A 72089-nucleotide genomic window follows, 5' to 3' on the forward strand; every position below is an offset into this window, starting at 1 on the left:
TTCTTGCTATTGGATTGCCTATCTGCGACCAGCCCGAACCCCGAGCACGAAGCTCCCAGTCCCAGCTCCCACAGTTAACTGTTGAGGACGAGTCCCGAGTATACTTGGGCAAGGGTCTATATAGGAAGTGGGCGTCATAGCAAAATCAAACCATCCTCAACAGGTTAATTATCCAACTCAGAATACTTTCTGTGATTTAGGTATAATTCACCAGATTTGCTTTTACATTGCCTCACTTTGTTTGTTCTGATTGTTCCATTGCAGGGTATTTCCAGGGCCCAGGGGAAACAAAACTTTCAGGTTACAGTGAAGGATATGTCATTTCCATCCGCATGAGTTAGTTCAGCCTCACTCCATTATGGCAACTTCCAGACAAGAGACTTCCGGAGGCCCCTACCAGTATCCTGTGCAGTCTTTTGATGAATGGATTGAGAGGGAGAGAAAAGGGGTGAGTGTGTCAATTTTATCTCTAAGGGGTCTAGTGAAAAGGTATACAGATTGTAATCTTATAAATACAACTGTACTTACTTCAGCATTTAAATGACTACCAAACACTTTAATGTCAGCACTCACAGGGTTCTCCCTCATGGGATACATTTTGAAAAAGTTATATTCTGCAATAATCATTCAAGAGCGGAGGAGGCAGATTATCGTAAAGGAGAAGAAACAAAAACAAAATTATTCTGTGCAATATCACCAGAGTATGTATCTGGGATAGGACATAAAGTATACTGCAGAATTTAAAAAAGATATTCACATGGTAGTGGTGGAATAGGGATGAATTTTCTAATGATAAAGCCAACTCTGCAGATCTGAAATTCAAGTTTGTTTGAACTCAAATTTACTCTAACCTTTAAACGTACTGTCTCAGGAAGTCACTGAGGCCAATTTCAAAGATAATTTCATTTCAGAGACCTCTGTCTGTTAAGTATTCTCCCTTCAAACAACACAAATCCTCCTTCAAACTACACAAATCCCCCTTCTATTTATATAATTTATCAATTTTTTTGAGTTCAGATACGTGATTTGTTTTTTGCAAGTGTATCATTTTTCCATCATGGCTTGTCACCATGGGCGTCACCAGGGGGGGTGCGCTGGGTGCGAACGCACCCCCCTTCAGAACCTAAAAAAAAAAAAAAAAAAAAAACACGCTTCGCTCGCTCGCATTTTATCGTTGTGCCATTCTCCTGACCTTGCTGCCAGTAATTGCCAGCAGTTGCGCCCGGTGCGCCACCCCCCCCCCCCTTTAATCTCCAAAGCGAAAAGATAGAGCTGAAAACGGCAGTTTTTGGACTGTAAATGTCAAAATTTTCAAGCTCGCTCGCTACGCTCGCTCGCATTTAATCGTTATGCCATTATCCTCATGTTGCCGTCAGTAATTGCCAGCAGTTGCACCTGGTGCGCCCCCTTCATTTCCAAAGCGAAAAAATATAGCTGCAAACCGCAGTTGGGGATTGTAAAATATCTAAATTTTCAAGTTTTCAAATTTTCAATTTTCATCTAAAAACACGCTTCAGTCTGCGAGCAACCGACGCCGGACGCTTTTTCTTCTTTTTTATTTTGCACCAGAAGGAAAAAAAAAAACACACACACAAAAAAAAAACAATACAAAAACAAAACAAAAACAAAAACAAAAAACAAAAACAATCGCACCCCGGCTCTGGCAGCACTGATGCTATACATGCAGTGTTTACTATATATCTATCTACCGTACTGTATACGTAAGGTATATTTCATTCATTGTGAAACGGATTATCAATATTATTCAGAAAATGCAAAAGCTCCGTCACATGGGAGGGAGATACCCCGCCCACACCCTCCTCCCCCGTTATAGGTCTCCAATTAGTGGCGTAACTGGGGGGGGGGGGCCCATCCGCTGGTACCAAAAAAGAAAAATATAAAAATGGTAATTCAAGGATTAGTAAACTGCTTTTGAAATTGACATGAAAGGGTGAGCAAGAAATTTCTTTTCTCTAAGATTTCTTTTAACCATAATTAAAGAGGCATCAATAGTGTGAAACATTGTTCAAAAAGCCCGGAGCCGAAAAAAGATTGTGATTCAGCGTGATTCCTGGTTGGCATTCTGAATGATATAAGGAGGATGGAGTAGTGTCCTCAGAACATTCGAACGGCAAAGAGTCGCTGCAATGTTGCGCAATGTGATGTAGAATGTACACCTCTGTACCTTACACTTCGTTATATCAAAGCTAGATCACTGAGTGTTGCTTTACATACTATAGTCTATATTAAAATGCCTTCCTTTGCCAATAATAAGACTTGACCTGGGCTATTTTCCAACTTTTCCATGTATAAAACACACACACACACACAAACAATTAGGGGATGCTCTAAAGTGCAGATTTTGGACATCCTTCCCCCGCTTGGTCACTTCGACGCCCCATCGCTGGTCATATACCTCCCCCAATCATGAACATAAACCGACATCCTTGACTACCAGTGGCGCACCGCCCCCCCCCTTAATTTCCAAAACGAAAAAACAAAGCTACAAACGGCAGTTTTTGGACTTTAAAATGTCAAAATCTTCACGCTCGCTCGCTCGGCTCGCTCGTATTTAATCGCTATGCCATTCTCCTGATGTTGCTGCCAGTATTAAATTGCCAGCAGTTGCACCCGGTGCGCCCCCCCCCCTCCTTAATTTCCAAAGCGAAAAGGAATAGCTACAAACGACAGTTTTTAGACTGTTAAATGTCAACACTTTCAAGCTCGCTCGCTCCGCTCGCTCGCATTAAATCAATTCAATTCAATTCAATTCAATTAAAATTTTATTTCATTTTTTGAAAAGAACATAAACATTTCACTTTCTTGGGTAACATAGAATAAGGTTGCATAATCAAAACAAAGTGAATTAAGAAGACATAATTATGGAACCTTGGGGCAAGAAAAACGTTGTAAGGAAAATTGCTTGACTGAAGTGATAATCGTTATGCCATTCTCCTGATGTTGCTGCCAGTAATTGCTAGCAGTTGCGCCCGGTGCGCCCCCCCCCCTTAATTTCGAAAACGAAAAAATATAGCTACAAACGGCAGTTTTTTGACTGTGTCAAAACTTTCAAGCTCACTCGTTCCGCTCGCTCGCATTTAATTGTTATGCCATTCTCCTAAAGTTACTGACAGTAATTACAGCAGTTGCGTCCTGTGCGCCCCCTTAATTTCCAAAGCGAAGAAATATAGCTACAAACGGAAGTTTTTTTTGACAGTAAAATGTCAAATTTTTCAAGGTCGCTCGCTCCGCTCGCTCGCATTTATCCCATTCTCCTGATGTTGTTGCCAGTAATTTCCAGCAGTTGCTCCCGGTGCGCCCTGCCTAATTTCCAAAGCGAAAAAATATAGCTACAAACGGTAATTTTTTGCCTGTAAAATGTCAACATTTTCTAGCTCGCTCACATTTAATCGCTTTGCCATTCTCCTGATGTTACTGCCAGTAATTGCCAGTAGTTGCGCCCGGTGCACCCCCCCCCCTTAATTTTCAAAGCGAAAAGATGTAGCTAAAAACGACATTTTTAGTTTACTTTAAAATGCCAAGATTTTCGAGCTCACTCGCTTCGCTCGCTCGCATTAATGATTTTTATCGTTGTGCCATTCATCCTGACGTTGCTGCCAGTAATTGCCAGCAGTTGCACCCGGTGCTCCACCCCCCCCCTTTAATCTTCAAAGCGAAAAGATAGAGCTAAAAACGGCAGTTTTTGGAATGTAAAATGTCAAAATTTTCAAGCTCGCTCGCTACACTCGCTTGCATTTAATCGTTATGCCATTCTCCTGATGTTACTGCCAGTAATTGTCAGCAGTTGCGCCCGGTGCGCCCCCCGCCCCTTGATTTTCAAAGCGAAAAGAATAGCTAAAAACGACATTTTTAGTTCACTGTATAAAGTGCCAAAATTTTTGAGCTCGCTCGCTTCGCTCGCTCGCATTAATGATTTTTATCGTTGTGCCATTCATCCTGACGTTGCTGCCAGTAATTGCCAGCAGTTGCGCCCGGTGCGCGCCCCCCCCCCCCTCCCCTTAATTTTCAAAGCGAAAAGATGTAGCTAAAAACGACATTTTTAGTTTACTGTATAAAGTGCCAAAATTTTCGAACTCGCTCGCTTCGCTCGCTCGCATTTTATCGTTGTGCCATTCTCCTGACCTTGCTGCCAGTAATTGCCAGCAGTTGCGCCCGGTGCGCCACCCCCCCCCCCCCCTTTAATCTCCAAAGCGAAAAGATAGAGCTGAAAACGGCAGTTTTTGGACTGTAAATGTCAAAATTTTCAAGCTCGCTCGCTACGCTCGCTCGCATTTAATCGTTATGCCATTATCCTCATGTTGCCGTCAGTAATTGCCAGCAGTTGCACCTAGTGCGCCCCCCTTCATTTCCAAAGCGAAAAAATATAGCTGCAAACCGCAGTTGGGGATTGTAAAATATCTAAATTTTCAAGCTCGCTCGCTCCGCTCGCTCGCATTTAATTGTTATGCAATTCTCTTTTTTTTTCTTTTCACAAAAAGTCCCTCCGTGGGAGGGGTATCCCCCTCCTACATCCTCTCCGGCTCGGTTACTTCGCTCCCTCGCCGAGGATCTCACACCACACCGTCACATAAAATGTACCCCCGTAATAGTCCTTCATAGTATATTTATTTTTACTATGCTCTATAAGCGCGACTTTCACACTCTTGTTTTTACAAAAAGTTCCTACCGTGGGAGGGGGTATCCCCCTCCCACACCCTCCGCACTGAAGGAGCGGAATAGATCATCGCCGAGGATCTCACACCGTCACGTAGGCCTAATGTACCCCCGTATAGTCCTTCATAGCGAAAAATTCTTGTATGTATACAATCACGTATTATGTACAATGTATAGAGTATGTGTAAATGTACATGATGACACAGGAGCCAATAAATCAAATTGAAAAAAAAAAAAAAACATCTCACAGTTTACATTAACTGCCAAAACGCACCCCCTTGAAAAAAAGCTGGTGACGCCCCTGTGTCACTATGAGTCAACAGAGTGGTAATGAGCAAAATGTACACCTCCCTGCACAAGCAGCATAATGGTATCCAAATTGATTGTTTTCACTGACCTGGAAGAGGTGGAATTGCAGGCTCTCTTTTGCATATCAGTAATATCATCATTATGTTCACACTTGTGCCCATTTAGAATGAGTTGATTTTGATTATTATGACACCTGCCACAGTATACAACTGTACATGCGACTAGTCTTCAATAGGTTAAGAAATCAAAACCATCAAGAGAAGCAGCTAGAAACACTCTCTTTATAAACCCACCCTTGACTCCAAGATGGATTGGCCCATCCTGGAGGCAGACAAGACGATGTGGGATCTATCCAAAGAGAAAGGACTCCTTGGAACTCATGAGGACATCACGGAGGCTCTTGCTCAATATGCCTGTATCCTTTATGCCATTATTTACATAAATGATGATGATGAATTTGATCATGAACAAATCTCTGTTTGATTGATTCACAAATGTGATTAACAGATGTTCTAAGGTGTGTGTATCTTCTTTTTTTTTTAATGCTTTAGGTTATAGTAGATATGTAATCCCACCTGGGTATTATTGTTTATTTGATTTTTTTTAAAATGTTTTAGGTTATAGTAGATATGTAATCCCACCTGGGTATTATTGTTTATTTGATTTTTTTTTTTTTTTTTTTTTTTTTGGTCAGTGTATAGTTTTTGTGTGATTGTATGTATGGGGTCTAGTGGAAGAACTGTACCTGTGTATGCTGTACTTTGTGTAAATATCATTGTTGTGTTATCTGTATCTGTTATGATTGTATGTACAGGGCCCCCAGGAAGAACAGTACCTGCCTACTGATGGGGCCACCCTGTTGAAAGAAGACTGAATAAATAAATGAAAATAAATAAATGCAGTCAACCCTGCGTAAGTCGACCTTGTACAAGTAAAAAAAAAAAGATGGCTAGATATATATGCATTAATTCTGTTGTGTAGTAGAAATTCATAAAACTGATAAGTCAAAAGGGTTTCTCTGATCCCTTTGGATTTGACTTAGGCAAGGTTGACTGTAACTGCAGTTTGAGATTTTCAGTGATAGAAATAGCATTCTCAGCTGATCACAAGAAGCTTCAATTCCCTTGACATTGAAGACAGCATTCCCTATTCACATTCTGGATGATCTCGAGACAAAGATCGACCGACTTCAAGAAAGGCTGGACGAATATGCAGTCCAGGTGGTGACCGAGGACGGGAGGTCATCTAGGCTGCAGAATGAACTTTTCCATTCTCCGGCAACAGGTATGCAGACTGAGAAATACACACTTTTTTGTTCACTTTTTTTCCCCCCCTTTTGCAAGCAAAATTTATTATAGTAAAGCAGATTTGCTCAGAGCAGATGTCTAGCATTTTTTTTTTTCCATTGTGGTTAATATGAATGTTTATGTATAGCTCAAACCACAGACATCTGAATATTTGATATATTAAAGAAGACTGATTGTTTCTTGTATATAGATATCTGACTTATGTGTAATATTTATATTTTCTGATTCAACTGACAAGAACTCAGTTGTAGTAACCAAGTTTCATTGCCAGTGATACAGCAATAACATCTTTTGTAAAAATCATAGCTTTTAGTTTGTTTTATAGTTGACATTCTATTTCAAACTCAGACTTGAGGTAAAGGAAGTTACATTTTGATACGGATCATGTATACAAATTGAATGATAATGAATCAATAGCATTAGATATTAAGCTGGATTCCTTCTCTTTACTTGAAAAAGAATATTCAAGGATTCTGCTCTTGTACATTGTACTCACAAAACTTGTATTTATACTTTTTTCTATAAAGTTTTAAAGAACAAAATGAATAAAATTTGCAAACTAACAAATGACTGTCATGTTACTCCAACATTCACCCACATATAAAGGGATTAACTCATAATTGCAACTAATTTCTTCCTACGTATGAATCTAGAATTGGTGTTTTGTAAGTCCTACTTCCAATACACATGTTGGATGTGGGAAGCCTGAGTACTGTACATTCTTTAGTGGCATCAAAGTTTCCATGTTGCATGCATAATATCATGCTGTTTCGCATCAATTCTAATCCAATAATGTTTGCTCTTCAATTGCTACACATCCTTTCATGTAATCAGGACCAGTTGTGTTCAAACCAGGTATGTGATCATGAGTGAGTAGATGTAGATTTGCACAATGAAGGCTATCACTTTGTTTCTCTCACTGCCTTTTGCACTCTACGGAATATTGTGACAAAATGCACCACAGCACTTCTATTCTTCTTCCACTGGCTTGCATTGTAACCCCCCCCCCCCACACACACACACACACCACCACCCTCTGTATGTTTGTGCTTCAGTCTATGTTATATTCTTTAGTGACAAACGTGCATTTCTTATGGATACAAGGCAAGAGATTTATCAGAAAAAACATTTCATGCATGAATGTCCTCTCTTTTTCTTATTTCTGAAATTCCCATTTCCATGATCACCGTAAAAAAATTGATCTGATACAAGGTTTATTGTGTACGAAAAATGCAAGCTACATTATGCATCATATAGACTGAATATGTAGCCTCACAAACCATGTAATGATAATGATAAGAGAGATATCATAAAGCTTGGCTGTAGCATTTTTCATAGTTGCATAAAAGGCAACAAATACTCTTTGAGTGACATATATGCAACAGAAATGTGCAAGTCTGAAGACTACTGTAAGACTCTGGTAAAAGTTCTCAATGTCATACACCATACACATAGCTTCAACTCAAGTCACTGTTAAAGTCCCCTCCTTCTGTGTCTATGGACCCTTCCAATCTCACCAAAGCTGCCACCATTACATCATAGTATTTTGAAGTCCAAATCACTCACTTTTCTTTCTTTCTGTTCTTTTTTTTAATGTAAGAAAAAGAAATGCTAGAAATGCTCTTTGACATCAAGTCAAATCACATAGTTGTGTATTTTGTTTGCACGTATGACCTTAGGACATCTTTATCAGGGTAATGTGCCAAGTGACCTATTGATTAACATTTGATTGATGGATGGATGAATGAATTGTTGGTTGGTTGATTGAATGATTGATTGATTGGTTGGTTGATTGATTGACTTATCATCAGTCATCTCACACAATCTTATAGGTACAAGAATGATGTTGAATCTTCTTTGTCACTTTCATGTGATGCTAACTGAGAAACTGATCTCATTTACCATGCTCCCCCACTACTTGATTGGAATATGCAGAAACAAACAGTAAATAAATGACCTGTAAAGTCAACAAAGAGAAAATATGATGGATTTTTTGTTTCTTGGAGAACTGTTCCATTTGCAAGCGCATGTATTTTTTTTTAAATTGTGGATTGGTCAATTCCATTGTGACTTATGGGACAAAGTGACAATTTTCGGCAATTTCAAACCAGTATTTTGAGAAAATAGTTGCATCAATGCATTTTTCTCAGTTCATGGTTAGATCCATCATATCACAGTTTATGAAAACACCATACTTAGTTTGAAAAGTATCATTGCATTACGTACAGCAACGAAAAATTGCTGTCGTGACTTATGGGACATTTGAGGACCACCGTTTTTCACGTGGGAAAGTAAGTTCTGAAATATTCTTACACACAGAGTTTCTGGAAAGATATTTTCTTTCCTGAATGTAGCAAAGGGTTGGTGCTTACCCTGAGCCAAGTGGTATGAATATCTACTCATTGGTACAGTAGCAGGATAGGGAAAACCAGTGTGACTGATGGGACACAAAAACGTGACTTATGGGACGCTATCAACTACCACATTTTGAGATTGAGAGAATAATATTTACTGATGCCGGAACAAGTTCTAGAACATCATAAAACCAATCTATGACAAAAGAACATTCAGAAAATAAGCCATCTGAGAATTACACAAGCTGTATTATGGTCATAATAGTGTATCAGAAATGATACATAAATTCTGAAAAAATTGGCAATTTTCATGAAAAATGAAGGTTTTTCGGACATAACTCCACTCCACGTTCACCGATGTTCACAAATGAGGTATCAAAATATCCGTTGTGAAAGGCTGCTTTGAGTAAACAATACGGGATCATCTAATTAAGCTTCATTAATCATCTATACTCAATAGTTTGATTTTCATAAAATGCAACCTTTCCGTGGAATTGACCGATTGTCAGAATAGATGCTGTTTTGCTCCTTTTTAGCTCACCTGAGCCAAAGGCTCAAGTGAGCTATTGCGATCGCCCTTCGTCCGGCGTCCGTCGTGCGTCGTGCGTAAACTTTTTACATTTTCATCTTCTTCTTGAAAACCCCAAGACCGATTTTCATCAAACTTGGCAGGTAGCATCCCTAGGGGGTTAGGAACTCAATTTGTTAAAATGGGCACCATGACCCACCCAGGGGGCCCCCAGGGGGGCCCAAACCCCCCAAAATTAAGGAATCTTTAAAAATCTTCTTCTCTAGAACCAGAAGTGATAGAGCTAAGTTAGCATGAGTTAGTTCATTGATGACTGTAGTTTCAAGTTTGTTCATGGCAGAATCAGGGATGCCCCCCTTGGGACCCAGGGGAGGGGGGTGGGGAGGGGTTCTAATGGGGCCTAAATTGTACATTTTCATCTTCTTCTTGAGAACCCCATGACCCATTTTCACCAAACTTGGCAGGTAGCATCCCTAGGGGGTTAGGAACTCAATTTGTTAAAATGGGCACCATGCCCCACCCAGGGGGCCCAAATCCCCCCAAATTAAGGAATCTTTAAAAATCTTCTTCTCTAGAACCAGAAGTGATGGAGCTAAGTTAATACTATGAGTTAGTACATTGATGACTGCAGTTTCAAGTTCGTTCATGGCAGAATCAGGGGTGCCCCCCTTGGGACCCAGGGGAGGGAGGTGAGGAGGGGTCCTAATGGGGCCTAAATTGTACATTTTTATCTTCTTTTTTAGAACCCCATGACCCATTTTCACCAAACTTGGCAGGTAGCATCCCTAAGGGGTTAGGATCTCAATTTGTTAAAATGGGCACCATGTCCCACCCAGGGGGCCCCCAGGGGGGCCCAAACCCCCCAAATGAAGGAATCGTTAAAAATTTTCTCTAGAATCAGAAGTTATACAGCTAAGATAATACTATGAGTGAGTACATTAAAGGACAAGTTCACCTTCATAAACATAAGGATTGAGAGAATGTAGCAATATTAGTAGAACACATCATTGAAAGTTTGAGGAAAATCGGACAATCCGTTCAAAAGTTATGAATTTTTGAAGTTTTTGTGCAGTAACCGCTGGATGAGAAGACTACTGCAGTGTGTGAATAACTTAGATGTCACATGCGTACAACAATATAAGGAAAATATAAAGAGAATTTCACAAAATTTCATCTTATGAAAAAAGTTCACATTCCCCCGACTCGTTACCGACAAATGTTATGGGTAATATTATTCCCCCTGCCTTTAGAAAGAGCCAAGTCAAGTGCTCTTTTATTATGTGAAAAAAGTGAAAATATGTTGAATTTTCTTTATATTTTCTTTATACTGTTGTACGCATATGACTCACAAGCTGTAGTAGTCTCCTCATCCAGCGGTTCCAACACAAAAATTTGAAAAATTCATAACTTTTGCATCGATTGTCCAATTTTCCTCAAACTTTCACTGATGTGTTCTACTAACATTGTTGCATTCTCTCAATCCTTATGTTTATGAAGGTGAACTTGTTCTTTAATGACTGTAGTTTCGAGTTTGTTCATAGGAGATCCAGGGGTGCCCCTCTTGGGGGCAGGGGTGGGGGGGGGGGGGGGTTGGTTAGGAAGGTCCAAATGGGGGCCTGAATCGTACATTGTCATCTTCTTCCTGAAAACCTCATGATAGATTTTCGTCAAACTTGGCAGGTAGCATCCTTAGGGGGTCAGGATCTCAATTTATCAAAATGGGCACCATGCCCCACCCAGAGGGCCCCAGGGGGCCCCCAATTCCCCAAATTAAGGAATCTTTAAAAATTTGGGCCCTTATTGTACATTTTCATCTTCTACTTCAGAATGCCTGGTCAAATTTTGGTAGAGCTGTGAATAATTTAGATTAGTGACTGCGTGAAAGGTGAACTTGCGATACTCAGGTGAGCGCTAGACCCGCGGGTCTCTTGTTGTAGTTTTCTTCGCAATTCAGCCGATTCTTTGGTCTCCACAGTGCTGCCTTTTACTCTGATGCCAATTTGTTGTTTGATTTCTGAGTGAAAGGTAGTCAATATTATTATTTTCTTCAACAAAAAGGGAATAAAGAATTAAGAGAGTATTGTTTAATGCATGCAAGACATGATTGCATGCATGTGTGGAATTTCTATCTCTGTATTAGACATCAACATTTCATGCATGATTACATAATTAATTGCTTTTTGATATAATGCCATACAAATTTGTGTGTTGTCAGTCAATGATGGAAAAAATAACATTTTTTTATTGCTTTATACTTAAATAGCATTTTCAACAAATGTGTGAAAGGAAGAGTAAGGAGAAAGAGAGAGCAATTTCTCTTGTTTTTTATTGTTTTTTTATTTTAAGTGCAGATCTACTGAGCAGTGACCTAACTTATCAAAGCATGGAGATGATACAAAGTTACCATCCACATCACTCTTCACATGAGCAACAATAACATTGGTAGACCTCATACATGGAGGAGGTACACAATTTTGGTGTGAATCATATCTTATTTTAATGATTTTTCTTTTTCATGTGAAAGTTTTCATTCATCATCCCTTCATCATTTTTTTTCCCTTTGGTCACAAACAACAGTCATGCAGCGAGCTGCCAACAGCGACATGGTGAAAGCGCACCGAGTGCAGGAGAAAGACAACAACACCGAACTCCGGGCACTGATCCTTGGTAGCAAGGCCAGAAGTATGGAGGTACGTCACCAGGGATATTCTCTTTACTACCAATTTTGATTGATGTCATGGGGTAAAAACTGACCATCAATATACATGTAATTATTTCAGATATAAACATATTTCCATTGAAGAGATCATTTGGGGTACCCTTTAGACGTGATGGTATCAGCTTTTGCATGACTCGGTAGCAACTAATTCCTGCAGTGTGGATACCAATAGGTGAGACAAAACTTCAGGATCTTTGCTTTATGGAAACTTGGCATGCCATGTAGTAAATCAATGGTAAAATGCAATAGGTCAAGAAGTGAATAGGTAGCCAGTTGTAGGAGTACTTGAATGTACACACGGATGAAACTTCTTTTGTCTCTTTGAAAGAAGCGCACTTGAAATTATGACAAAGCTATGTGAAAAAAACAAACTCATTTTCTGGAGAACAGATGCAGTAGGCAGTTCAATGTTGTAGTCAAATTTATACATTTTTTCTCTCACAGTGGATTGCTACCATACAGTACAATCCTGTGATGCTGACACAGCAGTGATAGCATCTCCAGTCTGAAGTAAAATATACAAAATACATAAATTAGTTGATGCTTTTCCCCTCCAGTATGTGAACGGTAACAGATGTTAATGAGTTGATTTTGTTCTTGAAAGCCTTACAATGATATTATTGCCTTGTTTTATAAACCAGAAGATACTTTTGAGACTGAAGATGAGTGAAATCTTGGTATCATTGTTTCCTTGTCATTGAAACAGATGATGAGCTATCCAGGATTCAACCGGAATGAACTGAATGAACTCCCCCACGGCTTGGAGGCGCCCCAGATCCTGGACAGGGTCACCCGAGCTCAGGATTACAATGTAATTCATTTTCATCTCACATTCAACCCCTCAGAGTCAGTCATGATTATTTGTGAGCCTGAAAATATTGTGCTAGACCCAACAAAATGTCCAAAAAAAATGTTGAAATAGATGAGTCTATGTGCACTGGATTTCTGTATGAAGCTGTGACTCCAAAGGGCCAAGAATGCATTCATATGATACTGAGTTTCATACAGTGCAAATTTGCTACCACACCACAGCTATTCCTTTGCTTAAAATTGTCCTTGTTTGTAGGGCCCTATGTGTTTTTAGAAAAGAAAACGTAATTGGTGTTTCTGATTAATAATATGATCAATATACATTTATTGTACATTGTACATTAAGAAATAATTCAAGGGGGCAGAGATGATAAGTGGTAGAAAGCAGGATCACAAAATATTAAAAGATTGTAAAGACATGTGTTTGTATGTTTCATTATCCCTTTCATAACCACCATCACTAAATGCCCTTGACATTACACACAAGTGGGTTGAAAATGGTAATGATGGACAGTTCAAGATCTTCATGATTTCAGTGTTCATGCATCTTCAGCAATTGATCGTTTCAGCAATTTATTACAATTTATGAATTTTATATTTCCAGCAGCTTTGCAAAGAAGCATTTAATTCCTGCTCCCTTCCATTAAGTTCCACAGGCAGAATTTGTCTAGTTGTTGCTAGGTTGGGCAAGCCTCCAGGAAAGCTTTGTGGTTGTAAGGGCAACTTTTTTTTTAGCAAAGCATGCATAAAATCTAAATAAATTTCAGAACCGCTTTATTCTTTGGGATCCATCTACATGAGACTTAATGTGGATAACCATGTAATACATTAACATTAGTGTCACTGGAATCTTCAACTTGAAATGGTACCTTCATTGCTAATCATTGTCAAGTAGTAGTGCTTTAGTATAAAAAAAAAAAAAAAAAAGAATATATATATATATATATATATATATATATCGTTGGTGGGGTGACAAAACCTCGTATCTCAATATTTGGTGAAAATGAGTTTTCTTCATTATATTGAAGCTAGGAACCATTACTATGTAATTCCCAATCCTTATATGCCCATCTGCAAAAATAAGGTCACAAATGATAAATAAAAGTTGGCTGTTTCCATTGACTTACATGTTATGGCAGCCATGTTTTTTAGCTCTCCTGAACATTTGACATTTTTGAGATACGAGGTTTTGTCACCCCACCAACGAAATATGAAACAAGGAAGGAAAAACTGACCAGAAACAATTGTAATAATAAATAGCGAAAACTTTGAGCAAAGAAAATGGGTTTTGTATATATATATATATATATATATATATATATATATATATATATATATATATATATATGATTATATTTGAAATGGTTGAAATCATCTAATTGTTGCAGTGTTTTGTTTTCTCTCCCTCAGGCTGGATTTAACAAGTTTTGGAAGAAACTCTTCCTCTCAGAAGCATCAGTGGCTGTCATGCAGGACATGTTCTGGTGGCTCTTCTTGGATAAGTATGAGGTAAAGTTTGCAGAATACCTCGCACCACACCTTCCACAGGATGTATAACCGAGATCATTCACTTCCATATTCATGGCAACTAGAATGTAAACAGGAGGACTTTATTTTGGGATTTCTAAGGGATGCTTATGTACTTTTCACTACCGATTCTAAATATTAGATAACATGTTATCTCTTCTAGAAAGAGTTTAGAGGAAATTTTGTCTGATAATATTAATTGTTAATTTTTTTATGTGATGTTCACTTCTGAAAGGAAGTCTTCCTTATCAGAGGTGAGTATCACAAATAAAAAATGAAATTAATTATCTAAAGACTTCAAGACTTTAATAGGAGGCTCTTTCACTTTTAAAGTGACATTAACAATCAGAGGTACTTCCGTCAGTGACTTTGGCTGTTGCATTTTTCCTTCTCATACCAATATTGCAGTTTGGAATTAGAATTTAAGGTAGAGCAAGGAGTTGATAACTCCTTGCTCTACCCAAGGAGTTATAACTCCTTGCTTCGAGTGAATTAGAAACAGGCCTTGTCAATATGCCATGCCCACTTTACATTGTAATTCTCCAGCTATGCATTAAAGGGATGGTACAGTATTGGTGGACATGAGAATTCGGCTTTTAACTTTTTGCGAGATACCAAGAAAACACTCATGGAATAGTACAGAGCATACCATTCTTAGAGGAATTCAAAGTTTGTTTAACTCTTAATGTGCCAGACCCAAAACCCCTAACGTGCCAGACGTTTTTACCCAACGCCAGAAAGTTCGCAAACTTTAGTGGCAATGTAATGTGAAAATGCCATATCTTTGAAAGTATTGACTGTTTTGAATTGAGGTCTACACAACATATATCAAGAAATAATTGGTCTTTCGTGCCATGCAGTCAGTTTGGTGTAATGTCTATCAAAACCTGAAATATTGCAGAAATAATTGATATCATCAAAAAATTGTTAAAAATTTTTGTGCAGTATGGAAAGAAAGAGTCATTCATGGTTTTTCTTCAATAGAACGCTCCCTTGACTCTGTGAGAAAGTTTTAGAGCTACATCTTTTCTTTCGAATGATAACAAAATTGTCTTCTAGAGTTGTATAATTACAAAGATATTGGCAGTTCAATTTGTCTTTTCAATTTCTTTTTTTTGCCTCGGTAATTCATTCCCCAATCTGAGTCCTTTAGTCCCAGATCTTGTATTTGAAACTAAAGTAAATCCCGGGTCCTGGAATAGTGTCTTTTGTCCACTTGAGAAGGAAGCACCGACTAATCCTTCTTTTGTCTATGCGGACTGAGGGCGGGTGCACTCTATTGAAATCGGTAGGCATTTGTTTACAGGTCTACTTTCCGTCCACTATAGACAAGAACAAAAGCGTGTTCTTCCTTCGTATATCCTAGCATGGGGACGATTAGTGAAGTTCACCAAGACAAAAGGATGAAAGACTTGACCGAGGAACGAAAGCTTGACCCACTTTGAGGGACAAAATGAAAGCCGCTCCCGCAGGAGAGCACCCAAGCAGAACAATGCGAGTGGAAATGCATAGACAACACACACAGATTTAGTAGCATACACACGCGTGGTTTATCAATGAGAATTTAGATCTATACACAGCTCGCAGAGGATGCGCTCACTGCGGATTTTCCCGACGCGAAAAAAATACATCTAGCTGAAAAAACATGTATTTACTCAAAATTTTCCTATGTAAGTATACTCATATTTTTAGCCGAAACAATGGCTATGCTAATCAGCTACCAGTACATATCAGTGGCAGTTTCTCGGTGTAACAAATTATGGTACCACAAGAACTTTAATGACCAATGTTTTTCGCGCTCTTCTTAGTGGCCGATCGGCGACCATGGCACATCAGGACTAAGGTCGCCGTTCGGCGACCATGGCACGTTAAGAGTTAATGAAAATCGGGTTTGGAATGACTGAAACATCCAAAAACAAAGTAAAACAAAGTGATCGTAAGAAGGTGTGGGTCCCACACTTTCTAGAACCGCTCTGTTTTGGATATCTCAGCCATTTCAAAACCAATTTTTATCAAATAAACGTTGAATTCCTCATGGAATTACATGCTCTTTCATATTTCACAAGAGGTTTCTCATTATCTCACAAAAACTATTAGAAACCTGAAATTAGGTCTCAACCAAAACTATAGGATCCCTTTAAGTTAAATGATGTGAGGTGTTTGTGTTTCTCCTATAGCCTGGAAAAGAGGAAGACAAAAAAAAGCTGTTCAACCGAGTGGCAGACAGCTTCGTGGCCCTGTTTGTTAGTGTCAACCCGGAGATAAAGGACAAGTTCTTTGCAGTGAGTGTCACCAAATGAGATGGCATTCTTACTGTAAAGTGCCATTCTGTATTGTTGAAGAGAACACAAAGGCAAGGTCCATGTATGTTCAGATCATACAGATGAATAGTATTGTGCATAAATAATGATACTGTGCATCAAACTTAATACTAGTAATGGATGATAACATCCTTGTAAAGCTTTTGTGATGCTTCGTATTGACAAAGCAGTCAAGAGTAGGGAAACTAATCATATCAGATAATATGATATTAGAGTATTTTGATATGAGGAGGTACCCTGAAAACCTGCTCCAACATAAGTTTGAGAGAAGAATTCTTCCATTTATGCTTTGATCATCCTGAGTTAATGTCAAGTAATACTTTGTGTCAGACATGCAGACAGATTGTATCTAGGTTTAGGTATAGGTATAAAGGGTACATGTAGATCATGTATAGATGTTTATGTTTTTGATGCCACTGTACATACTCTGGTAAAATAAACAGTCATCACAAAGAATTTAGTGACGATATAGCAGACATTGTAATCTCGAGTCACATCATATGAAAGATACTACTAGATATCAGTAAATGAACCGCATAATTGATGAAATGGAGAAAAGATAAACTTGTGTTTTTCTTCTGATATGTGCCCAAACCATCTGTTGTAACTTTGATAACAGTTGTGCAGCTATTCTTTGAACAGTTGAAATTTTTATGTAAATAAGCATGAATTAGTTAGAGTTACAGAGATTGTAAGTATAAACATCAGTGTTTACTTTAAAACACTGTATCTGTCATGTGTAACAGGTGTATGCAGATTGCCTAGCCCAGGCCCTCTTTGCAGCTTACTGGGAGGCCTTCATCGACTCCCACCATCACCTTGGCGACCGCTTCCGCCAACACGTCGCCTCGGTCTGTTCAGAACTTATTGCAGGTGGGAGATGTTCTCACTTTAGTTCTTTTTGTTTCTTTGTTGTTGTTGTTGTTGTTGTTGTAAATACAATGTTAAGACTTCATCTTTAAAGCTTGCTAATTTTCAACCTTGGATGAGTGTAACCTGTTTATAGCGTACAGTGTACACTTAAATTGATTACACATGACAGACTGCCCTGCGCTCTCATTGTTTGTGATGTTGACAATGTTGAGAAATACACATGCACACACACACACACACTAAATATTTTAATCACCTTTGCTCTCTTCCAAGAACTGCTTCTGTATGGCTTCTGCTGATATATTTTCAGTGGGCACAGTTGGATATGTATTATAAGCAAATTAATATCTACAAAGCACATGTACTACTACATGATGTTTTGACATTCTGTAAACCAAAATACAGCTGGGTAATTCCATGAAGTTGGGGCAATGTCCATGTAGCATAGTGATATTTAAAAGATACATTTCAGCATAACTCAATATTAATTATGCTATACATTTATTGTTTGTAGGCTTTACATTTGCCTTGAGGCCACACATTTTCCTGGAAATTTTGTGCCATTCAGACTCAATTTTGATGAAGTTATTAAACAATATGTAACAGTGTCCTGTAGCACCGTGACGTGTCCATGTAGCATCGTGATATTTTAAAATTTGGTCCTAAGAGACAAATTATGGCAATTAGCTTGACCAAAATTTGATGCAATATGCATTTACAAGATATGAATGAGATAGCTAAATATCTCAAATTTCCTGTACACAGTTTTAATTTAAAAAAGAAATTACAAAATGTATCACGATGCTATGCAGTGTCCTTTTTTGTTACATTTGGTGGACACCGCGTAGCATAGTGACACATTGTGTAATTTTCTTGTAAAAGTAAAACTGTGGAAAGGAGAGTTAAGATATTTAGCTATCTGACTAATGTAGTAATTACGTGTATGTATATTATATCAAATTTTGGTGAAGCTAATTACATTAATTTGTCTTTTAGGACCAGATTTTAACTATCATGATGCTACATGGACACGTCGCAATGCTACAGGACACTGTGACATATTGTTTTTATTCATCAAAATTGGGTCTGAATGGCACAAAATTTCCAGGAAAATGTATGGTCTCAATACAAATGTAAAGCCTATAAACAATATATGTATAGCATAATTAGTACTGAGTTATGCTAAAATGTAACACTTTGTGCCCCAACTTAACAGAATTACCCAGCTACATGCAGCTTTCTTTTCTTTCTTGTAGGGTAGATTATAACTCTTCTTTTCTTCATGTACTCACAACAAGTAGCTGTCTACACAAATGGGCTAAACCCTCACTTTTAACAAACATACACCATAGAACAGAAACCCTTCAACAGAAACTCTTGCAAAATCTAAATCCCTGGTGTGAGGGATGTTTAAAAAGTAAGTGCAGTGAATCCTGTGTGTACACTTTGCAATGCTGATCAGCATTCAGTAGTAAATTAGGCAAATTCCTTTAATTACTGGTAAATAACTTTGGTTTTGCAGTAAAAGCACTAGTCAAGTTAAAGGTAATCAGTCTCTGAAGTGTCACCTCCTCACTATTGAAAGAAGTGTGATGACATGAAAGTTTCAATCATGATAAACAATTCATGTTCTGTATAGTGAGTGAATGTTTGTGCAATGTGTTTTTGATGTGTACCAAGGTGTCAAACCAAAACCGTTGTCATGGAAACACTGGGATGTGAAGCGTCTGCAGCCAAAGAGCATGAACAAGGAGAAGGAGGAGGACAAACACCGGGTGGTCCTCATCAAGGAAGGGCAGATCAACAAGGATGGTGAGCAATGCATCATGGGTCAATCCCATAATGCACCCTGAGCATGACAAAAGTTTTGTGATATAGTGAAACAGATAATAAGCTTTGCTTTCCATCAGCTCAAATGGTCTCAATCAAAAGAGTTTCTTAGCCCTTAAACCAATTAGGAAGCTTTTGATTTCACAGAAAAGGGGCAAACTGAGTATTCTAGTAGATACTCTACTGTATGTCTTGATTGAGGAAACTCAGCACGAAAGATCACATTTGCCAAATATAGCTCTTGAACATGTACATTTAAAATTTTCAGTTCTTGGCCTTCCAAGCTATTGCTCTTTCCCCAAAGAGAACATTTTCTTTTTGATGCAGCTTTCACAGATTACAAGGGAGGGAATCTCGTATGGGTAAAACATTTACCTTTGAAAAGCTTTAACATGAATGAAGTAAAGCATAAATAAATTATTATTGCATAGGAAAGAATTACATTACTGTAAAAGTGGAAATTTTCGCGCATTTCGCGCAACCCAAAACTAGCGCAAAAATAGAAGTACGCGAATATTTTTGCTTACCATATGTTCCAGTAGTTGATGTCTTCATTCTGCAGAATTAGAAACACGCGAAACTCCTCTTACCCCGCCAAGCACGAAAAATTAGTTGCGCGAAAATATCCACTTTTACAGTATACTTCACTTGTGTTATTGGCCTTTCTAGCAAGAACAATGCGAAATGAACAACAAACGTAGAATGAAAACAAAAACTACACTCAGAGCATTGCACATATTATGTAGTTTTATAGTAAACTTTCATTATGCATGAAATGCCCACATAATTACTACTTTTACAATGTGTCCTTTCCACAGCTGACTTTTCTGTTAACTTGGACATCCTGGATGAGACAGACTCACTAAATGACGGCTCGACGGTGTCTCGTGAAATGACGCTCGCCAACAAGAGTCTTCGCTTCCAGCCCACCAATGTAGAGGGGGCACAGGCAGTGGAGGTAAATAATATTGCTCACCACTTCGCTTTCGTTGTAAAAAGTTTTGAGAAGTTACTTCACATCGAAGTTGACATTGTCAGTGGGAGCAAAACTGAGTTGGTCTGTGTGTCGGAGGTACACATAATCTGGCTGGACAAATTTAAAGTGGGGATTTAGTGTTGCTTTGTACCTCAGCTAATCAATAGGCTAATATACAAATGGGAAGACATCTTTTGAGATATACCTGTATGCAAACATTGCTTCATTTCTCTGAAAGTGAAATTGTCAGTCATAGTTCATGTGATGAACAATTTTGATTTTGTTCTTGTAAGTTATCAAATCTTATTGTAACATAATTCTCTTCAGTGTATCAATTTAGAACTTGAAGAGTATGTCCCTATTGGTTAGCTTGCATAACTGAGTTTTTCTTTTTCTTCAGTGACATTTATTACCAGCAAAAATAGTACAAATAACAATCGATCAATTTGAAAATGCTGTTGTGCTCTTCTGTGGAAACACTGAAACATTTTCTGGACTATAATCCTACAGTGTGTTGTGCTGTGATGTTGAAATGTGAAGTGAAGTATCACTCAGTTGTGTAATACCTTTGCATGCCTTTCATTCCTGTCAGTCCCATCAAATAGGACCTGGTCCCGACTTCGAACGGGTCCTGTTCAATATCAAGGGGCGGAGTCCACTGGTAGCCCACTACCTTCACATGAGGCAGCTCGCTGGCAACAAGAACGTGGGCAGACACGTCCGTAGGACTGAGATTGAGAAACTTCCGTATCCTTTTGACACACAAGTAGTCCCACTGTTGAACCAAAAGAGCAGAAGCACTGTACAAACTGCCTTTTGATTCTGAAGTGATTCTATAACAGTCAGTTGAGAGCAACAAAAGCATTAGTGATGTGCTAGATCTATGTACCAGTACCATGTATATAACTGCCTTCTGGTTTTCAGCTGTGATATCTGGGGCCCCCTTTCATGCACTTCCACAGAAATGTAACATTGTAACCTTGAAGTGTACAACCTGTAGGTCTGTAGCAACAACTAGATAATAACCAATAAGCTCTGAGGATTTGCTGTTGCTATGGAAACTACAGCTATTGTATTTTACAGTGATAGCTGTAGTGTGTTTTGTTGCTGTCTTTCTTGCTTTAATGAAATTAGGCCCTTGTCAGTGTTTTGATAGTAACAGCTTCAAGAACAAGCAACAATGTAACAAGTGTTGAGGTGTGCATTATAAAGGAAGCCACATTTTACACTGCAATGAATGTTTGTGTGTTTTGTAACTCCAAGGTAATGATAGTTACCAAAGTAACTCAGGGTCAGAATATGTGGAAGTAGTATTATCCACCAGTTAGAAGAAAATCAAGGAAGATTGCTCTGAAGGATATTACTCATTGCTGAAACTTCACCAATTCAATTCAATTCAGTTCAAACTTTATTTTCACTTTTTTTTTTCAACAGAATGTATTGAGAAATATGTAAAACTTGACATGCTCTTTATCAAATAATGCATGGCCGGCGGAAGTGGGGGCCAGGGGGCTTGGGCCCCCTCACTTTTTGTGCACCATACAAAGGAATACATAAGGTGTCATCACTTTGGGCCCCCCCCCCTCCACTTTTTTTAACCCAGAAGTGCGTAAGTGGTACTAAAAAGAAAAAGATAGAGATTTTGAGCGCGGTAAGGTTATGTTTTTGCACTGAAGACCGTTTTGTTTTTTTGTTTTGTTTTGGTTTTTTTGCTTGTCAGCTGAAGAAACCCAGAAGTGGAAGGAGAAAGATGAGCTGAGGACCTTTTTTTATTATTATTATTATTATTATTATTATTTTGCTTGTTAGCTCATGAAACCCGGAAGTGGGGCCCCAACTTTTGAAAACGCTCCGCCGGCCCTGTGATACACAGGCAGCAAAGAATTACTATGTGATTTATTAGTACTATGTGTATGGTCAGAACAAGAAGAGGCAGTATAAAAAGGTACAAAACCTATTTATATATATGTTTTGCAAAAAACAAGAAGAAAAATTGTGAACAGGTAAAAACTTTTAAAGCAATTTATATATCATGACCATGAAGTCTGTGCTGGATTTTACAGTGGTAAATAGTACAGGTGTATGCATGACCCTTGACCTATGGCCAGTCCTCCAGCTCCAACTTACCGTGAGGTCATCAAAGACTCCAACCGCATGGCCAAAGCCCTCAGCACGGAGTACCAGAAGTGAGTGAATCAGTGGATAGATAGATAGATAGATAGATAGATGGGTGGATGGATAGAAAAATAGATAGATAGTTAGATACATTGTAGAAAGATAGGTAGATAGATAGATAGATTGATAGATATAGGTAGATAGATAGATAAGATAAGATAAGATATATACAGTACTGTAGATTTAAAAAAAAACCTCAAATAGAGATGGATGGATGAATGGATGAAAAGGTCTGTGGATGAATACATATATAAATGAATAGGTAGATATAAAGCTAGAGATAGATAGATAGATAGATATAGATAGTAATCATACAGCTGTAGACAGACAGATGTACATATAAACAGATACACTGATATTTGTGTGGATAGATCAAATTGAATGTAATAATTGTATGTGCATTAAGAAATAGAAAGCCAAGAAAATCACATGGAATCATTCTACAGATGATTCTTTGATTTAAAGAGACGGTCTTATTTTTTGCTTTATATTCTAAGTTCTTCTTCACAGTTCATCAGTCACAGCTGTGATTAACACGTTGAGGACGAGTACCGAGTATACTCGGCCAAGTGTCTATGGGAAATGCGTGTTGTAGCCAAATTCCCCAGTCCTCAATGAGGTTAAAAGGAATTCATATACTTTTTGTTTCCTACTGAGCATATAAGGCATTAATGCAAATGAGTTTTGGCAATGCCCACGTGACATGCACAATCATTCAATGTTGTGTACAGAGACAGATGTTAACAACCTAAGTATGAATGTCTATCCCAACTTTAAGTTTATCATCCTCTGTAAACAGTGAGAGATTTTGATGGATCTGTATCATTAAAATCATTCATTATCTGTTGCATACATCTGTGAAGATATAAGACATGGAAAGAAAAGATGTTACATAGTTGTGCCTCTACAATGATTGTTATTTCAAGTATCAAAACATAACATACAAAAAAATCTCTTAAGAAAGGGAGAAGTTGCATCAAAGTTTGTCATGTGATGTCCGTCTTCTCTTTCCCACCACGATCCTTTCAGGATCAGCGATATCCTGAGCAAGGAGCTCGCCGCCATTGAGAAGCAGCGGGCCCAGCAGACCAGGGAGATAGAGGCGTTGAAATCACAAATCCTGCAGAGATCCTTTGACACCAAGATCCTCAGCGAGAAGATCCTAGACTTCAGGGTAAGGGGTAGTCACCAGCTCCACTGTCAACAGTGCCAGTCATGTCTGATGGAAATGCCTCTTTCAGAACTGGTGGAGGGGGGGAGGGGGAAGGGGTTAATATGTAATTTGCCCCTCCCCACATTCCTCCAAAGATTTCAAACCTGATACCAATGACAGGGAAATCCCATTATACCAAAGTCTTTGCGACCACAGATTTTACCTCACTGTAAACATATTACTTTAAAAAAAAGACACTGACTAAATACAGAAAAGGAAAATCATACCGCTAAAAGCAGCACCATGTCAAAAGCAAACTGTTTACAATGTTTGCTCCCCATACATATCTGCTTCGCTGTGTTTGGTTGCATTATTCAAATTAATGATTTGTTGTAGGGCATGATAGCAGTTACTGTGAAAGAAAGCTGATGGATGGGGAAGATGTGTCATGGTGTTGAATTGAATTAACATTTTAAAACTCCGTCAGCAACATAATGTAAATGGTACACTGAAATAATGGTTGTTAAAGGGTTAAAATGCTTCAGGGATGATGATTAAATGGTCCCTTTATAAATATTTGCTGCTCTTGTTTTGGTATGAAACAAATTTGACCGTGAAAGTAAAATTCACAAAAGATGTTTTTTATATTGCCTAGAGCTGTGCCGTAGATTTGGAATTCACTCGGTGCAGAAAATGTTGAAGTGTTTGCTAGATACATTGCAACCCTTATTCACGACTAGAGATCTTTTAAGGTTGGGGAGGGGTAGTGTGAAGGTCATACCAGGTGTGTACAGTGCGGCATAGCTCTAGGAAGAGCTGTATATGTAGAGAGAAATTTGCAAGGCAGAATTGACTTGTATCTCTGTATGATAATGATTAATCACGTACAAGTATATTAAAAGTGCTATATCTCGTTACAAACTACTTGGAGTGCTTGCTGCTCTCTCCAGGATAATATGAAAGAAAATAGAAAATAGAAAAAAATCTTAATTAAAAAAAAGGTACAAAAAAATAGTACAATACAATACAGTGCCATGCCATACAAGGCAATACAATACAATGACAATGCTTAAGAAGAAATGAAGAAATGACTAAATATATGTACATGTACACATATTGGGTGTAGGGCAGTGTTTGATCTGTGGGCAAATGATTAAAGGGATTAATCAAGGGGGAAAAGTCTGTAAATTGTTCGTACTGTAGTAGTCAGAATGCTTGTAATTTTTATTGTTCCCTTTTTTTCGGAGGTGGTGGGGGAGGGATGGGTGGAAGGCATGGGCATCATTTATTGTTGTTTTACTGGAATGTGCTGACTTCCTTTGCCTGTAGGAGAGTGGTAACAAGAGTTTCCAGAACATTCTGGATATATCCGAGTATACAGCAGTCGGAAAGGTAAAACTGAATGTCAGGGGTTAGGTCCCCTTTCGGTTCTTGGCATGCCTAATCAAATTTTTGTTACCTTGCACCCTAACAGCATGACTTCATTCTCTCTTGTCCTAATTAAGATGAGACTGAGATTCTTGAGCAACATCAAAAGAATTATGAAGTTGCTCCACGCATGTTGATTCAGTTGTTTGTATGTTGGTATGTTGGTATTTTTTTTTAAATGTCTTTGTATTTTTTTTTTCTTGCTGGATTTACCTGAGAAGGTGGCATCAATGACCGACTAATACTAGATTGCATGCCGATTATTCTTTGCACATGGTCATGTAGGATACTAGCACAATTCAATTCAATTTGATTCGCAGGCCCAGTTCAATTTCTTGTGATTTTTCAATGTACTTTGGGGGAATAGAGCAATGGCATCTATAATGGGAACGTAAGAACAAGGTTCACTGTCTGCAAGATTCCAGGAAGGTGCCTACCAGAATGCGATGCAAGAGTTGTTACAAAAATATAACAGAAAACAGAACTTTTGTTTAATAATCTCAATCTTTCCTTCATGCTAGGTTAGTTTTTCAATTGTTCTGTGATATATGTGTAACAGTTTTTTTTCCTGGATTTAATTTGTCTTTAATATGTGAAGCAGATTGTTGGAGGATGATTCAGACTCTCTCATGAAGTCATCCTAAAAACTGAAAAAAAAGGAAAAAAAAAACCAAAAACACCAGTTTTCTGTAATATTCAACTGGCATTTTCCTGTGCCAGTATCAAACTAGAGAAGCACTCGTAGAGCGCAGACCTCCGCCAAGCAGCTCATTTCCACCACTGATTTTTTTTCTTCCATGGGGATCAGGGATCCACAGATCCACAGGGATTTCCACCCATACGTAGGCATGCTGAAAGTCGCCCGATTTCCCTGAACAGATTAGATTTTTCTTACATCATCAACCTCCAGCTGCGCGACGTGCCTCGCCCCAGCAGAAACTAGAGTGCGAGCATGCACTTTAGTGTGCGTATGCAAACCTAAAAAAAATGGGCAGCTTGAACTCTCAAGTTCATTGACCCTGTCTGCCAAAATATTGAAAATCCTTCATAAAATCTACAAAAATTATTGTATCACTACCCAAATTTAATCATCTGTTCCTTGTGTCATTCTCAACCTTTCCTGTAAGTTTTATCTAAATCCGTCGACTACTTTTTAGTTATTTTGCATATATGGAGAAACATAACCTCCCCCTTGGCAGAGGTAATGAACACGACTTAAAGGGGAAGGCTAGTAACTAATCAGTGGGAATCAGTGGAAATGCTGGGAGATGATTGTTCCAATCCTTATGGGATTCATTCAAGAGTTCATTGTATATCTATTGTTGTGTGAAAATGATTTGCTTCAGAATGGTCTCATATTCAAGTAATGTGCAGTTTAATGCTTCCAGGTTAGCGTCCCTGGTCAGTGACGGAGCATTGTAATCTGCACATTACTTGAATATGAGACCGTTCTGAAGCAAATCATTTTCACACAACAATAGATATACAATGAACTCTTGAGTGAATCCCATAAGGATTGGAACAATCATCTCCCAGCTTTTCCACTGATTCCCACTGATCAGTTACTAGCCTTCCCCTTTAATAACACTCAGAATGCACATGCATGCCCTGACAATGTTCTTTGATTTTAGAAACTAATCAATAAGATTCACTGACTTCTCTTTCTTAACCTGTTGAGGACAGACTGATTTTGCTACAACACACACTTCCCATAGACACCTGCCCGAGTATACTCGGGACTCGTCCTCTATGGGTTAATACACCATCTCACGAGAGATGGTGTATTTGAATGAGTTGAATAGCCAGACATTTGATAATACACAGTTACACAAATTCTGTTTGACGAACTTTGATGTACAACATACATGTACATGGTGGTTGAGGGCTGATAATGCCAAGAGCAATAATCTGCAAATTTGACACACTTTTTTTTTCTTCCAAACTGACTTGATCGTCCTGAGGTTTTCTTTGGATTACTAGTATTGCTAGTTTGTCATTGGCATTTCATTTTCTCAAAGCCGATAGAGCAATAGTTACATTGGTCTCTACCCAGAATAGTTTGCATATATTTGCTGTGAGCAGTGAACATCATTGTTCATTCTACGTGCTACATGTATCAAAATGACGGCAAAAAAAAAACCTGTGATGAAGTAGTGGGAAATAATGTTTTGCATATCACTGTAAATCAAAGTGGCGTAATATTCTATGATGTGTATGTAGATGGTGCTGCTTAGATTTGTACCATGATTGTGACTGTACAGCAGCATATAACTTGTGTCAGTATAAATTTTCCAGAGGGGATGTCTCTACATTCTCAAGTCTCCTGCAAAGACAAAGTGATGTGTCACTGCATCAACAAATGCATGTAGACAGGACTGTATGTGAATTTCACAATTTTGTACCAAGCGACTTTAATGCTCCTTTGTGAAACTAATTTCTCTTATTGGTGGTAAAAGGATGCAGCTCTCCTCTGGGAAGATGCATTTGATTTCTCTTTCAATGATTGGAGACCATTAGAGGGATTCTGTGGTTGTGGCTGTGGTTTGTTAAACATGCATGGATTTCCGGGATTTGTCATTCTTATTTTTGTCTTTACAGTCTTGAGTTTTTTTGCAACTGATTGACAAATTGCCCTACATCGACGTAAATAAGCACTGAATTGATCAGTGTTCTAGTAGTAGCCATGATAAAAAAAATCATGGGCGTACATACTCGAGCAGGATTTTTATCATGGCTATTACTAAAACACTGATCAATTCAGTGCTTATTTACGTCGATGTAGGGCAATTTGTCAATCAGTTGCAAAGAAAACATCTCGACGGAAGAATTTCATGAATTTGAATAGTCTTGAGTTTGTTGTCGTTTTTGTTTTGTTCAAGTATGGCAGTTCATTGCAGTAATGCTTCAGTGCATTGAATTCAGCTCAGTCTGTTGCGAAAGCTCGTAGATTGTGATGTAAAAACCAAACCAAACCAAAAAACACTCGAGGAAAACCAACATGTGAACTTCAGAACAAAGGTCAGGGGGTCAGTGCCGTGTCAGCAGTGATGTAGACCTCTGCTGGTCTTGCATTGTAGACTCTGTGTCTTATGTCTCATACTATCCAAGAATTTGTCTTAGTTTGATTATTTTTACAGGGGCAGTAATGTTGTTTCCATGTTTAACACAATTAAGTCATTTAAATGCTGCCATTTTCCACAGCACATTCAGTCATTCTACAATTCTTAAATCATTCATAATCCACTCTTTTTTAGATATAATTCTTCAGCCTTTAATTCTTGTGAATTACTTTTAAAAAGAATTGAATATGAAGCAAAGCAAGACATAGCTGGAGTATTACTGGACAGTTCAAACTTTATTATCTGCATGTATAAGTAACTTCCCCATGTAAACAGTGGACAGAGCACTGTAGAGCATCAGGTACCTGCTTCCTTCATAGATTGACTAGCGAGGTCTTGCAAGCAGGTTCTTGGCAGGTCAAAAAAAAAATGTTCTAGCATACACAGCTCTGGAATTAGGTGGTATCGAAGTACCTGGTACTTGAGATGTAAGCGAGTTGAGCAATACAGTACATGAATTGTCACCCTCATTTCTGTCTGTTAATGACTTGGATGATTTACATACCATTCTCACAGATAATGGGGTAGACAAAACAAAAACAAAACAAAAACAGAAACATGTAGGTGGTCAGTGCTCAGCTACAGTCACTTCTAGGTGCCTAACTTTTCAAAAAATAAAAAATTAATAAATGAATTTAAAAAAATCCCCTAATCTAATGGAATGCTTTATTTGCTTTTATTGGAGGACTTTATTAACCAGTGGGCATCAGAGCAGAAAACTCTGGAAACGAATACAACTTATTTCATCTCAAGTTTACTCACAAATATGTTTGAAATCTTTGTATTCTATCTTTACAGGGCAAGGAAGGGATTCTGACTTTGATGAAACAGGTAAGTGATGTGAGGCCCTCATTTTCACGTTGTCCTCTGTTTACTGAGAGCAATATAATCACTTTTATGACACAAACGCAGTCATTACAACTGATTGACAAATTGCCTTATATTGATGTAAATGCCCACCAGTTATTCCGTGCCATTGAGAAAAAGCAATCATAAAAATCATGGGATGATGTATTGGGATGGGAACACTTAAGAAAAAAGAAAAAAGCATTGACTGTTTAGTGTGTCTGTATGTTGATGAAGGGCAAATTTGTTAATCTAGAAAGGTGGGAAGAGATCTCTTCCCACCTCTTCCCACCTCCCTGGTTAATCGGTTGCAATAAAAAACAACTCAATGCAAGAGTCATACTTGTGAACACCAAGCCATCACTCCAATAACTCAACATGTCCTATCTTTATCTCTGTGTGTGATTACTGCTGTGTGTTGGAGCTTTCAGAGTAAGTGAAGAGTGAGAACACACAGTAAACATTTGACTAATTTCCATGTGTGCCTTTTACTTATGTATTAACCCTAAAAGGGCCGGGTGACTTTGTTTGTTCAAGTCTCGCGCAACTTTTGAGACCAAATTTGCAACGTTCGCGCATACTTTTGCGAAGCCACGCCCATTTTTGTAACAGAATGTCGCCCCAAAACGGGCACAATTTTGTGATTTTGTGTACATGACAGTGTTCTGTCATGAAAGTCATAAAAACCTGATTATTTTTACAATTAATCACTTTCGTTGATTAATTTTGTGCTAATTATGGTAGAAAAGTGGTCAGTGACAATTTCCAATGAAAAAACAAAGAAAAAAACAGAAGTTGAAAATCAGAGAAATACATAAGAAATTCTGAAAACAATAAAATACATAAGAATTGAAATGAGTTTTGGAAGTTTTTGTGATGTACAATTGTTGAATATGCTAAAACAGATTTACAGATCAAAAATTAGACTCTCAGTGCTTTTAATTAGACTAAAATATGATCTTGAGCTTAATTTGCATAATGGACATAATGGATTAATTAAAATTAGAAATTGACTGTTTCAAAAAATCTTCTGACACAATCTTGTAGATTATGTGGGTCTCGCGCATTCAAAATTTCATCGCGATCGCACCAACGATGGCCAAGATCTTGGGGGGGGGGGGGGGTCTGAGCATAGGCAAAAAAGCCCAGCCCTTTTAGGGTTATTGAGCATTCAGAGTAAGTTAAAAAGTAAGAACACACTCTAGATATTTGTTTTGATTTCACTCCTACATTTGAAGCTTCTCGTGTGTTTGAGTGTTCAGCATAGGTATAGAGAACACAACTCTAGATGTTTTGATTTAATTCCTACATGTACTTCTTGTGTGTTAAAAGCATTCAGTATATTCAAGTTCAGAGTGAGAACACAGTCTGAGACATTTCGTTTGACTTCATCCTTATCTGCACTCCCTGTGTACGAGTGTCCAGAGCAAGTTAACAGTGAGAACACGCTGCAGACATTTTTTTTTCAATTCATTCCTCTGAGTGTTTCCTGTGTGTTAGAGCATTCTGAGTAAGTTATGGGTCCCAGGTAAGAACACATTCAGACATTAAAGGGATGGTATAGTATTGGTGGAGATGGGGCATTAAAAGGATGGTACAGTGCACTCCCGTTATAACGAAATGCTCGGGACCGGCAGTTTTCTTTCGTTATAACGATATTTCGTTATAACCGAACAATACAATATATAACGAAAATAAGGAACCATCTATATATATCATATTATGTTTGCTGAATACTTATCATACAGTGGAAAGCTATGTGAAATGTGATGGGATAACTGTATTACAATGATAAATGCAAGTTCCCCTCGAGGGGAACTGTGCGTGACACAAGGAGCGAACACACAGTGGTGTGAAGCGTTCACCCATGCAGAGACGCTATAAATGCTTGTTCCGCTACGTATTTTCGAAAGCAATTCGCATTTCGTTATAATGGAGCACATTTCTTTTGTTTTTCTTTGTCTGTGGCGCTCGGAAAAGACTTCGTTATAACGGAAATTTCGCTATAACCGTGTTCGTTATAAGCGAATTTTGTACCATAGACTTTATTGGTGATAATTTTGGGACCGGAAGATTTACTTCGTTATAACAAAATTTCGTTATAACCGTGTTCGTTGTAACGGGAGTGCACTGTATAGTATTGGTGGAGATGAGGACTGGCTTTTAACTTTTTGTTAGATACCAAGAAACCACTCGTGAAATAATAAAAAGCATACCATTCTACAAGGAAATCAAAGTTTATAAGATGAAAATCAGTTTTGGAATGGCCGAGACATCAAACACCAAATAAAACAAAGCAATCCCACTAAAAGATGAGTCCCACCTTTTATTAGGATTGCTCTGTTTTGGATATCTCAGCCATTTCAAAATTTCAAAATTTTATTTTATCAAATAAATGTTGAATCCCTCTTGGAATTACATGCTCTTTCAGATTTCATAAGAGGTTTCTCATGATCTCACCAATAGAATATTAGAAACCTGAAGTTAGGTCTCAACCAAAATTGTAGGATTCCTTTAATTTGTATTCCAATCCAATCTGCTTTTCCAGCTTGTTCGTGTTCAGTGTATTAAATTTAAGAGTGAGAACTCACTTGTAGATGTTTGTTTCAGTTTCTGGGATTGATGTCTATCGAACAACAATCTTTCCAATGAAGAATAGAAAATGTGAAGATTAAGGGTCACGGTTCGTTGTCCACTGGAGGTCATGTCTCGAAAAAAAAAATCCAGTTTTAGTCTCAGCTGATGAGCTCGAATTCATTAAAAAACAAGTTATGTCTTACTTTGTTTCTTTTTTTTAAACATGAGTACCTATGCAAAAAATCTTAGAAATCCCCTCCAAAACAAAATGAATAAAAGCACAAAAACAAAAACGAAAACATAAACACAAAACCCTGGAACAGTAGACACAATGGGAGGGAGAAAACAAAAACAGGATAAAATTAAAGGTATACTGCATCAAGATATTATTTTGGCAGGTTGTTCTTTCTTTTCCGGAATTACTTTAATAAAACAAATCTTGGTGAAGCAATTAAACATAACTAGGTCAGTTCTGTTCTTTGCTTCTGGGCTTTTTCCTTTTTTTATCTGTTTTTTTTTTTCTTCTCTATTTTAAGAGAGAGAGAAAGTGGGAGAATGGGAGGGTTACGATTATCCTGGATTCGTGATGCATCCACTGATAGATCCACTGTGTCAAATTTCTCACTCAGTCGGGAAGACATTAAAAGTTGTGAGGAGAATGTCGCTGCATCATTTACCGGCATAAGAGAAAAAACATAATCCCCCGGGGGGAAATGAGAAGAAAGAGAATGATGCATCGTGAGGAGGAAGGAGAGGTAAAGAGAGGCCTCCGCGGGATGTCTCAATGATATTCAGACAGGAAGTATAGGTGCGATGGACAGAGAACCATGTTTTGAGGAGAATTACAAAGTTAAATGCCAAAACAAAATAGCACAGATATCGACAACAGCAATATCGCTAAAAAAATGAAACATATTAGAGTACTGGATGGAAAGTGAGAGAGAGAGGGGAGAGATGAAATATATCAAACAACATATTTTGAAAGAGGATGATATGAACCGAAAATGGGGGTGGTAGAGATGTGATTGAGAGGTATGTTTTTTGTCAAGGTGGGATTAAAGGAGAATGATTCCCAATTGGATTGATTGAATGCAGCAATATTGATAGAACACATCATTGAAGTCAGAGAAAAAGCGGACAACCTGTTCAAAGTTACGACTTTTTAAAGTTTAGGTGCTGCCATTGTGGATGAGACAAGTGCAACATTTTGACGTAACACAATTGGACAATGATATAAAGAAAGAATACATAAAATTCAATGTTTTTATTCACTAGCACATTTAAAAAGCACTTGATTCACCTCCTCCAGAAAACAGGGGAAAGTAGATTACCCTTTATATCAGTAGCAAGAAAGGGAATGTGTACTTTCATAAAAAGTAAAATGTTGTGGAATTCTCTTTATATTTTCCTTTATTGTCTTCGCATTACTTCACAAATTGTTGTAATATTCTAATACAGTGTTAGCTGCACCGAAACATTAGAAATTGATATTTTCTGCAGGGATGGTCAGATTTTCCTCAAACGTCACTGATGTTTTCTACTAAATATTGCCTCATTCATTCAATAGATATTTATATATTGGGTTTTAGTCCCCTTTAAATTCAGTCCTGTAGATAAGTCATCACATAGGAAAGGTAACTCCTTTGAGGCTGAAACAGGTGGGTGAGCAGCAACACGAATGTGAGACTGTCGAGAAGGGGATGGGGGAGTTGCTGAAGTCCAGAAAAGTGCTCTGGGAAGATGAGCTGCAATTTAAGCCCTCATCACATTATTCCCAGGTGTCAGGGACTCTGAACTGTGAGAGGTTCTTGCCTTCACTTGCAGGGCATCGTGGGAACTCGACGATAGAAATGTATCCGGACCTGCTTTTGGCTCTGAATTGGGATGTCTTATATTCTCATGTCACATTGAACTCAAAAGACATTTGAGAGCTCTTTGAATGTTAAACAGGGTAGGGGGATGTGGTGAATTCAATCTCATTCGTGTCTTTTTTTTTTCTCTGCACTTTATGGGTATATTATGGAAACCACGGATACATTCCAGAATAGCTGACAATCTTAAAGTTACATACAAGAAGTCAAGTGTAGTACTTGGTCTTAATGCCAGATTACCATCCACTCACAGACTCTGAGGTACTTGTATGTCCACAGTTGATGCACTTTCTGTAGATTACTGCATGATGTAAGATTCAAACATTGAATGAGAAAAGCAGAAGACATTCAGTAGATGCAGTCTGCACATCTAAAATCATCAACAGTCATTGACTCACTATAAATATCAGTAAGACGAGTTAACTTCTACACTTTCCCTTTCCTCTGCCAAGCTGCTTCATGTATTCCATTATTGTGCAGATACTTTCCAAAGGTTGATCACGTCAGTTCCAGTAATTTCCTCTCCTCTCACACTTTAAAGGAAACCTCCGCATTATTAATTTCAGACTTTTATATTTGAACAACTATAAATTGGTTATACTGGGTACAGAGTTTAAGAATTTATAGTGATTGGGATAGGGAATAAGAATGTTTTCAAAATAATAACAGAGCACTATGAACAAGGATGGTGACATAGCAACTTCACCATAAGAATGCATGAGTGGGGGCTGAAGGAAGCAGAACAAAACATGAAAACATGAATAAATTCGACACATGAATTGCTACATTTCTGAAATACGTGATCCTCCTGCTCATGCATGAGCTCCCACCCATGCATTCTTATGGTGAAGCTGCCATATCATCATCCTTGTTCAGTGTAATTTGTTTTGGGTTTTCAGAGTATTGGTTTCTCTGCTTTAAAAGACCACAATTAATTCCACAAATCTGAACATGGAGCTGTGGATGTACATCCTATATGATGTGAAATTATGAAACTTGCCTAGACTTCCCCTTCAACTGGTGCAAAGGCAAAATGTTGGGGATAACCCCTTCCAAAGAGGCTGTTTTGTTTGTAAAACTATGTCGGGTGGTAGAAGGCTTAGCGGTGCACCACATATTCTTTCTACACCTCGGGTAAGGGCCAAGCATATACCCTAGCAAAAAAAATATGTGATGCAACATTACAGCCTTCTACCACCCAACATTCTACCACCACAGAAGCCTTCAAAGATTTCGTTAAAACTATGTCATTTTACAGAGCAGATTAGCTTTCACAAGCAAATCGTATTATCTTGCAGTAGGTGTTTGCTTTCTTTCCATCGGATTTCCTGCTTGAAATGTCATTCTATTGTTTAAAGGAAGAAATTGATGCATCACTTTGAAACTGGAGCCAATTTCGTTAGACCGTGCCATATGGTGTCCATACTCACTATCTTGTCCAAACAATTTTTTTTTTTCCTTTTGTGCAATTCCCCAAACAATCGACATTCCACTTGCTGCTAGCAACAGTTATGAATCAGTTTCAGAAAACAAAGCCCAGTCAGGGAGGCATTCCTTATCATATTTCATCAAATGAGCTGTAATGGTACCACTGATCAAGCTGTTATGATGAATGTACAGTTATGATTTTATAGGACGGGTCAAGAGCATTCTGTGATATCGGTCGAGAGCTGTGTGTTGATTTTTATTGGTCGCATGCTTGCCTCATGGATTAAACAAGCCAAAGTTATGCACACATTTCCTACTGACGCATGCAGACCTGTGTGTCATATTTTGTACTGTAGTGTATATTTGAGCTTGCTATTCTATTATTCAAGGGAGAGACATGAGTTTCTGCTTGAGTAGATGTTGGCAAAGAAGGACATGCAATAACTACTGTAAAAAAAAAAAATAGACAATAAATCCATCCATCAAATGTCAACCATGTACTGTAGTCTTAGGATTCAGATGGTGTAATTATTGGGAAACTTCAAGATATTTAACTGAAATCTAGCACAAGGCAGAGGTATGATGACACAAGTACCTATTATTTTATACACGTCCATCAAGATTATTACTATACCTGACTGTGTGTCAAGTTTGAAAAGGTGCTGAATTTTACTTGAATTTTACTGAAAGTAAAGTACCAGTACTTGTACAGTCTTGCCACTGTTTCACCAATCCAAGAGTAGACTTTTTTTTTATTAAAAAGCTGTATTCACCTTTTCACTTTATTTCTCTCATTCTCCTCTCTCTACCCCCTCAAGGAAAAGGCTGGACTTGCAAAAGCCAGACCTCACAGTCGGAAGACGGAGAGCTACACAACAGGGAGCTCGCAGGCAGACGAGGAGGAAGATGATGAGGAGCAGGATGTGGATGATGAAACGGATGATGGAACATAAGACATCTTTACCATTGTCAGTGAGAGAGAGGAGAGAGCGAGAGGAGGAGATACCAAGGTACATGAAAGTGGTGAATTAGATGACACATCTTTTTCTGTTGTAAAGTGAGAAAACAGAGACAGAGAAATTGAGGTGTGGGTGGAGGGGAGAGGGGGTGGGAGATAGACAAAATAGAACAGAGAGAGAGGGGGGAGGAGGAGGAGGAGGAGGAAAAGGAGAGAGAGGTTCGTGGTAAATTCCGAAGACATTCATAGATGCATTTAAAATCATGGTATGTGGGAGGCTGTAAAGAGGTTTGTGAGGCCTTGCAGGCATTGGAAAAGGGATAACTTTTACATTATTAAGTCTTGTATTACTGTTCTTTGAATGTGGAGGTTAAAGGCATGTTTGCCTACAAGAGATGTGACAATGTGTGTAAACCGATCAGCCATGGACAATGACGTGTGGATTATTCCACAATGGTGTCAGATAATTAAAGCGTGCAAAGTAACGACCAATTTCTGTATGAAAGAATTGCAGCCCTTGGGCAGATTAGGGAACAGGAGTTACACTATGGTGAAAATTAGCACCATCAATCTTTGAAATTGGCACATACTTCCAGTAAATTTCACCTCCTTCTGTGGTATATTGCTTGTGCTCTCATAGTGCCTTTTTTGTAGTCCTTTTAAACCTTCATGTTCCTGTGAGCTATGCTGAAACTTTCCAAGCTGTTTCAGTAATATATGGTCAAATGTCCCTAAACTTAACCAACTGTAGCACAGACATCCTGTTTGCCTGAAACTGCTAGAACTTTTATAAGTCTTGAAGAAAGGCTTTTTGCAATGCAACATGGATTTGAATTATTGAACCCAAACATCAGTGGTTTCCAGGCCTTCTCAGTAAACTGCCGAAGAAAGAAAACCATCTGGTGGACAAAGCACAATGAAGATTTTTACAAATTAGTGTCATTTTACAAACAAATTTATGCACACTTTCTTCTCAAATGTCAATTGTGACAGTGCTAAAAACATGACTGCAAATTTGCCAGAGGCTAGCTTTAGCTTGTTCAGCCTGGCTACATAGAGCAAGTATCAAACCGAACAAGTCCTGCCAAGTTTTCTGTCTTTCTTGTTTATACACCGAAATTGACTAAGTGTGCTTTCCTGTTTATATACCGAAATTGACTAAGTGTGAACGTGTAGGTGGATTGAATAATTCATTGAGAGACATTTTAGCACTAAATGTCAATTTACCCTCACCATGCCATGTTTCCATTTACGTGTATCAGGCATTACATTGCATCGCATTTGTGCAAACAACTGGAAAAACAGTCATTTTGTATGCCTCCCTATTTTGGTTAATTATATTTGTATGCACGACGATTCCATTGTACAGGTACTCCCCAACGTATCCCAGTTTTATATGCTTGCCTGTGGTGAAGTGTTTTGCAGGAATGTCATTCTAAATCTCCACAGATATGGCATCAGACAAATTGTGCCTTTACACTTCACTCTGCCCTCCTCCCCCAACCCCAACCCCCCCCCCCCCCCCAAAAAAAAAAAATGTATACAAGTACATGTACAATGTACAGGCAAACCTCACTATAACGAATATGGATACAACAAATTTTTGATAGAAATTTAAGATGATGTTCATGGTAACTGTCACCATGTTGTCTGTTTTCTCTGTATTTTGATATAACGTGAAAATTCTTATGGTATAGACTTTGTTATAGGTCATTTTCTGCATTCCTTATGTTGGCCTTTTTGCAAATGGCTACCAAAAACACAATGATTTGCTTAAGCAACCATCACAGAATTGTTCTCTTTCCACAGGTTTCTATCGTTCTCACTCTCTCTAGTACTTACATACACACACACACACACACACACACACACACATGATAATAAAGATAGATACACAGATATAGATACAATCAGTGCATTCCCATTGTGACGAAATTTCATTAAGCCAACAATAAAGAATATATGTGACCCTGCACCTCAAAACAAACAAAAAGTCGCCAGACATGAATTTTTTGTTAAGACCATATTCTAAAAGAGCAGACTCTAAAGCTTTAAAATGATGTATAACTCAAGTCACTTGGACTCTCCTAACCTATCTAAATAATGGAAAGAAAGCACAAACTCAGGAAAAGTGTGAACTGTGAAAAGAGGCTCTGAAGTACAGTGTCTATTCCAGCGCTTAATCTTTACCAAACCGTCCTGGCTGTGCGATGATTGGAACAAAAAAACAGGAAGTAAACCACCAGAGTAACAACAATGAAGGGATTATCGGATTAAATTGAAACTGAGCATGCCTCATTAACACATTCTGTCCATAATTAATGCCAACTTTCAAAGCAGTAGCGCTATCCTTTCAAAAGTTATTAGAGTTGAAAGTGAAGAGTGTGTACAAGGTTTTTCAGAAATGAAAAAGGGACTCACCTAACACCTAATCACACTATTCTACCAAAAAAAATTTCGAGATAAACTGCTAAAAAACACACTTTCCCGCCCGTTTTATGATACCAAATTTTAGCATAATGTAAAAGAAGACCTGCTCTTTAAGAAAATATGAAAAGGTCAAGATCTGCTGGGTTGACCCATTTCACTTATTTTCAGTCCTCATGCAAAATCAGTGTGTGTGACTTTATGTTCGTTTTGAGGTGCATGGTCACATATGAAGATCTAATTTTGGAACCAGAATTTTTACTTTAATATACAGTGTGTAACAACATCTTTGTTATATTACTATGTTTGCCGTAATGGGAGTGCACTATATGTAACAACATCTTGTTTTGAAAAAATACAAATTTAGATCCCAAAATTATTATCTGTCCATTTTCATGTACTTTATTTGTTACGCTAAAACAAAATTACTCTAAAACAAAAGAAAACTGCAGTTCCCAAGGACTTTGTTATACTGGGAGTTGCTTGTATATGACTGCACAAAATGCAATATACGTGTATGTATGTATGTATCCCATGTATATAAAAATAAGTCTTTCTTGAGAAAGTGTTGCCTTTAAATTTGTACATAAAGAGTATTTATTGTAAAGATTTTGATGTGCAACTTGACTTGCAAATAAAGTGATATGTTCAGTTTGACAAGAGCAAATAATCACATCTGAGTTGATGCCTTTGATTTCAGTTGTAATACAATCTTAATGATTTACGATAAAGCTGGTACCGGCAGCTTCATACACTGACTAGACAGTAAAACTAGACACAGATCAATACAGATACAGTCTTGCTTTTTCAAAACAAGGACACATAAAGGACCTTCTTCAGGGTGTCAGACATCATACTTAAAACTTTATCCCCATACATCTATCTGTAAGTACCACACCATGTAACTGAGAGAGTAGAAAAACAAAACAAAACTGGGCCCTCTTGCATAAGAAGATGCAATCAAAAACAAATCAGGTATCAGCCAATCAAAATGGAGCATTCACAGATTTATGATTGATTTTTTTACTTAAGTTTGATTTCACCTTTTATGCAAGAGGTCTCATCATAGACGAATGATGTATCATACGGAATTCAAATAAGGCTAAAAGTAGTGACACGGGCCATAATGGCAAGTTGGGACATTGCTTCCTCTTTCATTACAAAATAAAAAAAAAAATATATATATATATTTTTCTCCACATTTCGTATCATGTGTACAAATTGTATACAAACTTCACCCTCATCCCCATCAAAAAAAACCCAACAAAACAAAACATAACAAAACAAAGATGTAAGAATGAAAATACATGTACTTGATAAGGCACAGATAATAAAAGGAATACATTGTATAACATTTGTTCAATGCTGGAATGCCTTGAGTTCATTAGACTACATACACCAATGTACAACATCCAGTGAGTTCTGAAAGAAAATACACAAAGAATCTTCCTTTTTGGGGGGCGGGGGGCTAAAGCAAAGCACTTTTTAAAACATTTTCTATCACACTGTATTGCCACATACATGTACATGTATCACAATGTTGAGTACAATGGTAAGCCAGCTTAAATCCTGGCATTATATGGAATCAAGTTTTCTTCTTTGGCAAGAGGCACCAGAAAAGTCTATTTTATACTCGGAAAGAGTGATTTCTGGTGAATAGTACCCTCCTTGGTCCTCCTTGGACTTGACCAACGTTATTAAGCTGAATGGAATTTTCATGATCATCAACAACAGCTATTGCACTGATGATTAAACTCTTCGTATGCCCAGGTGCATGCAAATAGCCCGGCCAGTAGACGGCCCAACAGACCATTTACATGACCTGGAAAAACATTGTACACTGTACAAGGTTTTTTAATTGATTTGTGTTCTAGAAGGGCATTGAGGTAATATAAAACTGAAATTAGAAATTGAAGCAAATTTCGACGATACCATGTCCCATTCTAATGAACTGGAAAAAAGTGTTCACTTCATTGTTAATTGATTTGTGTTCCAGACTGGCAAATTTGTTACCATCTTGGCAACCTTGGGCAAATCTGGTATACTGTAAAAGTAGATATTTTTGCACGACTAATTTTTCGCGCTTGGCAGGGTAAGAAGAGTTTTGCGTGTTTTTAATTCCGCGGAATCAAGACATCATGCACAGGAACATATGGCAAGCAAGATTATTTGCATGCTTTTATTTTCGCGCTATTTTCTGGTTCCGCGAAATATGTGAAAATTTCAACACCATGAAAATTTCCACTTTTACAGTAATCAATTATAAGCATAATTAGCATAATGAGCCAATTGACATTTATACAAGATATAGATTCATGTCCACCATTTGTATAAACTAGAAAGAATACAGTGTAGTTTTCGGTAAACTGTTAAGATGCAAACTACATTCACAAAAATGCTCTTTTATTTGCTCTACCTTTCCTTTCATGAACACCATGTCACGCATGTATTAATACCCCACAATCAAGTTACTGTAGGCCTATACGCCATATATTTTGCGAGTCTAAATTTTCGCAAATCAGGAATTCCCGGAGATGTCGCGATCGTGGAGTCCTGTTCTGAACGGAGAAATGTACATGCATACGAGACATCCACATCAGAATCAATATTTTCGCGTGTCTTTAATTTCGCGAATTAGCACCTGACTCGCGAAATTCACGAAAATAGCCGAAAGTGGCTTCCCAAGCATGAATGTGTGATGGGAATGAGAAAATTTGGGGGCTGATGGGGATGCAACCCAAACAGGGCGCTGATTCACAAATTAGCGCATTACAGTTATTTCAAGAACTAGCCCAAGGTTTTAGGGAAAGCTTTAACCACAAAATAGTGTGTTATTTAGAAACTTTGGTCTGAGGAAGACACGCCTAATGTGCCTCAATCCTGATAGGAAGGCCATGGTGACATAAATAGGGATCAAGGGGATGAAGCCAACTTCTTGTTGATTGCCAATAAGGTGTCTGGATATTTATGCAAATCAGCGAAGAAAGCTTTCCAGTTTGTGTGTCAGTCGACAGAAAACACAGGTAGGGTTACAGACCCGGTAGCAAAGGGTATTCACTGTAGACCTGTAATTCATTCGCTGCCCAACGGGTTACATAAAAAAAAAATCATGAATAGCACCTGCCAGCAAATACAGTAAACCTCGCATGAGTCGAAGCTCTCGGGACTGACAAAAATGCGTCGACTTAAGTGAAATTCGACTCTCGCGAGAGTCGATCTTTTTTTCGACTCACAGTTATGTACATGTATTATAGTACATTTGCATGCATGTGTGTGTGTGTGTGTGTGCGTGCTCGTGTGTGTTTGCATTCAAATTTGTCTGTTCTTGAAGATAATGTTCTTATTTTGTTCTAAATTGAACATGGAATTTGTATCAATACTAGTAGTTAAACGTAGTTCTGTGAATGTCTGCGCTAATGTGGCAATGTGCATGTGCTATGTCTATGGTGCAACATAGGTAGCCATCTCTGTCAACCTACCCTGAGACAAACACTCTCCCAGGCCCATCCTACCTCCATTGAACAAAACTATACAGCCAGCCGTGCACGCACAAACAAAGCTCCGCCCACTTGGCCTGTCACTAAAATATCAAAGCAGCGATTGGCTGACCAAGGAGTTCTGGCCTGACATGGATAAAGTATGGATGTGCTGTGTGTATGGATAAAGTACATTGTATATGGATCGATCGATGTGCTGTGTGTATACATGTATACATGTGTATGTATTCGACATGCGTGCAGAGCGGTACGGTGAGTGTGCATGCTTACCTGCAGCAGGCCAGGGACAGGGTTCTGCGACATGCCGATTTTTTTTGTTCTCCTCTAAATGTAATGAGAATGCCAGACAAATCTTCTTCGGCTCAAGTGATGTAAACTATGTGTATTTTGTACAAAAGGGACTGACTGTTTTACTTCGACACAGCCGAAATTCGACTCTCGTACTTCGGCTTATCCAAATATTTCTTAGAGAAAATACATAGGGAAAAATCTGGACTTTTTATTTTGCTTCGAGTTAAGTGATTTTCGACTCACTCGACGTCGACTTATCCGAGGTTTACTGTATATGCATTGAAGCTAATTCACATCAGTAATGGTCGACTCCAGTTGACATTCTTGGACTATGTGTATACTTTATGCACATACTGTATGCATGGCTCGACACTAACTTTTTTGTTTGGTGGCCTGATGGGGCCACCAAAATCCTAAATTTCAAATTTTTGGTGGCCCGAGAGAAAAATTTGGTGTCCCGAAAAAAACAATAAAAAACATTAAAAGTCCTTTGTTTTAATGAATCAAATATTTAAGTTTTATGATAGTAAGAATTAGAAGTTGGACATATCTACTCATAAATAAAATTCAACAAAATTGCAACACTCACTCTCCGGCACTCATTCAGTCCTTTTCATCCATCCTTTAAACAAATTTAACTGCTAATTTCCGGCGCAAAAAGTTACGAATTTATTGACATAATTTTCAAAGAATTTTGGTGGCCCGAGGCGGGCCACCAAATTTGCCCTTTTTTTAAATTTGGTGGCCCGACTTTCATTTTTGGTGGCCCCGGGCCACCGGGCCACCGTTAGTGTCGAGCCCTGCTGTATGTACTTATGCAGAGATCAGTGATAAAGCTGTACCCAACTCATTACAGGGATTCTCAACTATATCCGAACTGGGCCAGGCTTCTCACTCACTGCTTCCCCATGCTACCGGGCCTCTAAGATGGATTTATTTTCACAAGGTGAGCCCGCTGTAGATGACGGCCCCTTGGCCCGGCTGGGTAGCAAACAGGCTCTCCTTGACTCTGGCCATCCTCTCAGCTGTCTTTCCATAGAACTCCTCCTCTACCTGTCGGAGGAATGCTTGCACAGCATCAGCGGGTACCATGGAAACGGTGCACCCAGCCCACCCAGCACCTGTCAGTCTGGATCCCAGAGCTCCAGCTTTCCTGAGCGGAAAAAACAAAACAAAAAATCAAGATATACATGATATAGATAGATAATAGGAATATTTATTCAAAGTTACAGTGGAATATTCCAACCTATGACAGAATTGGGCTGCTATGGAAAAAAAAAGGAACGAAACTTTTTTGTGTGTGGCAATACATCCTGCACTGTTATGTGTAGACAGGAAAAGCAAGTACTTTGTAATTTGAGATAAGTTCACACAAACGAAAAACAAAATGCCCAAACAAAATTTTGTCAATGTTAAAAAAAAAAAGAGCAATAAAAGTATCAATATGGAGGTGTATGTGGATATAAGTGAACTGTTGAGGGAAATGAAAAGACAGACTGCAAATGAGTTTAAAGTGCTGCTGAATATGCGTTAGCTGCTTTTGACCCATCCTAGCTAGTAATACACCAGAACACAATAAAAAACGAGAACCAAAGAGAAGATCAGATACTGGTTCTAAATAGTTCACTGCTGCCAAAAATCACTTTCTCTGTTTATCAACCCACAGAGGATGGGGCTGATTTTACTATAACATACATTTCCTACAGACACCTGCCCGAGTATACTCGAGGCTAGTCTTCAATGGGCTGAAGTTTCATATCCTGTATTGTCTTAATTGTTGAATATTTGCAGGAATGTTGTGTTGACATTCAGAAAATATTCACAGGCAGTGTATATTGCATATAGTAACACTTTCAATACAAATAGAAGGAGGAGAAGAAGAAGAAGAAGAAGAAGAAGAAGAAGAAGAAAAAAAAAAAAAAAAAGAAAAGAAAAGAAAACCACCACAATACCAAAAGACTGGAGAAGAGGCTAAAAGGATTTAGTGGAGGTCTGATCTGAAGCCTGCATAGCAATCTCACTTGCACACTTGGGTGAGTTCATCCAGTTCTGGACAACTGCACTGGTAGAGATCCCGGCAGCTGGCATGGCTTTCGTCCATCAGTCTACCCAGGGAGGCAGCTGTGTCGGCCCCAGCATCAGGCTGGCCACACAGGGCCTTGAATTTCAGGACTCTGTTGGCCTCGCTGAAGACGTGCATGGCGCGGTCGTGAAGCTTGAAGGATTGGACTGGGTGATGAATTGGATGTTGGATGGAGAGCCATTACTCAAATCATACATTTTTTTTTTTCTATAGAGATATTAATCTCTTGATTCATATTCAAACCTTACGTATCTATAACCAATATCATGTGTATGCACCACTTCATCTACAGGGGACATGAAGTGGCCTTGCAATTTGAAGCAAATAATAGAAAAATGCAGAGGATGCTTTCATTCATTATTTGAATTTCATTTATAGAGTGGATAACGTTTGGGACTGAATTTGTGACCGGCGACAACGGTTTCAGGCAAAAGTCGGGAATTTTGAAAATTCATTTTTTGACTGAATCTCATTGCCCATTTCCTAAGCTTTACATTGATATAAAACACTTGTATTCTTCGGCACCATAAGTGGGCATAGAAAGAGAAATAAAATGCACTTTTTAAGTTGTTAGCCTGACAAAATTGCGAGAAAACAGGCTTTGAAGATTCACCTCTTTCTCAAAGACAATGTCCGAGCGGCGATGCGAGGAGAGAATCACCCATCCGTACGATGGTGCCAATCGATGTTAAGCTCCGCCTCTAGCAACCACATCGTCTTCTGATTGGCTCACTGAGAGAGTCAAATTTCCCGGGCACCTTCCTCGGAGCTCAGCGTATGGAGCCGAAAAACAATGCATGTCGCTCGGGTTTGTTTACCAGTACGTCTTTCAAGATGGCGAATACGATATTGCACGTACAAAATTGTATGGTGTACATGTACAATGTACATGTGTATGGTGCACGCATTACGCAATGGCATCCACATGCCATGGCCGTGTGCATGTAACAGGAGCGGTGGCGAATCCACACATTTACAAATCGCGCTTTCATTGTGGTACATTTTGAAGGCAGAGTTGCTAGTGCTGGCAAGGGTCACGCTTCCTGTTTGTTTTGCTTTTACAAGACATGCATATTATGTTTCTTTGTTCGGTGGTGCTAATCAAATTGAAACAAACAAACAAACATGACTCGTCAGTTTGGTGCGATCCTGACGTGTAGTATTTGAATAGAATTTGTTGCATGTAGTGTGGCCGCTCCTTTCCTGTCATCTACTAGTACCTTCCATTAAATCAGCTAGTCTGCTGTCATAATTTTTACTACATGTACAACAAGTAGACGAAATTTGAGAATATTTAGTTTTCTTTTCACACGATTATGTCATGCTACATGATTTTTGTTTCACTTCCGTTGTCGAATATTGCGGCAGAATACTATGTATAGTAGTTTGGATAGAAGCGATACAGAGCGAGCGTATATAAACCACTATAGCAAGAACAATGGAGCACGTAATCGTGCACGCGTGGACAAAGCATTCCCCAAACGCTGCAACTGGTGTCTCCGAAAGCCAAATTATGTAAATGTATGCGACGCACCAGCCAATCGCATGCGAGACCCTGCGCCGTAGCAACGCTGAGGATATTGGCGCGGCGTTCGAAAGAAGCTCGAAAGTGACAAGTGCGATCCAACATAGGGTGCTTAAAATTCCATTTTCGATAGGAAAACTTAGTCTTATGCTATGAAATTTAGTGTAGATGTAGAAAACGTATCAAAGATTTGATTTCTGCAAAAAACCTAAATCGACAAAAATAATGGTCAAAATCTTTGTACCCCGCCTAGGAGGGAATTTGCTCTTGCGACTTTTGCCTGAAACCGTTGTCGCGGGTCACATTTCTACTTCATTGCAACCAGAATTTTGTTATACATGTGCTCCTCATAAAGGGGAGTGCACTGTACAGTCAAATCTACACGTACCATAGTGGCTACCTGTCCGTAACGGTCACTACTTTTTTCTCACTTGGATGCCTGCTGTAGACTGGTTTGACTGTATTTCTTTGTTCTTGTACTCTTATATACTGAGGAGCCTAATATACTGAGGAGCCTAATATACTGAGGCAATTGTCCTCAAAGCTGGTTTTCAGGTCTTCGTTATAACAAGGTTCCCCTGTCTCAGAGTCTCGTTTCTTTTATCATGAGATGACCACTGTCTCTGTTGGTCAAAACTCACCATGAAGGGTGTTGGCGCTGAGGCTGTCCCTGGCTAGTTCTTCCTCTGTGACCCCCAGGACAGAGCACACCTCTTCCTTGCTGTAAGGGTCAGTGTGCAGGACACTGGACACCAGCGCCTCCATGTCCGAGAGGGAGAGGTTGAGTGCCTTCTGGATGTCCACCAGGCGCTTCATGGACCTCCAATCCAGCCCCTTGGCTTTGGCAAGCACCTGGCGTCAGAGAGAGAAAAAGCAAACTCATATTCTACGGCCACAGTTACAAAATTTACGAAAAACTTGGGATCAATGAAACCACTCTGTTTGCATCAAAATGTTGCTACATCAGACCTCCCAACCTGTTCTAACTAAAAAATATGGATACTTCAGCTCAAAAGTATGAAAGAAAGAGCAGTTCTCATAGGAGGGTGTCGTAAAATTATCAAGAAAAATAGGAAACTCCTGTTGAAACATGGGCCTGGAATGGTCAAAATTCAGTTTCTTTCCTCCAAATTCAGAATGGTTGGGTGGTCTGCTATATGTATCCGAGTATGCAATCTTGGAAGGTTGACGCCAGAAAAATTACTCAGTATGACAAGAGTTTCTTAAACAGTGGAATCTCACTATAAACAGCTCATATAAAACCCTCTCATAAACAAGGACATTTTGCAGGGCAATTGTTCAAGACAAACTATAGAATGCGCAAGATTTAAGATGGCACAAAATGAAGAGAAGAAGAAGCAAAGGATATAGAAGAATACTCCAAGGAGAGAGAAAAAGTATGAGGAGGAGGAGGAAAAGAGAGAAGCATCTTACCCTTGTTGCCAGTCTGCACTCAACAACCCGGATGTTATAGTGGGACGTGGCAGCTTTCTGCATCTCTACACAGCTGTTGGCGATGACGAATGCAACACCCTCTGGTAGATGGACATCCTCAGCACGGATAGGGTTAAATTCAATGTGCTTGGCCTGGTAAAGGAAAGGAATGAGCACAGAAGGACTCTGATTTAAATTGATGATTCTTGCATCAAGCTGTTTTGATCGCAATTGACTGACAATTTACCCTTTATCGACATTAAAACACCAGTTATTCAGTGTTTAGAGTAACAGCCATGACAAAAATCATGGGCATAGATATTCGGGTGTGAAATTTGTCACTCATTTGCAATCAAGGATTTTGATGATGAAATAACAACAATTGCATGAAAGGAAACAATATTAAAAGTGAAAAAATGATTATGATATAATTTGATGATAATTGGGATGTTATCGTTGATGGTGGTAATGATGATAATGGTATTTTTCAATCATATAAAACAATGGTTAAAATACTTTTTTTTTTTGAAGTAACAAAATGTTAAGATGAACTTCTACTTTTGCTCAGAAAGATTTCCACCATTGTTGCAAGTGGCCAATGCAAAATCAGCATTCTATCATGAAGACAAACCTAATCATATCTTGCATCTATTCACAAGCAATTCAGTAGTTGTGTCCATGCACCACAAAAAGAACAAAAAGTCACACCCCTTGATCTTAAGTGAGGACTCAAAAAAGGTGAAATGGGTCAACCACGTCAATATTAAGTTTTTCATATTGTCTGAAAGAGCTTCTCTTCGCTACCCTTATTCTACATTATTCTTAAGTTTGGGATCATAAATGGATTGGGAAAGTGCATTTTCAACAGTTTTTCTGCAACCCTTTTTTGTGAAGTAGTGAGATAAGGTATGTCTTAGAGGTCCCTTTTCATTTCTTGATAAATCATTTGCACACTCTTCACTTTCAAGTCTGATAACTTTTGAAGGGATATGGCTACTGCTTGGATAGTTGGCATTAATCATGGACAGAATGAGTTAATAGAGCATGCTCAATTTCAACTTAATCTGATAATCCCTTCATGGTTGTTGCTCTAGTGGTTTACATCCTGTTTTTTGTTCCATTCATCGCGCAGCTAGCACCATTTGTATAAAGATTATTTAAAGTGCTTGAATAGACAGATAGGTCCTGTACTTCAGAGCCTTTTTTCTCGGTTCACACTTTTCCAGAGTGTTTGCTTTCTTTCCAATATTTTAGGAGAGTCCATTTCAAATGAGCTATACATCATTGTTAAGCTTAGAGTCTGCTCTTTCAGAATCTTTAAAAATCCATGTCTGGCGACTTTTTATTGGTTTTGTGATGCAGGGTCACATTTGGTGTTTTAAAGGTTGATATTCCATTTCCATTTATATTTCATAGTTGTTAAATGCCTACACGGGGAATTAAAAAAAAAAAAATTTTGTATTGTTTAGGCACTCAACTCCCAAACTCACAACCACTTATGGTAATGTACATATAAATGGTCAGAGAAAAACAAATGATTACAAAGAAAAGAGAGAGAGAGAGAGAAAGAAGGAACAGAACTGTACAGTGATAAATAGATAGATAACAAATGATGGGAAAGAGATATAGATGTATACAGACAGACAGAAACAGAGTCAGAGGCAGACATACAGACATGGAATGAAGGCTCCACATGCTTACCGTCCCAGCTTTGGCAAGGAAACAGATAGACTGGTCCATACCTCCACCCTGGGTCCCAATGTAGTGCTCACACCGCATGCAGATGTCTGCCAGCTCAGTCTGAAGTTAGAAGGAACAAAGACAGACAAAAATAACCATTTTAATTCAGAAAGCTGAACCAAACAGACTGTATCCACAATCCATTTCTAAACCTGTATAATCTCTGAAATAATATCACAGATCTCTGTAGAAGCCAAGAATGGCAAACCCAGTTTCCAAAAAGCAAAGGGTAATGGCAAACTGCACACCACAAAGGTATTCAAGCTGTATGTACGCAACAGATGAGTGAAAGATAAAGCGAAATCAGAGGAATATTATTATATGAAGTCATGGGCTCTGAAAAGCATTCTAACAAGTAATCAGTCATTTAATTTCCTACTTATTGAATATGTCAAGATAGATTTAGAGTCACATGACCATGCCTCAGCATATCATGTTAATGTCTTTATTTAGTTTTATTGATTTTCCCACTATGCACTGCTATGTATGTTCTCTTTGATTCTCTTTACAGTACACAAGGGACATCATCCAATTGCACACTTATGTGACATGGATAATTCACAGTGGCACACCTTCAACGAAATAAAAAGTGAAATATTTTAAGTTTGACATTTGAACAAGCAAATTTTTTGTTCCACATTACAAGATATCTATATCATATTTGATAACATATTATCAAATGCAAACAGAAAAAAACTGACCAGAAATGAATACAGAGAATGATTAGTGGAAAAATGAGCAAAAAATATCCCATTTTCTTAATTTGCTCATTTTTCCACTAACATACAATGGTATTATCAATTACATCTCTTTTAACCCGTTGAGGATGAGTCCCGAGTATACTTGGCCAGGTGTTTATGGAAAACGCGTGTTGTAGCAAAATCAAACTGTCCTCAACGGGTTAAGATGTGAAATTCATGATTATTCGGCCTCCTTCCATTCTGTCCTCACTCTTCAGTGAATAACTCCATCACACTGTGTTTAGCAGATTGTTTCAAGCTTGCTGAACTTACAAACAAAATGTATATATTTAGCCTGTGAACAAAATGGATATGACAGATATAGGAAAGAGTGACAACTTATCAGTAGTCACTAGTGTTTCTGATGTCCTTCACGTGGGGGCATAATGAAACTACACATACCCTTTCAACCTACAATATTACATGCTTGAATATTGGTACAACTGCACTGTGTAACATTCTCTGGATTGTTTCATGTAGATTATTACAACGTACAAATTATTTGCCAGCCACCTTTAAGTGAAAACAAGTTTGTGCCACAGTCTGTACTGCAGACTTCATATACGTCAAATCCCACATGTTATAATTATAATTATTTTTGTTTTAATTCTCGTAAGAGATCTGTTGATGATCGTGGATTTCTGGAGTGGTTTCCTAGACAGACAGAGAAACTGATGGAGAAGAGAAAGAAAATAAAGACAGTGGCACTAGGGAAGAAAAAGACAATTTCCCCACCATCTCTGGACAGTAGTGGAGGACAGTGCTGCTGTTGCAGACAAAGAAATCCTACCACTCTCTGTCATTAAAAACGACACACACAAACACATACAAACACATACACACACACACACACACACACACACACACACACACACACACACACGAAACAACAAAACAAAAGAGAGAGAGAGAGAGGGAGAGAAGATATATGCCTGGGGCTCACTGTGCTTTAGTGTTCGTCCTTACTTGATGAGGTTCACTCCTGGCAGCCACCCTAGGTAATTAATGGGATTGCTTACTGTAAAAACTGGCCCCCAGACAAGAGTGATTGTGTTAGCCCCCCAGGACTGTCTAGCATGCCTGAACTGACTTGAATGCACACTATGAATTTTGATTGCACAGAATCGGTCAAAACATAAAAAATAACAGAAATGAGAAAAAAAAGAGAGGAAAAAAAAACCTAAATAGAAAGGTATGGATCCTAAGTACTACAAAACTGCTCCAAACTCATACTAAGGAGATCATGCCGAGGTCCATGTGTTCTGTGTTTGGACATCATACATACACAAACATGTGCATACATGCAAATTTTCTGTTTGTTTTGCTATATATATCGCCAAGTGAATGTTCTTGATAATGGCAGGGTGCCTGGGAATGATACACACACACACTGTAAAACCACAAATATTCTCGGCATAAAATTTTTGTGAATTGCCCCTGGCATTTAATGCATATTGCATCTAGACAAGAGTTTTAGTGTGCATCTTATTTTTACAAATCTTGGCTCTTGCAAAATTCACAAAATCAAAATGATGCAAACAATTCTGGTTTTACTGTGAGTAAAGTGTATGGTTTTTATAAATATACTGGTGAAATCCATAATGTGTTTGCCTTTTTACAAGATACAAATGCGAATAACATAATGACACAATTCTCATTCTATATATTATTTATGTTGAATCACACACCAATATCTGTGCTGAAATCATTTTACAGTGAGCTATTTTTTTTTTATGTGCATCTCCTTAAACTATGAGGATTATGAACTGCATTGAAATGAATCTTAAGTGAACCCTTATTCTTAAAATTTTCATTTTCATTTGTTTATGATGCCTATGATTGCCATTTTCAGTATATTCATACAGGCATACATTAGAATAAAAAAAAACAACACTTTATTTTTTTTTTTTTGTGAACATGCCAAAACATTTAATTCAAGAAGAATAAATAACAATAGGTAATTAGGTTTAGCCATACATGTTGATTTAAAGTTATAAGGAGGTGTTGACAGTCATACTAAGTTCAGAGCCCCTTTATCAGTTTCTATGCAGTTTGGAAATATGCCATAACAAAAAAAGAAGTTGTTGTGTAACATATGTGCGAATACTATTCTTGCCAATATGTTGATACTAAATACTGAACTCTACAACATGCACATTCATCTTACATAACCAAGCATGCAAAAGCAACAGAGCAAAAGTTCCCACCTTTACAGTACATGTGCTGACAAATAAACTCTTAGCTCTATTCCACCCCCCCCCCCCCCCAAATCACAGCCTTTGTGTACTAAAGGGCATGAGTGGGCTTTCTTCAGACATGGAAATTTGTTGACATTAAACTTACTAAACTGTGGATCTAAAGGTCTCTCCCAAGCTGCCATGCCCCGAGGTGGCAGCCGTCCACTCACAAACAACTGTCAGTGGTCAGTTAATTCATTAGGCTGGTCTGGCCAAGTGTTTGGCATTCCCAAAGGGCTGACCTACTCCACTTTCACTGATTATAGGCCTACAGTGGACAGGTTGCAGAGGTGGACATCCTATCTCTCAGAAGTTCACAGAGAGTACATGTATAACAGGAATCATAAAAGTTGCCTCTTTGACTTTTCAGATTGTTCACCTTAATGATAACTACTAGTATGATTTAGATGTCTACCACAAGTCTAGGGATGAACTCATTGAAAACTGAAACACACATACAGGTTACACACATACAAGGACATGTCAACACACAGGGTATTTCATGAACAGGAAAATGGGCATGTATGACTACGTGTACATGTACAATGTACAATAAATACGAGACATACTTATTCAAGCAATAATACTTTGAATGACCTTACCGGGAGGGCCACTTGTGACATGCCCTAGCACCACATTAGTATACCCCCTCCCCCCCAAAAAACAACAACAACAACAACAACAACAAACAAACAAACAAACAAACAAAAACAGCAACAACAGAAAATTGTGTGAAGAAAGTCTTTTGGTTGCAACTGATTGACAAATTGCCCGACATCGACATAAGTCAATCACTTGCAATGAAAAACATCTCGTCAGAAGAATTTCATGAATTTGAATAAGTCTTTTGGTGTTGGTAAAAACATCAACTTAATTAGCAGTTCTGTCAACTTTGCAGTGGGAACAGTGGGAACTAAGAACATTGAATTGTTTCATACAATGCAAAACCCATCTTTCATACACGTGTAGCTTCAAGGATGGCATGATCTACATGCAAATCTAGCAGGAAAATCTTAACCTTTGACCACTCATGACAAGTGTAATATGCTTACAACTCATCCACTGGAATGGAACTGAGCATACATAGTCTTTTGCTGGTTCTGCAAGCCAGCTAGGTATCATGTCACATATATGGTGGACTAAAAAAACCCTTAGAAATTTAATTGTCATAAACTTATGTGGTTGTGATTCAATTGTACATAGGCCCTTTCATCGTCTCTGTCACTATGAGCACTAACATCAAGAATAGATCACCTGCATTAACAACAGAATACTTGGGGGGGGGGGAAGGTAAACAAAGCAAATTAAGAAGACAACACAAACACTTGTAACACACTCACTTTTGGAAGGGAGAGATTATTTGCGTGCATAGTGGCCAGACCCGCGCAGCACACGAGAGCACTAGAACTGGACAGACCTGCACTTTTGGGCACACACCCGTCCACTACCGCATTCAGACCAGTCGGTGCAGCGATGCTGGCACGCTCAGTGACCCCTCGCACCCCACACAGGATATAGTTGTGCCATTGTGGCTTGGACTGGTCAATGTTGAAGGATGTCACATCAGTGGAAAAATCCCTTCAGGTATAACGATAGAGAACAGAGGAATTAATGCACTTTGTTCTGAAATTGAAAATGGCCCTATTCACTCACCACATTTTGCCAAATGATCTCAGAAATAAGTGCCTGATACAGTAGTCACATAATTTCCACACGATCAAGTCTGAACAAATTCCTCAAAGTGGTTCCACATTTACTATGCATATCAGTGTACTATTAATTTTGAGGTACCATATTGGTAAAATTTTTCAAAAGATTATATGCACATAAAATAGGCAATTATGATGCCAGATATACATTTGACCTTTCATCTATACCCTTTCTGGGGTTTTGCTGGCAAATGTGACTACATTATTGTTGTTTTGCACCATATTAAACAGACCCTGTTTTATATCTGATGTGATTGCATGACTTGTTGAACTGCATCATAAACAAAGAAACTTTTAAAGCAGTATTTTCAACAAGACTTTCATAGTTGATTTTACAAAAAAATAACCAAGTTGTTGAGAACATTTTTCATCTGTTCATAAAGCAAACCAATTCATCATACCATGTTGTACATATCAAGTCCAATGCTATCCTGATACATATAATATAGGCATAATTTTTGTTCGACTTACGCAAAAGATGGATTTGTGTTGGAAAGACGCAGCTGACCATCCTCGTTAACTCCTACGGCCATCACGATGTCTTGGTCTATTGCCATGGGCAGTACTGAGTAGCCACAGTAGTCTATATGTTCACCTGACAAAATGGAGTGAAGGGTAGAACAGTTAACATTGTATGAAGGGTAGCATAGTTAACATGAGATGAAGGGTTGTACAGCAGAACAGTTTACTAAATCATTCCACACCAGGACCATTGACTAGGGAAAACAAACAGAGGGAAGCTGTTGTTTTGCACATTGATATAAACTGGCAATTGTGCAATGATACGCTTAAACCCCTAGTACACACAATAATCTAATGTTCTAATCACATGTTTACCAGACAAAACTTAAATTCTGGCATCAAACAGATTTAGGCTGAAAAAGATTTATAAAATATGACCACACTAATGTCCTTGTAATAATAAGTCAATGAAACAGGTTTTGAGAAAACAACCCTCAATTCCCAATCTCTACTTTATATTTCAGTCATTTGCTTTCAGTACTACTTTACTATTCACTTTACATACAGTATTCCTCCCCTCATCTGATTGATCCTTTAACACTGACATGCTCTTTAGTGGCACTCAGACATGCATAAAATGAAAATACTGTCGGGCTACTGTGGTCATTTAAACAATGTCTTTTCTAAATATTTCATCAAGTTTTCAAGTATATTGTAGGCATACTACACACACCTTTCCCAAAATGTATGTTGTGTAATTGATTGATAAGTTTAAATAGTCAGAAATCTGCCAGCAATAATATGACAGTGTCCTACGTCACTGTAGAAGCTACGTACTGTAATCTTCTCCATCACCTACCCAATTTGGGTAGCACCATGGCTATTAGGTGTACAGACACAGAAAATGCATTATAAGTAAAGCCTTTGACTCCCTCCTTCACACACACACACACACACACACACACACAAAACTTTACAAAATGACACACATGTATACACATTATTCCACAGACAAACAAGGCCTTTTTAAACCAACATAAAATCATTATGTAATTCAGAATTCTCTCAACCAGCTCTGTGCCAGGGAGTTTGGACAGGATGTACAAAACTTTGGGGTTTTCAATGCCAATCGGCACCAGTGGTGGATCCAGGGGGGAGTGCACTGAGCGTGTGCCCCCCCCCCCCCTTTGCTAAAACAAAAGAAATAACAAGAAAAAAGGGGGGCAAGTGAGCCCCCCTCCCTTTAAGTTTGTAAAGGCACCCCCTCTTTACGGAATTCCTGGATCTGCCACTGAGCACTCATACTCAAAGCACACAAAAGGCTTCTAAGCAAGTACTGGATACCTATCAAGTTGACTCTTCCAGAAGCCCTGGCAAAAAATGTTGGCGCACTCTGATACTTTGTCTCATACTGCTTGGACAAATTTCGAAACCTGAAAGTGAAGGAAAACAGAGAGAAACATAGGAGAAAGAAGAATAACACATCATAAAGGAGAGGCTTATTTTGTAATCTTGATGATCCCAGCAAAGCAAAGGGATCAAGATGAATGCTAGGTAGATGATCATGATGAAACCGCATAAATGTATGAACTTCTTTATACCGCTGTATAATTCATAGTTCTATTCTATAGCTGTACCTTGACCAACTCTCTTGGTGATCATTTCAAGTCATCTCAACTTTCCATTGCTATTTAAACAGTTGCAAGATGAAAAAATTACATAAAATTACAGTGATGTTTGGTTTATTTCGGCAAAGGAGATTCCTTTAAAGTCCTGCATTATTTGGGAGGGAAAAAAAAAGAACGGAAATAAAATTAGATTTATAAACAAAGAATGACAGTGCTGAAAATTTATAATTTTCAAAACATTTGATTATCAGCATCTCAATCAAAACATGATTAAGAATAAGAGTCTATTTAATTGTCAGAAACAATTCATATACTGAGGTATCACTGACTCTGAGGCACTGGCTTTGTAGAATTTCCTGCTCATTGATAAATGGATTCTTCCCCGAATAATTCTTCTTTTTTTATACTCATGATGTTACCAGTATCAGAACAGAAGTGCAGTAAATTACGGCAGTAGTATAGGGTCTAGACACCAGGCCCAGGGCAGGGTTAATCTTCTGGCAAGCCATTCTTCTCCCAATCCGAGGGAATCAGAAGACAATCCCATTCTATAAACTGATGATAGGTAGTTTCTTGCTTTTGCAGATCATACAGAGAGTAAACATTTTGTCTGTAGAGTTTTGTGTACACAAAATACCAGTACATAAAGTCATACAAGTACAAGTGGTATAAAAAGACAGTCATGAATTTAGGGGAACGGGGGTTCAAGGAGCTAGGAGTGATAGGAGTGATGGTTGATTCATCAAGTTTAAGCCTAGGCCTACATGTAGAGGGATCTAGTTTGTACTTGAAATAAAAATGGCACAAAAAGCCGAAAGGTTTTACTTTTAACTTGAAGTCGAGGAAAGGGTTGTTAGCCTATTTAGCCCCCGTCTAAAAACCCAGGATTGCCCAGCAAAATGCAATTGAATTCCAACGTTCCAAAGTCAACTACGCGGACACCCGCGCCCGCCATGTCCATGTCGATATGACGATAGTCGATCAGATCAGTGACACAATTGCACAAACTACAGTAAATTTACGATGTAAATGACATAACGATGTGCAAGTAAATTACCTGTCAACTTGAGATGAAGGGACCTGACATAAAATAGGTGGACAGTGGTCACTGGCTTCCATCTTTCGACAAAACACAGGTCAATATCTCAAGAACAATTACATGCAGGTGAGGTGTAGTATGTCTGCTGTCGCTTGGTCTTTCACGTAATTACGGTATACGGATATCTAGTACACGCCCCCTTCCTGCTCGGCTCGGCTGGCCAGCTGCTAGGGATCGGCTGCCCGCAAAGTCCAGCGCTCTCGCTCGCTAGAAAAACCTCGTATGTTGCCACATAGACACCTACATTTTAGTGTACGTGAAAGGGGAAACTATCAGGTGACAATTGATGGCTCTTTCACACTTATTGATATAATCTGAAAAAAGAAGATTTTGAATACAAATTAATGTTATAAAAACTATCAAAAAATAAAATCAAAATAATAAATATATTAACGTAGATGTTTGATATTGCAAAATATTTATCAATTGTATATTGGTGAATATTGTTGATTTGATTCGGGAGTAAATTCAAAAATGGCGTTATCCATGAGCGTCACGTCTGCTGCCTCGTGCACTTTTAGAATTGGCAAATTTCGTGGAATCTCTCTCCGATACCATGCGAATAAGTTGTATTATTCTACGAAGAATATCACAATTCAATCAGATGAGCCGCAATACCCGCCAATTCCTCCTCCAAAGGACAGCAAGGGGGAGCTGTTACGAAGGGCAGCCGCTCCCGCCAGAGACGCCGAGACTCCGGCGGAGATGATCTACGCGCTGAACAAGCGATACACGTGGAATTACAAGATCCACCCCTACGGCTTACACAATGGTTTCATTGACTTTTTCAAGCATATCACAAAGACCGAAGTGGTGGATGAGTTACCGGATCGGATAAAAACGCGATTGGAGAGTGAGGATGTGAAGAAACACTCGGAATATCTAAGTGAGCATGTTCGCAATGTTGTATTAAATGACTGGGCAAGTACGTATCGACACAAACAGGATGATGTTCACAGAGAAAAGGACATTGGGGAACAGATGTGCAAGACTTTAATGGACAGCATGGTTGCGTACCTGGCCCAGTCGAACCCTCACCTTCAGGATGCAGACGTGGATTTTGATGTAGAGATGAGATCATTCTGGGCAAGAGGGTCGCACAAATTCCATCAGTTTCTTGGGCAGCCTCTTGTTAACATCAGAACACGGGAACCACTCACTGAGGTGAATTACAGTGTTGTGAATGAAACAAAAACAACTCTGAAAGCAACCTGAATCTAATTATTTTCTGTTTATAGTATGGTTCATGAAGGTCATCATTATGATGTGTGTGTTTTTATTCAGTATTTTTTTTCTTTATCCTTTTCATCCCATGCTAAATGTAATAGTAAATGTGTTTTAGTGTTGTAAAGGTTATTTTTGTTTTATTTTCTCTAATTCATTTTGTATAGTTTGCTAGCTTGAGTGATGATGTGTGTCGTGGATCTGTACCAGACTGGCCATATGATCCCAATGTCGTCAGTGTATTCCCAAAGTCTGAGAATGCTGTATGCTTCCCAGGTAAGTCACGTTGTGTCTACACTCTGCATGAAATATGGCACCACAGTGCACAAGTACATGTGTACCTTTAATGCATTAGCACTGAATGCAAGAAATGAAAAGACACCATAATTTGTCGGAACTTAGAGTTAACCCTGCAGAATCATTGGGAGTAGTAAATACTATATCAGACCATCATATTTCGTGTAGGACAGTTTTCACAATTTGTTTTATAGAATTTGATATTTTTGTTAGTGAGTATTCTACACTGGTATTAAACACCCAGTGACCCAGATTTGTTTTGTGATGATTTACAATTGGTACACTTGTATAGGTCACCTTCAGTACAGGTAGCAAGACTCGGTTGTTGGTGGTACAATATATTTTGCAAGTTTCATGCATTTTATCAATGAAAATGAGAGGAGGTGATAGAGACTTGTTGATAAACCCTCCAGATTCATGTTTTTCTTTCTACAACCTTTTTTGTTGTCTTTGTTGTTTTTTCCTTTGTCTTGAAGATTCCTTTGCATCTTCATTGCATCAAGTTTAGATGTACATCAAACTTCAAACATTGTATTGGTTTGTACAATTGGAATATAAAACAGGATTTTTATTCACGGTGCAAGATACTAACTAACATTTTTCTTATGAGTGGGATGGTGCACTCGTGTGGTTTCAATCACATGAAATGTGTATGTGAGTTTGTCTGTTCGTTTGTTTTGGGGGGTCTTTTCTTTAATTGCCAACTACTGTAGAGGAAGCACACACACATAAAAAGGACAAAGACGAAATGCTTTGAACAAAACATACAATCGAACCCCCCCCCCCCCCTTCACCTCACAGGCTTCAAGCATGGTGGAGGATATTTAAATGCCCACACCCAGTTGTATGTGATGGACTACAAGCGGAGCAAGATGGAAGAGAGACGTCTGCTGCCAGAAGTCCTCATGGGCCAAGGGATCAGCACTTCCTTTGGATGGCTGAATGCTCTAGCTCTCTACCAAAGTAAGTTCAACACTTGATGGGGCTCTGGGCAGGACATTGTGTTAAAGTCTGAAGTCATCTGATCCAAATCCACTACATATTAAATTTTCTATCTCATAATTTATTTCATGTGGTATTTTAAGATCCATGTTATTTTGACTAAGAGAAATACACTGTATTTGAATTTCTAACGAATTAATGATTTTGGTGCACTGGTTTTCACATTAGCAGATCCTCTTCAGCAAAAAATCAACTGGATTTAAAAGATTAACATACTGTTTTGAAGACGAAGACACTGGCCATCATCAGACATACAATATTGATTATTTGAAGATTATTTTTCTGAATTTTAATTTTGAGATTTATTCATGCCCTTCACTCTGCACATACTTTTGCATACAAAGAAAAGGATGGTTATAACAAAAGTTCAATGTAACAAAAGAAAACTGCCTGTCCAGAGAATAATAACTGGAGTGGCTTGCATTTGATTAAGAAGCTTATTAAAGAAAGTTCATGTATTTTCTTTCCTGATAATGTGAGGTTCACAAGACTAGTGACTGCACTCATATTCCTGAATGTTGTCTCTCTCTTTATATTATGTGTATCATAGAGCATTGCTGCTACTTGGATATCCCGCGACCTATGACCTGTCAGACGATTGTCACAAATGGACCGTACTTCTCCTTCTACTGCTACCAGCTGAACACCCTAGCACTGGACCACCTACAGGAGGAGGACAACGACCTCCGCAATGTGTGCTGGCAGGCCGTTGACCTGCCGCTCTTTTCCTCTGTCGAGGACAACCAAGTCCATGACTTCAATGAGGAAGTGGTCAAGTTGATTGTAGCGTTTCTCACAAACCCAACCTCTTCCCCATGAGTGGGCATGGTGTACTAACAGCAGTCGTAGGACATTTTGGTATGATGAATTCAGCAGTGACTTATGGTGCTTACATCACACTCTTCCACCAGAAGCCGAATAAGAAGTCACAAGTTGGATGATTATTTACATGTACAATGTATTTTGTTCAGAGACTACAGATTCAAGTACCGGTACTGTAAAAGTGGAAATTTTCTCGGTGTTGAAATTATTGCGCGTTTCGCGCTACCAGAAGCTAGCGCGAAAATAAAAGCAAATATTTTTGCTTGCCATATGTTTCAGTAGTTGATTAATAACATGCAAATTAAAAACGGAATTAAAAACACGCAAAACTCTTCTTAAACGGCAGAGCGCGAAAAATTAGTCGCATGAAAATATCCACTTTTACAGTTACTTTGTCATACTTCTGTTTATTCTACCAAGCAGTGTATGTGCTTTTGGTGTGAATAGATTTGATAATCTATTGGAAAAAGAATCCCAGATTTCTTGTCAGTTGTGGTGAGGAGAAAAAAAGTGGGAAAGATATTAAGCAAAGGATGAACTTTGAATACAAGGTCTATGGTAATGAATCAGTTATTTTCACTCACTCAGTCCTTCCGCATCATCTTGAAGAACACAAGTGGATACTGATCGCAAAGATGCATATAAAAATCTGCTTTGTTTCACCTTTGTGAAGAGATCTGAAGTCAGATGTATTTATTATGTTGTTTTTTTGGCTGACACTAAATAACAAGTACCATGTGGTGCAACGACAAATTATGATTCCACTGTACATACACATTGTACTTTTACTACTGGTGTCATGTGTGCTCAAGGCAGGGTAGGGACTTTATGTCACCAACATGACAGCTTTACAGATAAACTGGGCTTCAAAATTTACATATGTCTAAAAGTTACACAGTTCCGATCTGGATTTGGAAAGTGACACATTCACATGTGCACACATTCGCGCAAGTATGCCAGCTACCCTGTAAGATACCGTGTACAACGGTGCATTGTTGAGCCAACAAAGCAAAGTTGTAGCAGCTGTTAGAGTTGTGACAATCATCGTGGCAATCGTGTCATGCTCTGCAGACCTACTCAACTTGTCCAATGTACCTGGCTCAGATTAGTAGCAATACTGTCAAGATTCTGTGATTATTCTATCGTGATATCAGTCTTGGTTTGACTTTACCCACATCCTTGACAGTTAAACAACAATAACAACAATTTCATTCATCATTCATCATTTCAGCAGGAGTGCTGAAATGATTATTCAAATGCAGTATACCTTTTTGTTTGCAACCTCAAACCGGTGGGATCATTCCTTTGACACGGTACAAATACCTAGTAATCTAGCAATTGTACTTTTCCATGGCACCTTTCGTGCGTCATCACATTAGAGTTCCAAATGCATATCACGATATTTGACTTTAAGGACACTGAAGTTCCCCCCTTGCCTGAATTGGGTTTGAATAGACTGTGAGAATTACCAGGACAAGTATATCAGAAATGTGATGTTACAAAGTGGTGATCCATCATTAAAGAAATACATGTATGAGTCAATAAGTCACTCTGATCCAGTTTTCTTTTGTGTGTAGTACACTGTATATACAAATAATGAATGTTTAGGAGTATACGCAATGGACAGAATATTTCATGAGGTGAAAGATGAAATGATCCGTTCGACGAGGCGCTGCCGAGTTGAGTGGATCAATAATTTCATCTTTCACGGAATGAAATATTCTGTCCATTGCACAAATGATAACATTTATTTTTGTTTTATATAACACCTAAAAAAGATCCTTGTCATCATCATTTGATGTTTCATGAACATAGAAACAAGAGAGAATGTGCAAGATCTGACTCTTAGATCGAGAGAGTGCTTTCTGAGCACTGTAAATGAAGCCACAATTCCATGAATGATAACGAAGTAGTAAAATGGTACAAAATAATGATCATTATCAATTAACCAATCAATTGACAAGGAAATTCTTGAGATGAAATGATGATATACAATACAGTATACAGTCGTACACTCATATTATATACACATTCGGGATATACATATGTACATACATGCATACATAATACATACATACATATACATACAGCTGTACAATGAATTTTGTACTCACTGCAAGACATTGCCTTTTTATCTCAGGTTGCCCGTATCAGCCACTTCAGTCTTTACTCAAATTTATGAAATTCTTGCGTCAAGTTGTGTTTATTGTAACTAATTGACAAATAGCCCTAAATAAGTACTGAATTGATCAGTGTCTGAGTACAACTGTAGTAGCCATAGCAAGAAAAAAAAAATATATATATATATATATATTGCATACACAAGCTACTCGAGCAGGATTCGAACTTACGACCTCCTGATCAATAGCTCGACGAGCCCGTTTTAACAGTCTTTCAAACAAGAGCTTCCGCGACATTGTCCGGGCAGCGTCCGGATAATCTTTTTTTACCCTGCCTATTTAAACGGTTCCCGCAAAATGTTGCTCGGACATTTGCCAAATTCTACCCTAGCCAGCGAGGGCAATTACCCCGACATTACCCAAACAACCATTCTATTAGAATTAGCACTCCCAGCGGTTTACTCCTTCGATATACTCAACGCTCACGCGCAATATTCCAAACAGAATGACACCCTTTCGCCGATCATATTATTGTAACCACACCCCCTCGAGCATGAGTGGCTATAGGTTTTTATCAAAACTTATACTGGAAGGTTTTCGGTGTTTGTTAAAGCCATACCCCTACTCGCTCTCTCCAGCGGTTTCATTGAATGCTGTTATCCGGACGTTAAGTCGCGACATTGTCACGGTTAGGTGTGTTAAACAGGGCTTTGAACATACATACAGGGACCAAACACATGCTCATGCTCATGCTATCAGTCGCCATTGCGACATTACATATTTTCTAGTTCAGATGTGAGAATGAACTTGTTTACCATGCACTCAAGTATACTAGTACATACATCGTGTTTGTCATTTCCGTCTCAGCGTTTAATGGTCCACGTTTCACAGTGTTCCTTGTAATCATGGGAATGCTTCACTATGTGAGTGGGATCCACTTTACACGCATTAGCCATTAGTTGAACCGAAATTGGGCTATGTAGCTCCAAGGCATGTTCGCATGCACGTTTGCAGAGGATCGTAAACATCTGAGGAAATCACGAGAGGAAAAGGAGAGATCATCAGTTATAGGAAGAGCGAAGAGGAAGTGTCCCCAGACATCGGCAACATGGAGAGCCTGTTCAAGGTCAAGGACGGCCCCTCCAGTTTCAAACCTGCTCCCTGGATTTATAATGTCGGCAGGTGATTGAAGAAAGGAGAACAGATTATATTCACTTTTAGAAATTGTATAGTCCAGCTGATGATGTGTGGATCATACGATCATTCCCGTTTCGGTGTTACATTTAAAAATAAAATTCAAGAAAAGAATGTCAAAAGTGCAATGGTGTGATTGCTTCATTAGTAGTATGGATACAACATTTCATGACGCAAAGTTTATTCGAGAAGAACATGGCCATTGGGGCAACTGACTTTCAACGGTAGCCTAACGTTCCACTCAGGTTAATGCAGGTGGGATTGAATTATGCAAGCTCCGCATTGCTCGTGTACGTCCACGTCTTGCGAAGACGTCCCATAGTGCAATAGATTATACCCAAAAATTGAGGTCGGGACAGTTGTTTCTCCCGACTTCACGTGAGCACGTTCCCTCAAATTGTCTGAGTGTCACTGACCGTACAATTAAAAACCCGTGGGGACTTGGATAACAAGTAAAAAAGAGAAGAAAAAAAGATCTTCCAGACGAGAGTATCGGGAATTGTGTTGTGGGAGAGAGATGTATAGGGTGCGAAGAGGACTGGGGCAACAAACTGATGAAAACGAAAAAAATACCCCGCAAACTCATCAGCTAGGGATGTTAAGCGAGAAAAACAGGTATCCAAATAATTTGGTCATGCGTAATAACATCAGAACGCATGTATTACGGTAATTACGCCACGAAGTGTCACGACTCCCACTATACTATAGTAGTCTTTGCCCTATCCGCTTGGAGTGTAACGGGTATAAAGACTTAAGTACGACAATGTCGTGCTCTTTGCCTGTGGTAATCCCACTGTATTTTCTTGGAATAATGTTTGGGAAGATGCGTAATACTGGGTATATGATTGTCTTCTGATATAGCTTCTACTATGCTGGAGATGAGAGTTTGATCGAAGGAGTGAATTGATGTCCATTGAGAAATTACAGGATGAAGCAAAAACAGATGTAGTAAAAAAAAAGACATCGGGACGGATATAGGTCTAATAATCTCTCTCTTCAGAGCAACGCACTTCTGTAGGCCTACGTTTTCCGGTCAACTTTTTGTATGTATGCAGGGACTCCAACTCTCCCGCTTTCGACGGGAGATCTCCGGCAAAAAGCCCATTTTTGCAGAATCTCCCGTTCTCCCGCTTGAGGTTTAATTTCTCCCGCTTGAAATGATTTCTTACTTAATTTCATTGTAATATGTTGAAAAAGAAGCCTTAAATAGCACGAGAGAGCATCTAGAACCGTAGACCGCAAGGAACTTCGTGCGCACATCAAGTTGGAGTCTCCCGTTTGCTAGGGGTTTCAGGCGGGAGAATCTCCAGATCAGAAGGTGCTTAGGGTTGGAGTCTCAGATTATGTAGGGTCGCTGTGGTAGTGTTAGGTGTTTCCAGTTGATCGTGTGCATAAGATCTCGATCGTTGCCATGATTCACTAAGAAAACATCATGATATAATCACCTTGGAACATGGCTAGAGAACGCGATGTTTAGGTGAGGTGCCCGTGCACAGATACGATTTTGGGTAAAATGCCGTAGGGTCAAAGATCAAAGTTCACTGAACTTTGGCTATAAAACTACATAATTTCAACAGACACTTCATTGTTTTATGTGAAAGGTCTGTCACTTCAATAGATTATGACTTTAAAAAAAAATTGTCATTTACCAGAAATAACTTCAACTTCGAATGTTGAATGATATTATGTCATTGATAGCAAGGACATCTATGAATATATGCCAGAACACAGTAATGAACTCTTAATGAATTTGGTATACATTGTCAAATATCAAAGTTAGAGGCCTGGGAACGTGTTGATTTCATGGGTGTCCCGATTCATTCGCTGCCCACCGGATTGCATTCGAAAACCACGAGTAGCATCGGTCAGCGGATAATTGTGTGCAGACGCTCATTGGTAATGCCCCAGTCACATATAAACACGGATGCTCAAGGATCTACACGGTGATCCGGGGAGATCCGGGGACGTGTGGGGAGATCCGGGGAGATCCGGGATTTTGGTATGATTGCACACACGGTATCAACACGGCAGCTACACGGATAAGGCCGGAAGAGCACGGCTTCTACACGGACAAACACGGCATCTACACGGATCAACACGGCAGCTACACGGCAGCCACACGGATTGCTCTGCCAACACGGCAATCCCCGGATGACGCCGGATGTTTTTGACCGCCAAAAGTTGCCGTGTTGGCCTCCCGGCGTCAACACGGATCTCTCCCCGGATCAGATCCGGGGTGGTCCGGGGTGATCCGGGATGTCTATGTGACTGGGGCATAACGTTCGACTCCAGTCGAGATTTTTTGGCTGTATGTGCACAAGAGATCAGTAACAAAATTGTCCACAATTCGTTACGGGCATTCTCGAATATATCCGAGCCAGATCAGCCTTCCCACTATTATACATGAATGATGATATCCCTATATGTCGGATCTTTTAAGTCCGTTTGATTTGACCAAAGTGTCATCTTAAAGCTATCGATGATCCAGGCAGGAAAGTCTAACTGGAGTTTAAAGAAAATGAAGGAATGAGTAACAATGTCGGAATTTCGGAGCTTGGGTACAAAAGTAGGGCCTACTAGTTTGTAGTATGTTGTTCCATGTTCATCGTGTCACTGCCGGCAACCAGGGACAGCCTGGTGGTAATGTCGCTACCCGGAAAGCAGTAGATGACAGGTTCGAGTCCCACTGGTTCTTTTTTTTTTTCGGACATGTTTGTTAATTTACAGATCAGCAGTTGCGATCTTAACAAATTTCATTTGTAGAGGGAGACAAATTGAAGAAACTCACACCTGAACTTTCACCCCTCTGAATAATATCTTTCTTTCATTTAGATACTTTTTTTCCCCGACATATTTGTTAATTTACAGATCAGCAGTCGCGGCAGTTGCGATCTAAACAAATTTCATTAAATTTTTGTAGAGGGAGACAAATTGAAGAAATTCACACCCGAACCTTCACCCCTCTGAATAATAATTATCTTGCTTTCATTTTTTCCTCATTTAAGAATAAAGGTTAGCTCATCGTCAGAGATCAAGGACATTCTGTGAGTTTCCATATTTTGGATGAAAATTTCATCCAGAATATGGAAACTCACATACATTTAATGTATAGTGATCGTGTGAGAAGGCGAAGCCATCTCCTTAGTTATACTGTCGTCCGTTTTTATCTCTTTTACTTTCACTTTTCTAGAAGGTGTATCAAAGTGAGCAATGAAATGTGTTCGGGCTGGAAATCGTATAGACTAGTTATAGTAGTACAACATGGGCGGATCCAGGAATTCTGTAAAGGGGGGGGGGGGGGGGGGCGCAACTAATATTTCTGTTGCCACTTCCGGGTTTCATTTCGTTTTTCCTTTTTATTTCGTTTGTTTTTAACGATCCTCTGGATCCGCCACTGTACAATGATCTAAACTAAATTTCAAAGAGTATAAAGCTACATGTTTTGTTTTTTTCTACATTAAAAGCCTTTCCTTTCACTCACCTCCTCACTTTCTCTCCCTCTTTCTCCCACTAGTACCCCCCTTCTCAGTCGCTCTCTCTAGCATGCAAATGCTGATAACATCACAGTCCCTTCCCCTACCCATCTCCATTATTCAAAACAACAAATAAAATAAATGTCACGCTATATAGGTTGCGCACATTAAAGCACACGCCACCCAGGCTGCCAGGGTAGCCGCAATAATGAATTTTGCCATGTAATTGAATGGAAATGAGGACGCCCGAATTCTAACACTTTCGAGTGTTCGCCTTTCTCAAACGAACACGTGTTATTGATATACACCGGACATGTTGTTTTCATTTGCACACAAACTTCGATTAACATGTTTTGGGATTACAGAAATGAAATTCCATCTGAGAAGACGTACGGACCTATAAATGCGTGACCTAATTACCCGGCATTTTCTTAGAAAACAACTCAGAATTTTAAAGATTTAAAACCTACCTCATCAAACTTGGAAACGAGTTTTTGTTTCTACTGGGAATTCGTGCAAAACCAAACAAAACAAAGTAGATACAAATTAAAACGACAATGCCGATATGTCTCTGCTCTTTCGATAAACTTTCGCAATTATGAAAACTTGTATGTTCAAGTTGTTTCTTGTAATTTCATTGCTATTAGCAACAGCATGAGAGGGAGATTTAATCAATTTAGTTCAATTGGACTTTCAAAGAAACAAATCCAGGAAGCCAATTCCGCATTGTGAGTTATATCGCAATCCGTCATATGGCCTGAAAACCTGACAGATTTTGCCGACTGCTACAATTGTGCTGGTTGAGGCCTTGAGGTGCAGGAAAGAGACTCCCACACCTCCTTGAGGTGTACTTTTCTGTTACACCTTGCAGGGAGATTGGAAATACTTCTGCATGATAAACAATCGTTGTCAACAGTAACCCTAATTTTTTATATCAATTCATGACCAAAAAACTCGTAAAACTGATCTCAAATTAATCCTGATTGTACTTTGCTTTGCGAGCCCTCTTTTAGTATAGTCTCCATCCTAAACAGAATTTGATTTCTGTATAGGATTTGTGCAAAGCCATAATATGCGTAATGTATACCGCTACATCAAATTCTTGACCCTTAAAACTATATGTTTTAATGTTTTAATACAAGTAATCAGGCCGCACCTTTATTGTCAGAGTGATTGTAATGATAATACCTCAATCGACCCCTCGAAAAATTCTGAATAGATCAATTCGTCATCGTAACGCTCAGGCTGAGAACAGAAAGTATAATATATATATATATATATATATATATATATATATATATATATATGTATATATATACTCTCTAAAAATATCGAGTGAAAATTTTCACTCTAAAAAGAGTGAATACAAAAAAAGAGTGAATTTCGAGTAAATTGGAGTGAATTTTGAGTGAAAATGAGCATTTTCACTCAAAATTCACTCCAATTCCACTCGAAATTCACTCTTTTTTGTATTTACTCTTTTTAGAGTGAAAATTTTCACTCGATTTTTTTAGAGTATATATATATGTATACATATACATACAATCTATTACTGAGCTGTATGACGCACAAGTCTACCCTAATTAAGTCATCTCTGATTAAGTAACCTCAAACGTGCAGCAAGAACGTGACTTGTGTTAAAAAAGTTGCCTTTTTATCTATTTGCTTGCATTCCCAAAGCAAGGCTACAGGTTTTGTTGTTTCCTCAAAGTGTCGAGTATCAACAAGGAGACTTCTTGTTTTCTCGTCCTTGATAACAAGATGCCTTGGCGAGTTTCAGCAAGTTGCCTTCTCACCTCACGTGGTAATTTCACGTGAACTGAAGATACTATTTGTACCTCAATGCGCCCTTCTAGAGAACATGATTATTCCTCACGACGCATTACACCAGTTCAACATTGTTTTGTGTGTGTGTGTGTGTGTGTGTGTGTGTGTGTGTGTGTGTGTGTGTGTGTGTGTGTGTTTTCTGAAATGGCATCGAAATCATTAGCACGAGGCAGAGTTGCCGGTAGATTTTAACAAAAGCCAAAATGCCGACTGCAGCTACTTTTGCAACGATTACACAACAGGTCATGGTTAAAGTCTCTTTGTTTGACTTTGAAAGATTTCTGGTCTTAAAGATGGAGGAACCCTTAACTTGCTCATGTTGTTGCCACCTCTCTGTTTTGCTTACAGGAAAGCGGGACTGTTTAAGGCTAACAGGCTCCTCTTCTAAAAAAAAAACAAAACATGGAAATGATCAGCTGGAGTCAACGAGTTTACTATCTTTTTGATAACACTACACCCACATTGACTATCACACATCGATTTGACTAGATGATATTCAGCTAAAAAACACACACACACACACACACACAGCAAAAAACAAAAACAACAACAAACAGAAGACAGACGCAAACGGAAAAAAGTACTCAGTATTTCTTTTTCATGATTTAGAACATGCAAAGCAATTTCAACCAAACTTATATTCTCCTTATTACACGCTAACAGAAAAGTGCTTTCAACAGTAGTATCACCATATTGTATTAGGATTAGAGGAGATTCCTCCCTTTTTTAGATGACTTAAAAAGAAGGAAATTAGATCTTTCGATGACTTCTGTTGAAGTAAATCTATTCCCTGTGATGCAATGTTGTTTTAAAGACAACTAAAACAAACTATAAAATTTTCGGTCCCTCCTCCTCCTAAAAAAAAAATAATAATAGATAAAAAAATAAGTAAATAAATAAATGCTTTTTTACGCTTCAAAAGTTTTTAATTAATTGAAAGATGCAATGAAAACCTTGCGACGCCAACGAAATGTCAGTTTTAGCTTTGATAAGGTCATGTGTACTATGATCCATACATGTTTGATATGCTATAAGAATCTGTGCCATTTCATATATCCTGATGTGCGAGTATATTTCCATGTGAAATTCATCAGCGTTTTCGGTGGCGGTCGCGCCAGGCCTTAACGCCTAGTGATGTACGACCTTTACTCCTGATGATGTAAGGGTAATTTAATCATCTTTTGTATCACTTCCCTCTTCTTCTTCTTCATTTTAATTTTGCAAATTATCACTGGTGTGAAGATGAGGAGACTTTAGATATATGAGATGTTGTAAACGGGTATCCCCGTGCGCATTGGAAGGGGGACGTTCACAGTTCGAGAAGTCACGATCATCAATGATTCATGGCGATCGCCTCGAATGCACATTAATCACACAGCCATCGAACATGCACGACTGTACGAAACGAAACGACGCACTACGACACGACTCATCACCTTTTCCTGGAAATCCATTTACGTGATGTGCCTGAAGAGATCATTCCTACAATCACGAGATTACATTCACCCTGGCCCACGGGGCTCTCGTACCATTTTCCCGACCTAAATCTACGAAACTATATATCAGTGGCATAAAATATGGATTTTCGGCGTAATCATCCGAGACGATAGTTGAAGGACATCATAAACATCATCAAAACTAATGTCATAACCATAACGACGATCCGCAACATTAGACTCTTCGCACTGGACAATGTAAAATGAAGAAAGCCAAACAAAACTTGTCGCATTTTCGTTTGCCATGATGTTAACTTAAGAAACAGAGCAAAACAAAACAAGCTGAACTTTCTTTTGCAGTTTTGTTTCGGACATCTCAATAAGTCAATGCAAAAGAGAAACAAGAAACATTCTGCAGTTAATGTTGCGAAGTATAATGACCTGTTTGAAAAAATGGAAAGGCAGAAATTAATGCCAGCAAGGCCAATCTCTCTTAAAGTTTATGCCGTAATGTTTTGTGCAATCTCTTTCTCCGTTGAGTGTTCGTATTCTTCGTATGATTATTTAACAGCATTGTCTCAGTTTACTTGTAAAACTTTTATAATCAAATCCTTGGGGCAAATTATTTGTTGTATAGCGCCCCATTTTTACTCTCTCTTCTTTCTTTAAAACACACACACAAATCCTTCTCAGTTCTATGACTTTGGGGCGCTGTGGCATAGTGGATAAGACTCCCGACTCCCAATCAGAGGACCCGTTTAGAGTTCGACTCCCTCCCAGCGCTTACCAGTACGTCCCTGGACAAGAATGTTTTGACCCACTACGTCCCTTTTGACCCAGGTGTATAAATGGGCACCTAGCAACGCTAATAGGGTAATAGTAATGGCAGGGCCCTCTGGTAGAGCAGTGGCAACACTGAAGAGGCTACCCTGGATAAAGAAGACGTTGTTATTATTACAAACAAATTTTGTCATACAGGAGAATGCAAAAAATTCTTTATTATAACTCGTCATGCAAAACTGCGTGATCAAACGTATCTTTATGTATTCGATTACACATTACACATTCGTCAGAAAGTGAAACAGCTATCAAAATCACACCACCATGATTTGCCAGTGTTTATGTCTACTAAAAGTTAAAAAGCGACGGCACCTCTAAACGATGCTATTATTGACTCTTGACTCATATCAAAACCTTGTTTTTGATTCGAAATGGAATCTCTCTCGCTCCATATCCTGCCTAATACATTTCATCGTATATGTATTTTCCCATTTTATATCCAACTGGGTTCATCTGGAACAATTATCATCGAGTCCCGATTTATTCACTTTGATTTATTTGTTCAGTGTTTATTATGTTTATTATGTATACATATATATATATATATATATATATATATATATATATATATATATATATATATATATATATAAATATATATATATATATATATATATATATATATATATATATATACATACAAAGCTAGGGTTAGGTGGACGTCTGTATGAGACCTGTGTAGGTTGACTCGTACTTCCCCCTACTTTTATGAAAAATGACAATATGTTTCAGATGAGAAATTGTTTCAGGAAGCTACATATATCGTTATATAGCCCCTTAATTCTAGCATGATTTTCGATGACATGCCATTTTATGCGTCTGTATGATAACTGGTTAGGTTGCCATTGGTCCTCCTAGACAGGTTATATATTAAATCGTCCACATAGACAGGTGTATATTAATTTGTCCACGTAGACAGGTATAAACCAATCTGTGCCTATATCATGGTATAGATCACGATTACTTTACCCTGAATAACTTAAAATGAGTGGCTTAATCTTATTTTATGTACTCCGAGATATCATATGAAACTGTACCAGTAAAAATGTCGCTCCGTGATCCATCCACCATATCACATGGTTCTATATACAGTGTACCAATATGTCTATAGAGTACGTCAATAGCAATGTGAGACGACAGTTTCACATGTTTGGCAAATATTAAAATGACATTTAGGAATTTGAGCACTTTAAGTATC

General features: G+C 38.5%; 3 protein-coding genes across 3 annotated transcripts; 2 read left to right on the forward strand and 1 right to left on the reverse strand.

Moving 5' to 3' along the window:
- Positions 1-287: 287 nt before the first annotated feature.
- Positions 288-35803, forward strand: LOC139716924 (protein FAM227B-like). The gene is made up of 17 exons (XM_071628448.1): positions 288-448; positions 5290-5398; positions 6124-6267; positions 7125-7145; positions 11751-11863; positions 12599-12703; positions 14113-14211; positions 16407-16511; positions 17297-17423; positions 19104-19235; positions 20072-20211; positions 20822-20976; positions 22338-22415; positions 23434-23578; positions 24887-24949; positions 28903-28935; positions 35645-35803. Exons 1-17 carry the CDS (start codon positions 359-361, stop codon positions 35777-35779), a joined length of 1794 nt encoding a protein of 597 aa, XP_071484549.1. The 5' UTR covers positions 288-358; the 3' UTR covers positions 35780-35803.
- A 7135-nt stretch (positions 35804-42938) lies between these two features.
- LOC139717066 (N-acetylgalactosamine kinase-like) lies at positions 42939-56746 on the reverse strand. The gene is made up of 9 exons (XM_071628575.1): positions 56615-56746; positions 55274-55362; positions 53939-54062; positions 53099-53336; positions 48743-48841; positions 47042-47194; positions 46249-46459; positions 44021-44228; positions 42939-43152 (listed from the first exon to the last, which is right to left on the reverse strand). Exons 1-9 carry the CDS (start codon positions 56674-56676, stop codon positions 42939-42941), a joined length of 1398 nt encoding a protein of 465 aa, XP_071484676.1. The 5' UTR covers positions 56677-56746.
- A 384-nt stretch (positions 56747-57130) lies between these two features.
- Positions 57131-59998, forward strand: LOC139717067 (large ribosomal subunit protein mL65-like). The gene is made up of 4 exons (XM_071628576.1): positions 57131-57820; positions 58048-58156; positions 58979-59140; positions 59730-59998. Exons 1-4 carry the CDS (start codon positions 57131-57133, stop codon positions 59996-59998), a joined length of 1230 nt encoding a protein of 409 aa, XP_071484677.1.
- The last annotated feature ends 12091 nt before the right edge of the window (positions 59999-72089 follow it).

This window comes from Diadema antillarum, unplaced genomic scaffold (genome assembly GCF_040938485.1).
Source record: "Diadema antillarum isolate AM-2024a unplaced genomic scaffold, OU_Dant_1.0 scf00000071, whole genome shotgun sequence".
NCBI classification, from domain to species: Eukaryota; Metazoa; Echinodermata; class Echinoidea; order Diadematoida; family Diadematidae; genus Diadema; species Diadema antillarum.

Bases quoted from the DNA above. Each gene is read 5' to 3' on its own strand.
- LOC139716924 (XM_071628448.1), top strand. From the start codon at position 359: ATGGCAACTTCCAGACAAGAGACTTCCGGAGGCCCCTACCAGTATCCT. The intron at 19,236-20,071 runs GTGAGCAATGCA...TCCTTTCCACAG, and splicing joins AGGGCAGATCAACAAGGATG to CTGACTTTTCTGTTAACTTG. The intron at 28,936-35,644 runs GTAAGTGATGTG...TACCCCCTCAAG, and splicing joins TTCTGACTTTGATGAAACAG to GAAAAGGCTGGACTTGCAAA.
- LOC139717066 (XM_071628575.1), bottom strand. From the start codon at position 56,676: ATGGAAGCCAGTGACCACTGTCCACCTATTTTATGTCAGGTCCCTTCA. The intron at 53,337-53,938 runs GTAAGTCGAACA...TTATACCTGAAG, and splicing joins AACACAAATCCATCTTTTGC to GGATTTTTCCACTGATGTGA. The intron at 44,229-46,248 runs GTGAGTTTTGAC...TTCATCACCCAG, and splicing joins CAGCGCCAACACCCTTCATG to TCCAATCCTTCAAGCTTCAC.
- LOC139717067 (XM_071628576.1), top strand. From the start codon at position 57,131: ATGGCGTTATCCATGAGCGTCACGTCTGCTGCCTCGTGCACTTTTAGA. The intron at 58,157-58,978 runs GTAAGTCACGTT...TTCACCTCACAG, and splicing joins GAATGCTGTATGCTTCCCAG to GCTTCAAGCATGGTGGAGGA. The intron at 59,141-59,729 runs GTAAGTTCAACA...TGTGTATCATAG, and splicing joins TGCTCTAGCTCTCTACCAAA to AGCATTGCTGCTACTTGGAT.